The following is a 72089-nucleotide window of genomic DNA, read 5'->3' as shown; positions in this document are numbered from 1 at the left end:
ACTTAGCGCTAAAATCTCTAGAAGTGTTTGTTTCAACGAAAGATTTAACACAACCAAACTGGAAATTCATACCTGACTCCTTACCTTCTTCAAGCTCCCAATCTTCAGAGTTACATTTTATTCTTTCCAACAAATTCCACTTGTGGTCTATATCCTTCTTCATAAAAGAACCGGTACAAGAAGTGTCAAGCATGGTACGATCTTCATCAGAAAGCCGAGCATAAAAGTTTTGAGTGATAATTTCTCTTGAGAGCTCATGATTGGGGCATGAATATAACATTGATTTAAGCCTCCCCCAAGCTTGAGCTATGCTTTCCCTGTCACGAGGCCAAAAGTTATAAATATAATTCCGATCACGATGTACTAAATGCATAGGATAGAACTTTTGATGAAATTCCAATTTCAACCGATTGTAGTCCCATGATCCAGTATCATCACATAGCCTATACCATGTCAATGCCTTATCATTCAAAGATAAAGGAAAGACTTTCTTCTTTACCTCATCCTCGGGTAAACCTGCAAGCTTAAATAAACCACAAACTTCATCTACATAGATTAGATGCAAGTCTGGATGTGAAGATCCGTCTCCTGTAAAAGGATTAGCCAGCAGTTTCTCAAGCATACCCGAAGGAATTTCATAGAAGATATTTTTAGTAGGTACCTCAGGTTGAGGAACAACTCCTCGTGCTTCTGTTCGTGGTGAAGATACCCCGAACAAACTCCTCAAACGAACAGTTTCCATAGTGACAAGTGACAATAAATTTGAGCACAATATATAAATGTTTCCTTACCAAATTCCACTTACCAAAGGCGCTTCCCTCCCCGACAACGGCTCCAGAAAAGAGTCTTGATGACCCACAAGTATAGGGGATCAATCATAGTCCTTTTGATAAGTAAGAGTGTCGAACCCAACGAGGAGTAGAAGGCTGTGATAAACGGTTTTCAGCAAGGTAATAACTGCGAGCACTGAAAGTAGCGGTAATAAGTGATGGTGTAGTGCGGTGAAACGTAGCAAGCGAAAAGTAACAAGTAGTAGCAACGGTGCAGCAAGTGGCCCAATCCCTTTTGTAGCAAGGGACAAGCCTGAACAAAGTCTTATAAGAGGAAAAACGCTCCCGAGGACACACGGAAATTTCTGTCATGCTATTTTCATCATGTTCATATGATTCGCGTTTGTTACTTTGATAGTTTGATATGTGGGTGGACCTATGGTTGGGTACTGCCCTTACTTGGACAAGCATCCCACTTATGATTAACCCCACTCGCAAGCATCCGCAACTACGAAAGAAGAATTAAGACAACGTCTAACCATAGCATTAAACTAATGGATCCAAATCAGCCCCTTACGAAGCAACGCATAGACTGGGGTTTAAGCTTGTGTCACTCCAGCAACCCATCATCTACTTACTACTCCCCAATGCCTTCCTCTAGGCCCAAATATGGTGAAGTGTTATGTATTCGACGTTCACATAACACCACTAGAGGAAAAACAACATACAACATATCAAAATACCGAACGAATACCAAATTCACATGACTATTATTAGCATGACTTATCCCATGTCTTCAGGAACAAAAGTAACTACTCACAAAACATAATCATAATCATGATCAGAGGTGTAATCAATAGCATCAAGGATCTGAACATAAACTCTTCCACCAAGTAATCCAACTAGCATCAACTACAAAGAGTAATCAACACTACTAGCAACCTTACAAGTACCAATCGGAGTCGCGAGATGGAGATTGGTTACAAGAGATGAACTAGGGATTGGATAGGAGATGGTGCTGATGAAGATGTTGATGGAGATGACTCCCCTCCGACGACAGGAGTGTTGGTGATGACGATGGCGACGATTTCCCCCTCCGGTAGGGAAGTTTCCCCGGCAGGATCGTTGTGCCGGAGCTCTAGATTGGATCTGCTCAAGTTCCGTCTCGTGGCGGCGGAGAATCCACGAAAAAGCTCCACCCTGATTTTTTTTCCGGACGAAACCCTTCATATAGCAAAAGAGGGGGGCCAATGGGCCTCCAGGGTGCCCACAAGCCCTGTTGCCGCGGCCAGGGGGGTAGGTCACGGCAACCAGGCTTGTGGGCCCCTGGTTGCTCCCCTGTGACACTTATTTTGCCCAGTATTTTTTATAAATTCCAAAAAAATCCACGTTGATATTCAGGGCATTTGGAGTTGTGTAGAATAGAGGACTCAGACTTGCTCCTTTTCCAGTCTAGAATTCCAGCTGTCGGTATTCTCCCTCTTCAAATAAACCTTGCATAATAAGAGAGAAAAGGCATAAGTAAGGTTCCACAAAGTATAATAACAGTCCATAAAGCGATAAATATCAACATGAAAGCATGATGCAAAATGGACGTATCAATCAACTCTAATGTCACCCAGATACTCTAATGTCACCACAAGTATCGATGAGTTGACTATTCGACATGCATCAAACGATTTCAGATTCATCATATTTAATCCAACACAAGGAACTTCAAAGAGTACCCCAAGATTTCTATTGAAGAAAGTAGGACAAAAACATGCATTAACCTATATGCATAGATCACTCCAATGTCACGGGAATCCGTAAGTTGATTACCAAAACATAGATCAAGTGACTCAATAGAATACCCCATTGTCACACATGCAAGACACATATCAAGTGTTCTCAAATCCAATCAACCATAACAAATCCTCAAAGGGAAAGACTCAATTCATCATATCAATATAGCAAGGGAAGAATACCACATATTTTAATTATATTAGCAAATCTCGTGATACATCAAGATCGTGCTATCTCAAGAACATGAGAGAGAGAGAGATCAAAACACATAGCTACACGTATATACCCTCAGCCCCGAGGGTGAATTACTCCCTCCTTGTCATGGAGACCACCTAGATGATGAAAATGGCATCCGATGATGATTTCCCCCTCTGACAGGGTGCCGGAATAGGGGCCCGAATGAGATCTCTTCAAAATAGAGGCTTGCGGTGGCGGAGCAAAGTTCAAGGTTTAGTTCTGGAGTTTTTAGGATTTATGGGATTTTTGGCCGTCGGTTTCACACGAGGGAGATGCCCGAGGGACCCACAAGCTCGAGGGGGCACGCCCTAGGGGGTCACCACTGGGCTTGTGACCTCCTTGTCCATCCCCTGGCATCCCTCCAGTGCTCCGTGGGCCTCGTTTGATCCATAAAAACATCAAAAAGTTTTGTTCAGTTCCAAGAACTTTTATTTTCTGCACAAAAAGAAAATCGTGGTAATTGTGCTGAAAACAACATCAGTTCGGGTTAATTCCATTTAGATCATATAAAATTACATCAATATATATCAAACTTGGGTAAATATGGCATGCACACTTCATAAATTATCAATACGTTGGAGACATATCACTCATGAGTGATTTACATTAGACTATGGGTCCATAGGAGCAACTAGTTGGTTTTTTCTCACATGTTTCTTAATACAAATATAACATGGTCTAATTCTTGTGGTTTATTTGTTGGGATATGGTGAATTTTCACTTTATAATTATATTTATTCATGAAGTCTTCCAAGATCTATTTGGTTTCTTCTTAGCATAGTTCTTATTCATATATGCTCTCTAATCTATTCTTCTTTCTCTCGCCAAGTTGGACGTTTGATTTTCTAGAGGGAGTTGTGGTGTATTTTCTATAGGGAGTTGTGGTGTGGAGCACCCTATGACCATCATCATGGATACACCACCATTTCCCCAAGCACCATGCACACTAATGTCTAGAGCCTGTGCAAGAGCTATCAAAATCCAGGTTACCACTCTCTTCTTTGAGCCCCCTATGTATTGACATGAGGCATGGCTACTACCTCAAGTGGACACACTTTACATGCTCAGGTACAATGGAGAAGCTAGGAAGCAAGGCCCGATGACCTATAGGTGCATGTGGTTGTTGTAGCACTTTCGTGACGAACCAAAAGCAGCGGAAACAAAGGCACCACACACCCTGCAACTACGATGTCACTTACGCAGTTACATACACACCGAAATTGGAGTTTGCAAATAGTCTACTCTACTAGTTTCTCAGAAAATGAAATAAAAGGGTTTTACTACACTACGAACTGGAAGGTTAAAACATGAAATAAAAATATACTCCTTGATATAAGATGTTTTTGCAAGCTAACATAGCTTGTAAAAATGTCTTACATTATGAGACAGAGGGAGTACTACATTAGTGAGATGACGCTTGAGCGGTAAAGTGTTCTCGAGGGTTCTGAAATCATCACTAAATATAACATGCCCAACAAGTGCACAACAAACACTCTCTATCGCATTCATAATCAATTATTCATATGCATATGTGGGCGGTCCTCGGTACATAACACGTTCTAATCACGTACAGATTTTATGTTGCATATGCCACTACTGTAGTTTCACCATGATGGTTCCCACTACAATAGTTAAGGGTTTTCTATTTGACACATCTAATTGTGAGTTAACCTGTTACTCCTATGTCAATTGTAAATGCGCAAATTTCAAAGATAATTGTCTACTATCCAATGACACTGATCCATCTACAATAGTAATAACAACTTCATGACCAATCACGATAATAATGCAAGCGAGGCCTCCTCGCAACTCTCATGAATGATACTTACTCGAACATGTAAGAAGAAAATATTTTATTGCATGGAAGTAATTAATTACAATCACAAAGAGCTCATTTGTATCACTAAGAATTAGTGCAGCTACTCAAACATGTTAATGGTACACATAGAGGAGAGGGTTCTATTGTTGGAAATATGCCCTAGTGGCAATAATAAATTGGTTATTATCATATTTCCTTGGTCGTGATAATCGCTTATTCTCCATGCTATAATTGTATTGATTGGAAACTCAAATACATTTGTGGATACATAGACAACAAAGTGTACCTAGTAAGCCTCTACTGACTAGCTTGTTGACCAAAGATGGTTAAGGTTTCCTAGCCATAGACATGAGTTGTCATTTGATAACGGGATGTGATGGACAAGACCCAAACTGGAAGCATAGCATTTGATCATATGACTAAGTTTATTGCTAATGTTTTTTGCATGTCAATGTATCTATTCCTATGAGCATGAGATCATGCAACTCCCTGACACTCGAGGAATTCCTTGTGTGTATCAAATGTCACAACGTAATTGAGTAATTATAAATATGCTCTACACGTATATCCGACGGTGTCTGTTGGGTTGGCATGGATTGAGACTGGGATTTGTCCCTCCGTATGACGGAGAGATATCTCTAGGCCCACTCTGTAATGCAACATCACAAGAAGCTTGCAAGCAATGTGACTAAGGAGTTAGTCAAGGGGTCTTGTATTACGGAACAAGTAAAAAAGACTTGCCAATAATGAGATTGAACTAGGTATGGAGATACCGACGATCGAGTCTCGGGCAAGTAACATACCGTTGGACAAAGGGAACTGCATAGGGGATTGACTCAATCCTTGGCATCGTTGTTCGACCAATAATGATCTCCGTGGAACATGTGGGAACCAATATCGGCATCCAGGTCCTGCTATTGGTCATTGACACGAGAGGTGTCTCGGTCATGTCCACATGATTCTCGAACCCGTAGGGTCCGCAGGCTTAACGCTCGATTGATGCTACAGTGTACTGGGATATGTACGTTGGTGACTGAATGCTGTTCGGAGTCCTGGATGAGATCCCGGATGTCACTAGGAGTTCCGGAATGGTCAGAGGTAAATATTCATATACGGTAAGTCCTATTTTGCCTACCGGAAAAGTTTCGGGGATTGCCTATAGTGTACGAGGGTGTCAAAAGGGTTTCAGGGGTACACCTGCCCCATGGTCCCACATGGGCTGTAGGGGTGGTGCCCTAGACACCCTAGGCTAGGGGCACCATCTCGTAGAGGCGAAATTGGCTTGGGGGCAAGATTCCCAAAGGGATAAGGCACCCGGGAGGTGCCTTGGAGGAGGGGGACTCCTTCCTTCGTTGTGGAGGGAGGACTCCACCCTAGCCGTCGGCCCTCCTTGGGGGAGGGGCCAAGGGCTGCGACCTGAAACTGCCCCTTGCCTCCTATATATATATTAAAGGAGAGGGGAAAGGCTATAAACAACAATTCCCACGCTCTGTGGACTCCCCTCTCTCCCGTTCTTCCTCGTTCGCAGTTCCGGAGGTGATTAGAGAAGCTGTGCTGGGATTGCTCCACCATTATCTCCACCATGCCATCGTGTTGGTTGAGATCCCATTTACATATCCTTCCTATCTTGATTGATCAATAAGGAGGATACATTATCGATCCGCACATGTGCTGAACACGGAAGTGACGTCCGTTCGGCGCTAGATCGGATTGGATCACAATTGGATCGTCAAGAGTACGAGTACATCATCCGCGTTATATATGCTTCGCTTAGTGATATATAAGGGTATGTACATGCACTCCCCCTCTCATAGATGTTGATCTCCATAGGTTGATCTTGGTGAGCGTAGGAACATTTGTGTTTCCCATGCGACGTTCCCCAACATTGGCATCATGAGCTAGGTCTATGCGTAGATAACATGCACGAGTAGAACACAAAGTGTTTGTGGGCATTGATGTTTAGATTGCTTACTTCCTTAGTCTTATCTTGATTCAATGGTATTGTGGGATGAAGCAACATGGACCAACCTTATTCATCCATGTACGAGAGACCGATTCCATCGACTCACATGCCACTTGTTGCATAAAGATGGCCGGCGGGTGTCTGTCTCTCCCAGTTTAGTTGAATCGGATTAGACACACATGATCCTTGTACAAGGTTAGATAGCAACTTGAATATCACCGTTGTGGCTTTGCGTAGGTAAGATAGGCTCTTGCTAGTTACCCATAGCAGCCACGTAAAACATGCAACAACAAAGTAGAGGGCGTCTAACTTGTTTTTGCAGGGTATGTTGTGATATGATATGTACAAAGACATGAAGAGATATATGTGATGTATGAGATGATCATGTTTTCTATAGATGATCACGACTTGCATGTCGATGAGTACAACAACAGGCAGGAGCCCTAGGGTTGTCTTTAATTAATTTGTGCCTTTTTGCTTTACTTTATCGCTATGAGTTAGCAATAGTTGCAGAAGCATAATTGGCACAACAACCCAATGGAGACACGATGATGGAGATAATTGTCCCATGCCGGGGACGACGAAGATCATGCCGGTGCTTTGGAGATGGAGATCAAAAGCACAAGATGATGATTGCCATATCATGTCACTTATATGATTTGCATGCGATGTTAATCCTTTTATGCATCTTATTTTGCATAGGACGATGGTAGCATTATAATATGATCCCTCACTAAAATTTCAAGATAAAATTCTTTTCTCCTCAAGTGTGCAATGTTGCGAAGGTTCGTCATTTCCAGGCAGCACATGATGATCGGCTGTGATAGACTCTACATTTGCATACAGCGAGTGTAAGCCAGTTTTGCACATGCATAACACTTGGGTTAAACTTGACGAGCCTAGCATATATAGACATGGCCTCGGAACACAAGAAAACAAAAGGTCAAACATGAGTCATACAATAGATATGATCAACATGGAGATGTTCACCATTGAAACCTTCTCATATCACGTGATGACCGGACTTAAGTTGGTGGATTTGGATCATGTTACACTCAAACAACGTGGGGGATGTTGACTTGAGTGGGAGTTCTTAAGTAATACTATGATTAATTGAACTCATTATCAAGAACATAGTCTAAGTTGTTTTTGCAAAGTATGTTGTAGAACAATAGCTCGCGTTGTAGCTCCCCTTGTATTTTTGATATGTTCCTAGACAAAACTAGGTTGAAAGATGATGGTAGCAATTATGCGTACTGGGTCCGTAAACTTAGGATTGTCCTCATCGCTGCACAGAAGGCTTATGTCCTTGATGCACCGCTCGGTGTCTCACCCCAAGCGTCATATGTGGATGTTGCGAACATCTGACACATGCGCTTTGGATGACTACTTGATAGTTTAATGTGTCATGCTTTACGGCTTAGAACTGAGGCTCCAAAGACGTTTTAAATGTAACGGAGCATATGAGATGTTCCAAGAGCTGAAATTGGGATTTCAGGCTCATGCCCGTGTTGAAAGGTATGAGACCTCCGACAAGATTCTTTGCCTACAAGATGAAGGAGAATAACTCAATCGATGAGCATGTGCTCAGATTGCCTGGGTGCTACAATCGCTTTTATCAAGTGGGAGTTGATCTTCCAAATGAGATAGTGATTGACATAGTTCTCCAAGTCACTGCCACCAAGCTAATGGAGCTTCGTGATGAACTATAACATGTCAGGTATGGAGATGATGATCCCTAAGCTATTCTCTATGTTTTACATCGTGAAGGTAGAAATCAAGAAGGAGCATGAAGTGTTTATGGTTAGTAAAACCACTAGTTTCTAGAAGGGCTAGGGAAAGAAGGGAAACTTCGAGAATGGCAAGCCAGTTGTCATTCCAATGGAGAAACCCAAGGTTGAACCCAAACCCGAGACTGGGTGCTTCTGTTGTGAGGGGAATGGACACTCAGAGCGGAACTATCCCAGATGCTTGGTATATAAGGAGGCTGGCAATGTCAACAAAAGTATATTTGATATACATGTTATTGGCATGTACCTTACTTGTGCTCGTTGTAGCTCCTGCGTATTTGATACCAGTTCAGTTGCTAATATTGGTAACTCGAAACAGGAGTTGCGGAATAAACAGAGACTAGCTAAGGGTGAGGTGTCAACGTGTGTTGGAAGCGTTTCCAAGGTTGATGTGATAACCATCGCACGCTCCATCTACCTTCGGGATTAGTGGTAAACCTATATAAATGTTATTTGGTGTCTCCGTTGAGCATGAACATTATACTGATTTTGTTTATTGCGAGATGATTATTCACGTAAGATAGAGAATAATGGGTTATTCTATTTACATGAATAATATCTTTTATGACCATGCACCCAATGCGAATGGTTTATTGAATCTCGATCGTAGTGATACACATGTTCATAATATTGATGCCAAAAGATGTGAAGTTAGCAATGATAGTACCACTTACTTTTGGCACTGTCGGTTAGGTCATATTAGTGTAAAACGCATGAAGAAACTCCATGCTGATGGATCTTTGGACTCACTCGATTTTTGAATCACTTGATGCGAACCAGACCTCTTGGGCAAGATGAATAAGACCCATTTTCAAGTGAGATAGAGCTCGCAAGTGACCTATTGGAAATAATACATTTTGATGTATGCAGTCCAATGAGTCTTGAAGCACACAGTGGATATCGTTATTTCCTTGCTTCACACATGATTTGAGTAGATACGGGTATATTTACTTGATGAATCACAAGTGTGAAATGTTGAAAAGGTCAAGCAACTTCAGAGTGAATTTGAAGAGCATCGTGACAAGAGGATAAAATGTCTAGGATGTGATCGTGGAGGTGAATATCTGAGTTACAAGTTTGGTATACGTTTAAGAAAGTGTGGAAATTGTGTCACAACTCATGCCACCTGGAATACCATAGTGTGATGGTGTGTCTGTACGTCATAGTCGTGCCCTATTGGATATGGTGCGTACTATGATTTCTCTTACTCATTTGTGATACGTCTCCAACGTATCTATAAGTTTTGATTGTTCCATTCTATTATATTATAATTTTGGATGTTTTATGATCATTTTATAGCAAATTTATATCATTTTATGGGTCTAACCTATTGACATAGTGCCTAGTGCCATTTTTTGTTTTTTCGTTCACATAGTATCCATATCACACAAGGTTCAATTGCCACGAAACTTTAGGGAGATTTTTTTGGACCAGAAGGAAACTTGGGAGCCAAGAATGAGCAGCAGACGAGGCCCAGGGGGGCACTAGACATCAAGGCGCGCCAGAGCCCCCTAGCGCGGCGTGGTGTCTAGTGGGGCCCCCGGGAAGCTTCTCCACCACCTCTAAGCTCTTGAAATACCCTAATATTCAGAAAACCCTAGAGGAGTCGACGTAAAATTGTTTCAGCCGCAGAAAGTTCCACAGCCACCAAATCCAATCTAGAGCCCGTTCCAAAGATGAACACGATCACGAATGGGTTCACCATCCTCATTGGTGCTCCTTCGATGATGCATGAGTAGTTCATATCAGACCTATGAGTCCGTAGGCAGTAGCTAGATGGCTTTGTCTCTCGTTTTCTTTCTCAATACAATGGTCTCTTGGAGATCCATATGATGTAACTCTTTCTTTTGCGGTGTGTTTGTTGGGATTCGATGAATTGTGAGTTTATGAGTTTATGATCAAATCTATGAAACATATTAATGTTTTATTATTATATCCTCTTATTTCCTCTCCGATATTTGGTTTTTGTGTGGACAACTTGATCTTTTATCTTGCAATGGGAAGATGTCCTTTGTGATGGGTTCGATCTTACGGTGCTCAATCTCAGTGACAGAAAGAGACATGACACACATGTATCGTTGCTATCAAGGATAAAATGATGGGGGTCTATTCCTACATGAATAGATCTTGTCTACATCATGTCATCGTTCTTAAGGCATTACTCCGTATCTCCATGGACTCAATACACTAGATGCATGCTGGATAGCGGTCGACGTGTGGAGTAATAGAAGTAGATGCACGCAGAAGTCGGTCTACTTATCTTGGACATCATGCCTATATACATGATAATTGTCTTGAATATCATCATCATTATTTGCTCTTCTATCAATGTTCCAACAGTAGTTTGTCTACCCACCGTTTGCTATTTCCCGAGAGAAGTCACTCGTGAAACCTACGGCTCCCAGGTCTACTTCACATCATCTATTTGCAATCTCTACTTTTCTATTTGCTTTTCTACTTTATTTGCTCTTCTGTTTTTAGATCTTATTATCAAAAAACCCAAAAATAACTTGTTGCGTTCTATTTGATGTCACTCTTATTTGCATCTAACAATATATCCTTACTTTACCCATGAGGGATTGACAGCCCCTCCACGCATTGGGTTGCAAGGATTTGCTATTTGTGTGCAGGTGTTGCTTACATAGTCTTGTGGATCTTCCTACCGGATTGATACCTTGGCTTCTTAACTCAGGGAAGTACTTGTCATCAGCGTGCTACATCACCCTTTAAGCTTGGAGGGAAACCAACACATCTGCGAGACAAAGCAATTTGCCACTATCGTTTTGGGGTTATGCATTTGGGACAACCACATCCACTTGAAATAGGGCACCATATAATTCCGTTGAGATGACACCGTAATAACTATGGTTTGGCAAGAAACCTAAGCTGTCATTTCTCAAAGTTTGGGGTTGCGATGCTTATGTCAACAGGCTTCAGCCTGATAAGCTCAAACCCAAAGTGGATAAATGCATCTTCATAGGATACCCAAAGGAAACAGTTGGGTATACCTCCTATCTCAGATCCGAAGGGAAAGTGTTTTTTTGCTAAGAACAGGTCCTTTCTCGAGAAAGAGTTTCTCTCGAAAGAATTGAGTGGGAGGATTGTGGAACTTGATGAGGTTACTCAACCGTCACTTTGACGAGAGAGTAGTTGGGCCTAGGAAGATGTTCCTGTGGCGCCTACACGAGTTGAAGAAGAAGCTAATGATGGTAATCATGAAGCTTCAGATCAAGTTATTGCCAAACCTCGTAGGTCGACAAGGACACGTACTACTCCAGAGTGGTACGGTAATCATGTCTTGGAGGTCATGTCGTTGGACAAAAATGAACCTACGAGCTATGGAGAAGCGACGGTGGGCCCGGATTCCGACAAGTGGCTAGAGGTCATGAAATCCAAGATAGGATCCATGTATGGAAACAAAGTGTGGACTTTGGAAGAACTACTTGATGGTCGTAAGGCTATTAAGTACAAATGTATCTTTAAAACAAAGACATACACTAATGGTAAATGTCACATTTAGAAAGCTCAACTTGTCGCAAAGAGGTTTCTGACAAGTTCAAGGAGTTGACTACGATTAGACTTTCTCACTCGTAGCGATGCTAAAGTCTGTTGGAATTTTGTTAGCAGTTGCTGCATTTTTCAATTATGTAATCTCGTAGATGGATGTCGAAACATTGTTTCCTAAACGGTTTCCTTGAGAAAGGTTGTATGTAATACAACCTGAAGGTTTTGTCGATCCTAAGGATGCTAAAAGGCATGCGAGCTCTAGTGATCCATTTATGGACTGGTGCAAGCATCTTGGAGTTGGAATAAGCACTTTGATGAGTGATCAAAGCTTTTGGTTTATACATAGTATGAAGAAACTTGTATTTACAACAAAGTGAGTGGGAGTACTATAAAATTTATCATAAGTATACGTGGTTGACATATTGTTTATCGAAAATGATGTAGAATTTCTGGAGACCATAAAGGGTTGTTTGAAAGGAGTTTTTCAAAGTAAAACATGGATAAAGCTACTTAAAATATTGGGCATCAAGATCTATAGAGATAGATCAGGACGTTTGATAAAACTTTTAATAAAGACATACCTTGACAAGATTTTGAAGGAGTTCAAAATGGATCAGTCAAAGAAGGAGTTCTTGACTATATTGTAAGGTGTGAGTTTGAGTAAGACTCAAAGCCCCACCACGGCAGAAGAAAGAGAAAGGACGAAGGTCGTCCCCTATGCCTTAGTCGTAGGCTCTATAGTATGACATGCTGTGTACCGCACATGGTGTGTGCCTTGCCATGAGTCTGTCAAGGGGTACAAGAGTGATCCCGGAGTGGATCACTGGACAGTAGTCAAAGTTATCCTTAGTAAATAGAGGACTAAGGAAATGTTTCTCGATTGTGGAGGTGATAAAAGAGTTCGTCATAAAGGGTTACGTCGATGCAAGATTTGACACCAATCTGGATGACTCTGAGTAGCAAACCAGCTTCGTATAGTGGAGTAGTCATTTGTAATAGCTCCAAATGGAGCGTGGTAGCAGCATCTACATTATGACATAGAGATTTGCAAAGTACACATGAATCTGAATGTTGGAGATTCGTTGACTAAAACCTCTCTCAGAAGCAAAACATGATCAAACCCGAGAACTCATTGGATGTTAATCACATGGTGATGTGAAGTAGATTATTGACTCTAGTGCAAGTGGGAGGCTGTTGGAAATATGCCCTAGAGGCAATAATAAATTGGCTATTATCATATTTCCTTGTTCATGATAATCATTTATTATCCGTGTTATAATTGTATTGATTGGAAACTCAAATACATGTGCGGATACATAAACAACAAAGTGTCCCTAGTAAGCCTCTACTAGACTAGCTCCTTGATCCAAGATGGTTAAGGTTTCCTAGCCATAGACATGAGTTGTCATTTGATAACGGGATCACATCATTATGAGAATGATGTGATAGAAAAGACCCAAACTGTAAGCATAGCATTTGATCGTATGACTAAGTTTATTGCTATTGCTTTCAGTATGTTAATGTATGTGTTCCTATGACCATGAGATCATGCAACTCCCTGACTCTGGAGGAATGCCATGTGTGTATCAAACGTCACAACATAAATGGGTGATTATAAAGATGCTCTACAGGTATCTCCGAGGGTGTGTTGGGTTGGCATAGATCAAGACTGGGATTTGTCACTCCGTATGATGGAGGGGTATCTATGGGACCACTCGGTACTACAACATCACAAGAAGCTTGCAAGCAATGTGACTAAAAAGTTAGTCATGGGATCTTGCGTTACGGAACAAGTAAATATACTTGCTAGTAACACGATTGAACTAGTATGGAGATACCAACGAACGAATCTTGGGCAAGTAACCGATGGACAAAGGGAACTGCATACGGGATTGAGTGAATCCTTGACATCATGGTTCTACCGGTAATGATCTTCGTGGAATATGTGGGTACCAATATCGGCATCCATGTCCCGCTATTGGTTATTTATCAGAGAGGTGTCTCGATCATGTCCACATGATTCTCGAACCCGTAGGGTCCGCACACTTAACGATGATTGATGCTAGAGTAGTATTGGGATATGTACGTTGGTGACCGAATGTTGTTTGGAGTCTCGAATGAGATACTGGATGTCACGAGGAGTTCCGGAATGGTCCGAAGGTAAAGACTTATATATGGGAAGTCCTATTTTGCCTACCGAAAAAGTTTCGGGCATTATCAATAGTGTACGTGGGTGCCAAAAGGGTTCCGGGGGTCTACCTGCCCCATGGGCTCACATGGGCTGTAGGGGTGGTTCCCTAGCCACCCTAGGACAGGGGCACTAGCCCCTAGAGGCGAAATTGGCTTGGGCGCAAGAGTTCCAAAGGGACAAGGCATCTCGGAGGTGCCTTGGAGGAGGGGGACAAGGGAGGACTCCACCCTAGTCGTCGGCCCTCCTTGGAGGTGGGGACATGGGCTGTGACCCAAACCTGCCCCTTGCCTCCTATATATAGTAGAGGAGAGGGGGAGGGATATACACAGTGATTCCCACGCCGTGCGGCCTCCCCTCTCTCCCGTTCTTCCTCGTTCGCAGTTCCGGAGGCGCTTGGCGAACCCTGCTGGGATTGCTCCACCATCATCTCCACCACGTCGTCGTGTTGGTTGAGATCCCATGTACTGCTCCGTCCTCTTTTGCTGGATCAAGAAGGAGGGGACGTCATCAAGCCGCACGTGTGCTGAACGTGGAGGTGTCATCCGTTCGGCGCTAGATCGGATCGGATCGCGATTGGATCGTGAAGAGTACGACTACATAAACCGCGTTATATACGCTTCCGCTTAGCGATCTACAAGGGTATGTAGATGCACTCCCCCTCTCGTAGATGTTGATATCCATATATTGATCTTAGTGAGCATATGAATTTTTTTGTTTCCCATGCGACGTTCCCCATCATATGTTACAAGGCAACGTCGAGCCAGTGAATGAAGAATGTATGGCTGTGATGGAGATGGGGACGCTGGCAGAGATGGTGGCACCGATCATGGTGGTGATGAAGGTGACACCAGTGATGACGACGCAGTGCAAACGACGCGTGTTGGTGGAGCCTCCTATTCTCCCCTTGATCTTCTCCCTTCTTGTGTGAGGTGGAGATGGAGCAACAATGTAGATGGAGGTTAGATGATGGCGAACGGTGAAGAAGGTGCTATTGCCGCCTCGAAGCCACTAAGAAAGAGTACGAGCTCGCGTGGGCGCTGCGCAATTCTGTCGTGAAGGACTACCTCAACATCGACGATTGAGCATGACGGTGAACTAGGGTTTGTATGAACTATCATGTCCATTTATGATGATGAACTGTGTTTGCTATGGTCACCCTCATTGCCGCCTCGAAGCCACCAAGAAAGAGTACGAGCTCGCGTGGGAGCTGCCCAAGTCTGTCGTCAAGGACTACCTCAAAATCGACGATTGAGCACGACGGTGAACTAGGGTTTGTATGAACTATCGTGTTCGTTTATAATGATGAACTGTGTTTGCTATGGTCGCCGATGAATAATTTCTAGCACTTACTTGTTTTCTGAATTTTCTAATACCAAATTTTGTATTTGTTCCGTCGGACGAGTTTACAATCCGAAAAATCAGTTTTAGGGTATCCGAAACTGGTTTTCCGGGCTGGGAATATAGCATGTCCGCTAGAGATGCTCTTAGCCTCTTTTGGGCAGAGCAGCCCGTCGTGTACCATGACGCTATCCATATACCCTCTCTCACTGTTTTTATCAATCAATGATACACAAACTTTACGTACTTGTGATAAAAATAGTTGATAATAAGACATGAGAAACACAATCAGGTTAGGCCAGGTAAGGCTGGTCATAGTGGGAGTTACATAGCTAGTAACATAACATATTCTAAGACAAATTTACTTGTGTGTCATGTAGTTAACGAGGCGAGAGGTGTTTAAAGTAACATAATACTCCTTTTGTACCAAAATACTTATAGTTGGAGGAACATGTGCTAGTTTTTCTCTAGTTACAAGTATTTTGATACAGAGGAAGTATATTACTATAACATAATGCTTTCCAAAAAAGATGAATCTACAAATTAATAAATGAATTCATCTATAACAGAGTAGGGCGTTTTGGTGACCGAGCTCCATGGAGCTCTTTATTTTTGAAAAAAATCGAAAGTTAAACTTTTTGACTTTAACAAATTCTGAAAAATATGAAATGTATGTGTGTGTAAAAATTCATGATGAAATACCTTTAAATGCAACCTGTACAAAAAAGACAAATTTCTGAACTTTGAGGATGAATAGTATCCTATGTTAAAAAGCTTGAGATTTGTCTTTTTTACACAACCCTCATTTGAACGTATTTCGCCCTAAAAAATTACACACATGTATGTTATGCCCCCATGTATATCCATAATTGTAATAATATAAATTTTCATGAATTTTGGGTTTTTCAAAAACCGGCCTTCATGAAGGCCGAGCTCCAAAAGGCATTTTTGTCTACAACACTACTAATAAGTTACTTTGCACTATAAAGATAGTAACTTAAACTTAGTGTCATATGCATGACACTCATGTAAGTTACTCCCCACCCTCACCAACCTTAGATTATATCCAATACCTTGTCTATATTTGGATGTATATATATTCATATAGACAATGGTTTAAAAAAATTATTTCATATACACGTCTAATTTTACAGCAGGGCGTTTATGTTATCTTTTCTATATTTTAATATTATGTTCTAACTACCAAATCAACTACCATTTTATAACCTTCAACGGCTCTATTCGAACAGCTTTATTCTAGGCCTATATATAACACTCATTCTCACCTCTCTCAAATCATTTAATCTTGTGGTTCTCTGATCTCTCTTTCAAGTCCGTGTGTCTTCTCCTACAACACAATGAGTATGTTTATTCAAATGAATCAAGGGATCACAAACAATGCATTTCACTCTGTGCTTCAAGATGATCTACTTGAGCACATGCGGCAGAAGTTTGCAGATGAATAATTATGTACGAGTTGTAATAATGTAGTTGAATCTTATCATGTACAATTTCAGTTATGGAATAACGCAATGTTTCTAATATAGACGACATCTCTTGCTCCCCAACTGGACTATCCTCGCTTGTGATGATACACCAAAGTTCAACATGTCAAGAAAACACCCGTCGTCTTCCATCTGCAAAAAATTGAGAGAAAACACACATTTAGACATTCACGCGTCCAAATGCCCCTACCCAAAGGCGAGAGACAAAGCACACCCCCCTGCTCCCGTTCGTCTCCCCCCTACACGGCGACTGTTGCTGGAGTAGCGTCGTGGCGACCCCCCCCCCCCCCCCCCGAACGTGGCGGCGATGGCGGCCCTCCCCTTCCCCTTGCATGGCGACGGCGGCGACCCTCCCCTCTCCCTCCCTTCCCGAGCGTGACGGCGACAACAGCATCTGGATCCAGCCCGACTGTAGCGGATGGATCCAGCAGTCCAGCGGGATCCCCTCCTCTATCTCTATCTATTGGATCAAAAAGGGCATACCTCGGCCCGATGCGGTGGTGCGGCACGGCGGTGTTCTCGCGATGGTGGCGCTCCCCTTCCTGGTCTCCGCGGGAAGGAGAAACCTGGCCTTCGGTTAAGCTTTGGACGACGGGTTACAGGTTCACATCGTTCAACCGTGGACGACATTGAGTCCCATTTAGACAATGCGCATATTTTTACGTCCGTTTAGACGAACTGCTAAACACTGGTTTTTAGGTCATATCGTTTTTTTTACACGTCCGTTTAGACTGGAGATGCTCTAAGGCATGCAAGAGAACCAGTGCGCAATGCATTGGCGGGACGACTTGGCTTGTTTTGATTGGTTGAATGACGCAACCCGCGTCGCGGCGTCCGGCCGACGCCTCCGGGCACGCCCACTGAGCCGAAATCAGAATCAGAGGCCATCGAGCACACGGTCTGGGCGTTAGCTTCAGCAGTGTTTCGCTTCGCAGCCGCAACAACATCGTCGGTGGTATTTGATTTCTAGTGATCGGAGGGCAATCGACCCTGCCCATGCTTCCTGTTTCCATTCCATCTAGCACGGCTCGCCACCTTGCTTACAGATGCACGAGTCCAACACAGCAAGTCAGCAAATGTCCACTGACAATTCTACGGGAAGGGGCACACAGATCATCTCCTGTCTGGACTCCGAACTCCGACGTGCACAACACTTCAGGTCAAACTAAACCAGCATCAGTAGTCTTAGCTCTCTCTATATATACAAAATGACTCTACACTCGGAATCCATTCACCGATCATCTTCGATCTTCTGTTTGTGTCGACACCACTAAACCTATCCAGAAATCAGTTACCGTATCATCCATCATGCCTCTTCTTGCCGCGCTGCCCGTGCCCATTTCTGTTACTGCTGCTACGGACACTGTCTGCACTGCCGGTGCCACATCTCCTGCATCAAATGCTGATGTCCTCCCGTTCGACGATCTTGTGCTCGGTGACGGTGAGGGAAGCAACGATGAGACGGACGACGACGCCGCAGTGAAGCTCGAGTGGCTCAGGTCACAGATCATCGGCGCGGAAGCAGAGTTCGCGTCGCCGTTCGGGACTCGCCGCATCACGTACGCCGACCACACGGCGTCCGGCCGCTGCCTGCTCTTCATCGAGCAGTTCGTGGAGCGGAACCTTCTCCCGTATTACGGTGCGCGCCATTAACAAATACGTATTCTGCTTACTCTTTCTTACAACTTCTTCCGTATAATTAATGCGTGTATATATATATATATATATATATATATATATATATATATATATATATATAAATGTTTGCGTCTGTATTGTTAAAAAATAGTGACGTGTACTTATGTGTGCATGGACGGTGTAGGCAACACGCACACGGTGGACAGCTACGTGGGCATGCACACGAGCAGGCTGGCTGAGGATGCGGTGTGGTACGTGAAGCGCAGCTTGGGAGGCGGCCCACAGGACGTGCTGCTCTTCTGCGGCACGGGCTGCACCGCCGCCATCAAGCGCCTCCAGGAGGTGACCGGCATGGCCGTCCCTCCCACGCTGCGGTCGAGGGTCCTGGAGGTCCTGCCGCCGTCCGACCGGTGGGTGGTGTTCGTCGGGCCGTACGAGCACCACTCCAACCTGCTCTCGTGGCGGGAGAGCCTCGCGGAGGTGGTGGAGATCAGGCTGCGGCAGGACGACGGCCTCGTCGACATGGCAGCCCTGGAGGCGGCGCTGGCAGCGCCGGAGCGCGCGGGGCGGCCCATGCTGGGCTCCTTCTCGGCGTGCAGCAACGTCACCGGGCTGCGCACCGACACGCGGGCTCTGGCGCGCCTGCTGCACCGGCACGGCGCCTTCGCCTGCTTCGACTTCGCATGCAGCGCGCCCTACGTCGACATCGACATGAGGTCCGGGGAACCGGATGGCTACGACGCCGTCTTCCTCAGCGCGCACAAGTTCCTCGGCGGGCCCGGCAGCCCGGGCGTCCTCGCGATGGCGTCGCGGCTCTACCGCCTCCGCCGCACCGCGCCGTCAACCAGCGGCGGGGGCACCGTCCTCTACGTCAGCGCCTACGGAGACACGGTGTACTGCGAGGACACGGAGGAGCGCGAAGACGCGGGGACACCGGCGATCATACAGAAGGTCCGAGCAGCGCTGGCGTTCAAGGTGAAGGAGTGGGTCGGGGCGGAGTGCATCGAGGAGGGCGAGCAGCGCATGCTCTCCCTCGCCCTCGGCCGGATCCGGACGGCCGCCAACCCGAACCTGCGGCTCCTGCTCGGCGGCGACCCCGGCACCACCGCAGGCCGGCTCCCGGTGCTCTCCTTCGTGGTGCATCCTCCGGTTGTCGACGAGAACAAGGAGCTGGGGGCGGCGAGGCCGCAGTTGCACTGCCGGTTCGTGACGAAGCTGCTGAACGACCTGTTCGGCGTGCAGGCGCGCGGGGCCTTACGGCCACCGTCTGCTCGGCATCACACCGGCGCGAGCCAAAGCCATCAAATCCGCCGTCGAGATGGTAACCAAAACTAAACAGTTTTACTAGTAGTATTTCTCTACACCTACGGATTAATTTGGACAACTCTGATGGATCGATCCATGCAGGGCTATCACGGAGTGCGACCAGGGTGGACGCGTGTGAGCCTGGCGTACTACACGTCGACGCGCGAGGCGGAGTTCGTGCTGGAGGCCATAGACTTCGTCGCCAGTTTCGGCCACCGGTTTCTGCCGCTCTACACCTTCGACTGGAAATCCGGGGACTGGCTGTACAGCCGCGTCGTGCCGAACAACGGGGTCGCCGATACCACCACAGCTAGTGCTGCTGCACTGGAGTCACATAGCGGAGAAGTCAAAGCAGAGCTCGATTACCAAAGCTACATGGCGTTTGCACGGAACCTGGCCGACTCCCTGCTCAACGCTGGCCTGGATGACGCTCCGGCTAGGGCCATTCCCAAGGCCATTGACCCGCAGTTGGTTTACTTTACTTTATGACGTGATTGTGTCGCTGCATTGTTCGACCCTTGAGAGACAAAAAAAAAATTTATTGTTTTTCTTTTTGATAAAAGAAGATGAAGAAGAAACATATTGTATACAACGGTGTGAAAGAACGTTCCTAGCATCCACTTGAGGAACAAGAATGATGACAAACCTTTTTGACATTATCTTAAGAACAATATTTTTCCTTTTTGAAACGGAGGCAAAATATTTGTTTTACTTCATTAGTTAAAAAGAGGAATACATAGTATGATTGCTACATGGTCACAAAGGTATCCAGAGTTTCCCCTCCTCCTTAATGGACGTAGAGAAGGATAATTTTGAATATATACACTAGCATTCAGGATATTCGATATCTAATGCGTTCCCCAACTAGGGAGGTTATCTTTGGAGGAGGAACTATGCGTTTTTGGGACCTTCGTGCTCCATGGTTAGAACCTCTAAGGGGCCACAACGGTTTGGACTTGAGTAGGTTGAAAAAAGACATACAACCTTGGCAAGAACGACGCTCGGCAGAATATATGACCCACGCTCCTTTAAGCTCTTTAAATTCCGTGGGTGGCGTAGCGACCGAGATCAATGCAGTTAATTATGTCTCTAAAACTTGGTTATCGACTTCTCATTTTGTTCTAGGAATCTTCTTTTTTGTGGACCATTTATGGCATGCAAAAAGAGCACGAGCTGCTACAGCAGGTTTTGAAAAGGGAATCGATCGTGATTTGGAACATGTTCTTTACATGAACCCTCTTAACTAAGATTTTCTTATTTATACTATATACACTAGCATTCAGGATATTCTATTATAGAAAAACTCCGCCCGGGTGAGGCGCCAGATATTCGATCCCGATGGGAATCGAATTCTGGATGCAGGGTTCGTCACTGTGACCCTTGGACACTAGGCTACTGCATAGTTCCCTTCAATATATTGTATATTAGAAAGATGTTTTTCCTTATATTATAACGAAGATCCTCCTCAAACCCTAGAGAGGAGATTCTTGGGCTCACCATGCAACCAGTCCTCACCCACCAATAAGTCCTTGGCCTCCTTCCCTGCTCCTCCACCGGTGTGGGTGTCACACCCAAGATGCGACCATATCCTCAATTTGGCACGAAGGCCTCGTCAGGGATAGAAGCGCATCTCGTCGTGTCGCAAGAATGGATATCGTTACAAGTACATGTACTGAAAAGAAGAGATATATATACAGAGTTGGCTTACACTCGCCACAAGCTACATCAGAGTCACATCAGTACATTACATAATCATCAAGAGTAAGAGCAGGGTCCGACTACGGACGAAAACAAACGAGAAAAATAAGAATGACGTCCATCCTTGCTATCCCAGGCTGCCGACCTGGAACCCATCCTAGATCGATGAAGAAGAAGAAGAAGAAGCAACTCCAAATGAACAATCAACGCGCTCGCGTCAAGTAACCTTTACCTGTACCTGCAACTGGTGTTGTAGTAATCTATGAGCCACAGGGGACTCAGCAATCTCATTTCCAAAGGTATCAAGACTAGCAAAGCTTATTAGGTGAGGCATGGTTAAGTGGTGAGGTTGCAGCAGCGGCTAAGCATATGTATGAGGTGGCTAACTTACGAATACAAGAATAAAGAGGGGGAAGATCTACGCAAAATGGACGTGAACTACTGATGACCAAATGTATGATCCTGAACACCTACCTACGTCAGACATAACCCCACCGTGTCCTCGATCGGAGAAAGAACTCACGAAAGAGACAGTCACGGTTACGCACACAGTTGACATATTTTAATTAATTAACTTTGAGTTATCTAGAACCAGTGTTAAACAAAGCTTCCACGGTGCCACATACCCGCGGGCACGGCTTTCCGAAAGATTTAACCCTGCAGGGGTGCTCCAACTAGTCCATCACAAATTACCACAAGCCGCATAGAAATCCTCAATCATGAAGCTCGCGATCTTGTCGGATTCCCTAGTGGAAAACCTCAACTCTGAGATTACCCAAAGCATCCCCGGAATCCCGATGCACAAGATATCTCGTCAAAGGTAAAACTAATCCAGCAAGGCCGCCCGACGTGTCGACGATCCCGATAGGAGTCGCGTACCTCGTTCTCAGGACACGGCGGATGAGCTAGACGTCGGGATCGCTAAACCTCCGGGTGACCAGAGGGGCGCCGGACATCGCTCAGGTGGGACCAACACTCATGAGGAGCACTGGCCCGGGGGTTGATTAAATTATCCTCGGGGTCCGGAAAGTCCCTATGCAATTTTATTAGGTGTTTAGGCAAATGTAGTACCAAAGTTGGGCCTTGCCAGACCAGCTTTAATCTAAAACGAATTATCAAGGGGTCCCCATAACAACCCCGATCGTGTTAGGAGCGCTCAATTATGGAACATAACACCGGTAGCCGAAACTAAGGGGGCAAAGGTGGAACAAAACACCAGGCTAGAAAGGCCGAGCCCTCCACCTTTTACCAAGTATATAGGTGCACTAAATTAAATAGCATTAATATGGTGATATAACAAGGAACCCATGTTTTCACATGAAAGCAACTGCACCTGCAACTAGCAACGCTATCAACAGGGTTAAGCAAGCAGTAACATAGCCAATCAGTGGTTTGCTAGGTTGAACAGGTTGAAGGTTTTCATGGCATTGTCGAGAGGCTAATATTTAACAGGTGGTAGGCAACGAGACATAATCGACAGCATCGAAATGACTAGCATGGCAATGATAGTAATGGTATCTGGGGAAATGATCATCTTGCCTGAGATCCCGCTTGGAAGAAGAATGACTCCGTGAAGCAGACGAACCGACGTAGTCGAACGGGTCCTCACATCCGACACGCTTGCGGAACTCTATCGAGACGGAGGAAACCGGAAACAAGCATAAACACCGATATTCACCACACGATGCACAACACATATGATGCATGAGCAGCTGAATATATGCAAGTCACGGTATGACAATTCACACAATCAAACACTACACATTAAGTGAAGTTCAATATGCAACGAGTTGCATATTGACGAAACTCCACGTTAATTATTTAGTTCTATCCCGATTAAATACATGGCAATATTAAATGTGGTTACACATGGCAAGAGGTGAAGCGTAACTAATCTACCTATCTAGGCATTTTAAATGAGGTCGGAAATGACATATAGCATCTCCGAAACGACCTCACATGTTAATTTACAATTCTGACCAGATATGTACTAACACATTTAATTAGTTGTTAAACAGCAAAACAAATAGGTTCACGTGATTCTACGCGTCATTTCAAGCAATCTACACATAGAGAACATCTCCAACGGAGCTACGAATCAAAAGTTACAAGCACCGCAAGATATGATGGCATGAATGCAATATGTGTGCAACAGCGGCTACGAGCACTTCAACGCATGCAACCAGCAAGAGAAAATGAAACTACACGAGATTCTAAGCAAGTTTCATGTAGGACACGATCAAATCGGAGCTACGGTTCAACAACTACGAGCAAAACAAGAAATCACTACAATCTGCCAAAATCAGCCATATAGCATTTTCTACGCCCCACAACTACGAGCTACACAACTCCGATAAACTCAAACAAGGCATGGAACGAAAGAGGGCAAGACTCACTACTACAAACAACTAACAATAACTAGCATGGCATCATGCGTCACTAGGGAAAGAAGACACAAAATGGCATCTCACACACTATTTCAGACTTAGTGAAAATTACACCTCATGAAAGTGCAGTTTTCGATCTGAAGCCATATTGACAGCAGCAAAACCTATAGCTACAGGTCTCCAAATGGCATGAAAATTTACAGCATGCTAGAGAAGCACAAGGGGTACAACTAACTCCATTGGACCAACCTCAAAAGAGCCACAGATCACAAGATAGAAGCAAGACAAGACAGCAACAAAATATAACAGATTCCAGACTTAGAAATATTTCAGCACGTCCAAAACAGCACTATTTCTAGCAACTTGAGGGCAATCAAAACACACCTAAATATGCATTTCTATTGCAACTAAAATTACCAGGGGCTAGACAAAAACATCCAAGATCAACTCTCTAGGTGACAACTCCGTCAAACGAAGCACGGAATAAATCCGACGAAATAAACAAAAGGGAATCACGGCAAAATATCGCGCGAACTAATTTGCTCAAAAGCTAAAACTAATTGCACAGAAAAATCCCATGGATTTTTCTACCCCGAAAACATATAAAATATGTGGGGTTGCACAACAAAAATAAAGCCACACATAAATGCATGAAAATAACCTATATACAGAAAAATAAACTAGAGGCAATTCCCTACACGCAAAAATACAAATGTACGCTCTAAAATACATGGAAAATAGGTTCCTAAAACATGGGCATTCCTAATACGGCATACGAGCACTTGGAACACGCGCGGAAAATTAAATACGCGACTAAACCTAATGGGACAGCACGCCAAACGATGCATTCGGCATGCTAAACGGCGTCAAACAAATATGCAAGTAGCGCCAACGTGTTCTACACGAGAAACTACGCGAAATACATATACTACTCGCTCCGATCCGACACACGGGTAAAAAGTTACGGACGAATTAATATGCGCCTAAACTCTGAAATTTAACTAAGCCGAAAAAAAATCTAATAAGAACCTATCGGGCCGAATCTGCCTAACGGGCCTAAGCAGGCAGCGCAACATAGCAAAAAAACGCTGGGGCGGGGAATAGAGCTCACCTTGGGGCTCGGGGCCGTTCTCGTGGAAGGAGGAGATGGGCCGCGGGGCTCCTGGGCCGAAAGGACACAACCGGTCGGACGCTGGTGCTGGGCCGCTGGTGGGCCGCGGCACTGGGAAGGCCCAGGCGGGGCGAGGCGGTCAACGTCCAGGCTGGGCACGGCTCGGCCCTCCCGTGCTCCTCCACGAGCACGAGACCATGGAGGGCAGCTTCGGCGAGCAGGAGGTGAGGCAGGGCGAGGCACCGGCAGGGGTGGCCGAGGGACGGCGGGGGCGGTAGATCCGGCCGGCGAGGTTGCATCCGGCGCGGGGGCTTAGGGCGGAACGCGACAAGGCCTTGGCGGCGAGCGGGGAAGCCTCGGTAGGAGGATGATGGATGGCGGCGCGGTTGGGGCTCCAGCAGGGAGGAGCGGCGCTGCAAATCGGGGCGGCGAGGAGGGGGCCCCGACGGCCAAGGCAGCCGGCGGCGGCGCGGCGACCAGTGGGAGGCTCTCGGGCAGGCAGGGCGTGCTCCTGCGGGAGGAGCTCGGGGAGAGGGAGAATCCCCTGTGGTCGCCCGGACATTGTCCACTAGAGTGGACATTGTCCGGTAGGTGGGATTTTTGGGCAAATCTAGGCCTTTGGATGGATATCCAATGGTCCAGATCTGACCTGAGATTGGATTTCGGGGAGAGAGGAGGTGGAGCTAGTAGGTGGGATTTTTCTAGGGGGGTGGCTGCAAAAATGACTAGGGGGAACCCTAGTGGAGTGAGAGAGGACTCTTCATGGGGTGGTGCTTATATAGGGTTGGGCTATGGTGGGTGGACCTCGTCCGTCCGATCGCGATCCGACGACCACGAACGGAGGATGTGGCTAGGTGGCACTAATGGGATGTGTAGATGGGCTAAGACGAGGGGGAAACGGGCACCAGGCGACGTATTTGAAAACACCGACAAACGTCCGACGGTAGCCCGAATACGGTGTCGCTACGGGCGACCGTTCGGGTACCAGACGGTCTCCGATTGCGACGAAACTTGACAGGCGGCCTACCTATATTAAAATAACACCGCACGTCAAATCTCAACCCAATCAGAGAAAGTTTTACGCACACTTTAAAAACAGGGTTTCGACGGTGCCGCGGGCGCGTGCGTGTGCGGTCGGACTCAGAACGGAAAACGACGAGAACCGGCAACTAACAACGGATGCAAGTTTTGAAAACGGGCGGCAACGAAGACGTCGATGCAATGCAGATGATGTGAATGATGTGATGATGATGCGACAAAGGAAAATACCCACACGACGAAAACGGAAAGAAAGGGGAATCTTCTGGAACGTCGGCATCGAGCTGTCACAGTGGGAGTGCTGGAAACCCAATTCTATCGGATATGTTTTCCCTACTTTGGAGCTTTTAGTATGGTTATGTGGTGGAGTCGATCTGGAGAATAAAGTTTCCTCGAGCCTCCCATCTTAGTGATGTGGGTTGGGGTGGCTTCGATGGCTCATTGGCATAGATTACCAACAATCTCTCTCATCGGTGAAGTTAGGGTTTGTCGATGTAGTGATAACCGTGGCTTCCCTTTGTCCTTTTGTCCTCCGGCCTCCAGTGGCGGAGCCAGGAAAATCGAATGGGGAGGGGCGAACGTTGCTAAACATCCTTGGGGAGGGCCAGTCCACTAAAATACACTATTTTAACAGCAAAAACATCATTGTTTAGACTACTATTAGGCATAAATCAGTGACATTATGGGGGGCAGGGCCCCTGCTGGTCCCCCTGTCTCCGCTACTGCCAGCCTCCTCTTTGTCACTTTGGTGTGGCATCTGCTGCAACGCGATGCATGCGGTCTTTTTGGATGTTGCGATGGGTTTTTGAAAACGGGGCGATGTTGGGATAGTGGATCGGTTGATCTTTCGATGGTGACGGCTTCGACGGTTTCTTCTCTAGGACAAAGGTACGTTAGGACCATGGCCAAGTCAGCTTCAGTTCACAACCAACAACAATTGTCTAGCTCCGACAACAGAGAGGAAGTAGCAGCAACACGTAATTGTTGGAAATATGCCCTAGAGGCAATAATAAATTGGTTATTGTTATATTTCCGTGTTCATGACAATCATTTATTATCCATGCTAGAATTGTATTGATTGGAAACTCAAATACATGTGTGGATACATAGACATCACACTGTCCCTAGTGAGCCTCTAGTTGACTAGCTCGTTGATCAAAGATGGTCAAGGTTTCCTAGCCATAGGCAAGTGTTGTCACTTGATAACGAGATCACATCATTAGGAAAATGATGTGATGGACAAGACCCAAACTATAAACGTAGCATATGATTGTGTCAGTTTATTGCTACTGTTTTTCTGCATGTCAATGTATCTGTTCCTATGACCATGAGATCATGCAACTCCCGAACACTTGAGGAATACCTTGTGTGTATCAAACGTCACAACGTTACTGGGTGATTATAAAGGTGCTCTACAGGTATCTCCAAAGGTGTATGTTGGGTTGGCATGGATCAAGACTGGTATTTGTCACTCCGTGTGACGGGGAGGTATCTCGGGGCCCACTCGGAATACAACATCACAACAAGACTTGCAAGCAATGTGACTAAGGAGTTAGTTACGAGATCTTGTATTACGGAACAAGTAAAGAGACTTGTCGGTAACGAGATTGAACTAGGTATGGAGATACCGGCGTTCGAATCTCGGGCAAGTAACATACCGAAGGACAAAGGGAACAACATACGGGATTAACTGAATCCTTGACATAGAGGTTCAACCGATAGAGATCTTCGTAGAATATGTGGGAGCCAATATGGACATCCAGGTTCCACTATTGGTTATTGACCGGAGAGTGTCTCAGGTCATGTCGGCATAGTTCTCGAACCCACGGGGTCTGCACACTTAAGGTTCGGTGATGTTTCGGTATAGTTGAGTTATATGTGTTGGTGACCGAAGTTTTGTTCGGAGTCCCGGATGAGATCTCGGATATCACAAGGAGTTCCGGAATGGTCCGGAAACGAAGATTGATATATAGGAAGTTGGTATTTGGATTACGGAAGGTTTTCGGGCATTACCGACAGTGTACCGGGAGTGACGAATGGGTTCCGGGGGCCCACTGGGTGGGCCCACCATACCCCAAGGGGTCCACGTGAGTTTATTGGATGCGCAATAAGGCTTAATGGGCTGGCAAGTCATCCAAGGAAAACCCATGAGGAAAAAAGGACGAAAGTCTAAAAGAGGTGGGCAATTTAGGAAGGAGTCCTAATCCAAGTGGGATTGGAGGAGGACTCCTCCCTCCTCCACTTCGGGCCGAGCCAAGGAGGCTCTCCTTAAGCCTCAAGGCTAGCCCCTCCCTCCTATTATATATACTAGAGGGTTTAGGGCTTTTTGAGACACAACTTTCCCACGTGCAACTCTAGCCTATACCACAGAGTTTCACCTCTAGATCGGATTTCTGCGGTGCTTAGGCGAAGCCCTGCAAGAATAAATCACCACCACCACCGGAGCGCCGTTACTCTACCGGGGAACTTATCTACATCCCCGTCTCTCTTGCTGGATCAAGAAGGCAGAGATCGTCATCGAGCTGTACGTGTGTGGAACGCGGAGGTGTCGTCCGTTCGACACTTGATCGGGACGGATCGTGGGACGGTTCGTGGGACGGATCGTGAAGACGTACCACTACATCAGCCGCGTTTATTAACGCTTTCGCTTAGCGATCTACAAGGGTATGTGGATCCAAACTCCCTCTCATAGATGATCATCACCATGATAGGTCTTCGTGTGCGTAGAATTTTTTTTTGTTTCCCATTCAACGTTCCCCAACAGTCGTCGATATGTTTGAGGTGAAGAAGATGATCATCCTTAGGGACCTCAATGTATTTCCCTTATTTTAAAGGGTGTTTGTACTTTTGATTTTCAAAAGTCCTAAGTGTCCAGAAACAAAAAAAAGACGGTGAACTTGCTCTTTTTTTTGAGAAATCACAGGTTTTTGTTTTTTTTTAGGGGAGAATTTACAGCTTTTTCCTTTTTTGAGGAATGGGGAATTCGCAACTATTTTTTTAGGCTATTCACTTTTTTTTTAGGCAATTCACAGCTCGCTCTTTTTCTTTTTTGAGGGAAAATTCACAGCTAAATAAGTCATAGCCAAGCCAATCGTTGGGTACGCCGGCCCAAATGTTGGAAGCCTGGAGGAGAAAAGGCGTCAACTTCATTTTCCCGTCAAAGAGAGGAGAGGCCCACCGTCCGACTCGCGATCTGGAGTCCAAATATCTAGACTGCCGTCCGCCTGTCCGATACTCGACCGCTCCAGACCGTCTCTGTTTCTCACCTCATGGCCAGGGCCAGATCCGCGGCGCTGGTGCTGCTCGCGCTGCTCCTGGTCTGCTCGGGGGCTGCGCCGGTAGCCGCCGCTGCGGCGGGCAAAGGCAAGGGCAAGGCTGCTGCCGGGTCTGGGAGGGCAGAGGCGGGGTGCCGGGATCTGGCCACGCGCGGCAAGTGCTTGGCGATCGGCGGCGGAGGGAGGTGCCGGTGGTGCCGCAGCGAGGCGCTGGACGACATGTGCTTCGGCGCAGCGGAGGCGTGGCGGCTCCCGAAGCAGGTCTTCTCCTGCGACCAGCCCGCCGGCGCCGCGCACGCCAGGAGATAGCGCCGACGCCGCTGCTCTGCTCTGCTCCCGATGCCGTCCCCGGGATGGGAGGGAACATTGTATTCTATACTCGCTTGATGTGGGATTCAACGGGCGTTTGGTCTCGTGTGTTTTACTGTCGTGTTACTCATGTATACGTACTACTACTTGATTTGATTTTATCGAAACGGGGCTGATCGCGGCCGAATTTATCTGCTTCTATTGTTCTCGGGATCGCCCGCCTTCAATCTTCACTCGTTTCGACCGAATGTTTTGTCATCCATTTTCTTGCGTTGCGGTTTCTTTTTGCATTCAGAACCGTCGCAAGGGACATTTTCAGCGAATGTAACGATAAACGACTTGAAGAGCATCAATAAAACAACAGTAAAAACATCTCCAAGATGATGTAAAAAATTGATGCCAAGAGAGAAGTTTTTTGGGAACACATTTTTTTTGCCATAACAGATGATGTAAATATTGAGTAAATAGGTAATTTTTTTATTAAATTAATCAATGAGATAATCACTATCAAAGATTGACTAGATTAATGACATACTGATTACGAAGCATACTAGCATTTACTACACATATAGTAGAGACATCTATGGATATGGTTAGTACTGTTAAGACTAAAATAGACATGAACGGGATAAACGAGTTATACCCTTCGATCGGACAGTTGCCCGTAGCAGCAGCAGTGGCGGCGACAGTTACCTCGTCCGCCTTCTTGTCGGCTTCGGCCTTCTCGAGGGCGATGCGGTCGGCATCGTTGGTGAAGACATGACGATGACGAAGGCGACGAACAGAGGGGAGCAGTCGCGTAGTCGCTCCCCAAAAATCTAATCGCCCCTCTCCCGTACAGGATCCGAAGAGCAGGGATGATTCTAGGGGGGGCAAGGGGGGGCTAGACCCCCCCTAACAAATTGATTTTTCTACTATTATGGTGGTTATTGTAACCAAAAAAAACATTTCATATGAACTTTGCTCCCTTCATAAACAAACTTGCCCCCCCCCCCCTCCTATGTTTGCATGTTGGCTTCGTCCCTGTCGAAGAGGCGGGGTTTCGAAGAACTGCTCTCCCTCGACCGTGTACGCGGTGAATGGGACGGAGACGCTGACGGTAGCAGCAACAAAAGGAAGAGCGCGTGGAGCAGATGTGATCCGTTCGTGACGGCTAGGGTTGGGAGGAGCATCGGTACATATTCTTCGTTCCTGATCGGAAAAAATAAGCGCGTAGGTATGAGGTCGGCTCGGCTCAATCACGCAACCCGCGGCGTGGTGTGACGAGCCGTGGCGTGGAGGGCGACGAAGGAGGAGTGCGGGAGGCCATCTTCTCTTCTCATGCTCGAATAGCATGTGGAAGAGAGATCCTTACAAACAGGTCCAACTCCTTCTCCACTAGCGCTCGCAAGGTGGGACTAAACTTTTCACCACCCCTTATCATTCGAACACCTACATGCATCCTTAGAGATTTTTTTAAATTTTCTTATGGAAGCCCATCTCATATTTCAACGGTAAATTGGGGCCTAAAAAGTTGAAATTGAGAACCATACAAAACATGACGATCCAATGGCAGAGAGGAGCTTGACGAGGACGGAGTTAGTGATGACGGAATCTGATAGCAGGGAAGTTCACATAGAGGAGCTCGATGAGGACCGCCGCAGTAACAACGGAATTAGGGACGACGGCGGGACGGGGCGGAAGACACCGAGGGGTGGGATGGGGCAACCGCGTTGTGAGCTCGGTGGGTTGAAGGCGACGTGGCAGATATCATTGAGGGACGGCAAGATTCACGGTGGCCGATGGGGCGGCGGCGACGGCGGCTGGGCCAGAGCCGAGAGGCCGGGTGAGGCAGCGTGGTGGCGGTGAAAGTTCACACCTGCGGATGGGTTCCTACCACATCAAAAGAATTTTGGGCAGCCGCTAGTGGTGCTGCAAATATACATCACTTTAAGCTAAAATTTGAGACAATAAACAAAAAGTGCATAACCAAACAAATGGACAACAGTGACATATCCATAGCATGTTACGCTATAACATGACCGTTGGATCAAGAAAGGACGGCCCAGATCAAATATAGCAGCAACATAGCACTGTAGATTGCCCACTATTTACAGGATACTCTAGATGCGTGACTATCCATGGGTTTCTATAGCCGGAACCGTTCATTCTCTTTTTTTTCGGGGGTAAGGAAGTTTTTATTGCAATTTGATAGAGTTACAGTCGAGATCCCACAAATCCTCAATACATGATGGAACCGAGCCCAATCATATGGCGGTGGCTCGCTCAGACCGGCTATAATTGGCCAACCGATCGGCAACTCTATTTTGAGTATGACTAATTTTCAGAGGAAAAAACTCCCTACTATCAAAAAGTTCCTTAATCTCTAGAACTAACTCACCATACGCCGAACGTATCAATGCATAATTAGACAAACTTGAAAGAGCTTCGGAAGAGTCCGACTGTAGAACCACTGGATGGTTGGAGTGTTGAATCGCCAACGCCATGCCTTGCATGATTGCATGTAGTTCCGCTTTCAATGGGTCATTACAGTGGAATATGAACCAATATACCGCAAATATAATCAACCCTTCGTTATCTCTGAGAACCATGCCCGCCGCCGCAGAGCCATCGTCCTCCCGGAAGGAGCCATCGACCGAGAGAGCCACCATGTGTGGGGACGGTGCAGGCGAGGGAACCGGAGGTTTCGTCTCCCTGTGAGGAGGCATATCAAGGGCCGAGATAGACATCTTCCCTTTCAAGATTTCCTCATGCGAGTACCTCCCAGCAAGCATGATGAATTTATAGTAGCTATCCAGAAACTCAACCGTGGCACAAACGGGTGGGGTGTCCTTCCCATGGATCCTATCATTGCGCAAATGCCAAATCCGCCATATTAACATGATCATCATATCACGAACTTCATCAGAGGACGTACTCAACAAGTTCATGAACCACTCCTTTCCGTTATCAATGAGAAGGTCATCACCTGTAAGAGGCCACCTCCGTCGCATATTTACCCAAAGAACTCGAGCTTGCAAACATGAAATCAACGCATGGAAGGTTCTCTCCTCTTCTACACCGCACAAAGGCATGTCGATCATGTAGAGAGGTGTCTGTACCACTTGCACTATTGTGTAGGTAGTGTCCCGGTCACCACCTTCCAAGCGGTGATCTTCATTTTCTGACGGACGGCCGACTTCCATACACAATTCCATAGTGTGCGATAGTCATCCTTAGTGCTTGATACACCCGCTGAGTTGTTCATGTTATGATCTTGTGTGACTAACCGATATGCACTTTTCACCGTGAACATGCCACCTTTTTCAGGGAACCAAGATAGAAAATCTCACCATTGTCTAGGTGATGTTCTGATTTTCACGATGTGATCCACATCCATCGCCCAAAAGGATCGTCGCATTCGGTCAATTCTCCATGCTTAATTGCCATCCAAGAAGTCAGACACATGGTTAAACCGACAGGTACCCTTCGGAGTGGTGGGCCGAAAGGAATAGGGTCGCGGGATCCAGGTGTCCCTCCATGTGCGAGTTGAAGTACCGTTGCCCACACGCCAGACAATACCCTTTTTCAACAGCTCCACGCCATGTAGAATACCCTTCCAAACTACGGAGCCATTACCAGGGAAGACCGTGTCAAGCAGATGACCTGAAGGAAAATACTTTGCCTTCAGTAAGCGTGCACACAAACTGTCTCACGAGTCTAACAGTTTCCAGGCCTGTCTCGCTAGCAAGGCCTGATTAAAGGCCCTCATATCCCTAAAACCCATGCCCCCATGGACTTAGGAAGCTGCAACTTGTCCCAACTCATCCAAGCCATTTTCTTCTTCCCATTATCAACACCCCACCAATACTGACGGATCATACGTGTTAGCTCATCATAGGTTGAGGCTCGGAGTTTAAACACACTCATGACATAAGTTGGGATGGCCTGAGCTACCGACTTGATAAGGATCTCCTTGTTTCCTCAAGAGGTATATTGCTCACTCCAATCAATAATTTTTTTTCTTAAACATTCCTCGAGTGTTTCAAAAATTCCTTTGTGCATTCTCCCCTCAGGAACCGGAAGACCCAAGTACTTGGGTTAAAAAAACCTATTGGGTTATCTCCAACACACTCTTCATGTCCTGAACCACACTAGGTAAGCAATGATCTGAAAATAGGATGGAGCACTTCGACGGGTTAATCAGCTGGCCAGACGCCGTCATGTAAGTGTTCAACGAACCTTTAACCAAGACTACTTGCTGATGTGACGCATGGAAAAATAGGAGTGAGTCGCGCGCAAATAGGAGATGAGATATTTCAGGAGCAGTTTTGCATATTTTCACCCCTTGGAGTCCTTCCTCCCGCATAGCCTTATTAATCAGAGATGAAAGAGCGTCGGCTACAAAGAGGAATATGAAGGGTGATAACGGATCACCTTGACGGATCCCTTGGATGGGGAGAAGGCCTCCAACAATTTTCCATTGAACTTCACTGAATATTTTACCGAGGTAATGCATGTCATCATGCGAGAAATCCAGTGCTGCGAGAAGCCCCATTTGTCCAATGCCTTCTCCAAAAAATCCCAATAAACTCGATCATAGGCCTTAGATAAGTCCAACTTGTAAGCACATAAAGTTGGTGAGTTATTCTTGAGTGACTGTATATGGTGAATACATTCGAACGCAATGATAGAGTTATCACATATGAGCCTTCCTGGAATGAAGTCACTCTGGTTTTCATATATAAGCTCTATGAGGAAGGATCGTAACCTATTCACCATACATTTGGAGACAACTTTGTACACCACATTACATAATCTAATTGGCCAAAAATCCTTGAACTCCTTCGGGTGAGGAACTTTTGGGATAAGCACTATCGCCGTGTTTTCACCCCATATGACATAATCCCCGTGACAAAGAAGTCTTGGACGCAGCAACAATTTCATCCTTGAGCACCGCCCAATTCCATTGATAAAACCGGTCAGGAAAGCCATCACATTATTTCATAGCTCGGAACAGAATGACGTCTTCTCTACTCAGTAACACCCTCAAGTTTTAGCAAGAGGGGGTTGTGGTCTGAGCACGACATGGCGAGGTGAAAAACACGTGCCACTGGAAAGACATCCAACCAAGCTTCATCCGCAGACGCCCGGTCCAAGCGGACCTGGACATTGCGAGTGTTTTCCCGTCCGTTATTGTATGTGTATGGCAGACCACAAAAACCGAGCTCCTCCAGCTCACACGTCAAGAGGTTGTCTATGAAGGCCGACATTTGAATTTTAGCCCACATCATCCTCATGAGGTGCTCATGCTGCCACGGTGCTTCATTGTAATCGCCACAAACAAACCATGGCTCCTGTGAGACAGCCGAGAGACGACATAAGTGATCCCACATACGCTGCCTATTTTCCTCTCACGGCTCACCATAGACGAAGGTACTTTCCCGCGGAATATCAGATCCTTCCTCCACAATCCTCACATCAATGAATTGGATGCAAGCTTAGAATACTGTTACAGTCAAGGACTCGTCCCAGAATAGTGCCAGACCACCGCTTCTACCATCACTACTCACACCATGGAAACCTTTCAGACCAAGTCTCCATATCAAACTTTTCCACTTTCATGGCCTCTTGTCTAGTCTCACAAAGAAAGATTAGTTTGGGGTTATTGGCTTTAGAGAGGGCCAGAACTGTCCGGCGGTCCCCTCCCCCCCCCCCCCGCGCGCAGTTCCATGATAGTATAATCATTGTGTCCAACGGTCCTCCTCGGGGGAGGCCGTCGATATCTCATTCTTGTCAGAATCCTTCGAGAGCTTAAGATGCTTACTGCTTGAGATGTCGCTCGTGGGAGATTTATCCTTCCCTATATCCATGCCACTACCATCGATGATAGCAAGTAGAGGTGTCGGTGTACCAGCATCCATGTTTAACCTCTTCCTCACATCCCTATCAACATCCATCTCGACACGAAGGTTCTTCACCGAACTCGATGTCGTGTCCATGATGTCGGGGTCAATCTTAACGGGGCGTTTGGGCTTTTAGCCCTCCCCGGGGGGCGAGGCCCAGCTGCCTTGACAGGAACAGTTTCTGAACATGAGCGATTAGGAGCATCACCATACAACCAATCCCGAATTTCAGTTTCTTCTCATCATGTATTCCCAGTCCACACTCCTTTTCCTATGACCTACTAGCCCACACACCTTGCATAACCTGGCCAACTTCTCATAGCGAACAAGGTAAACTTGTCGTTCTTTCGCGCGTACAATACTGACAAATTCCGTAAGGGGCTGTTGGATATCATGATTCACCCTCACCATGACATAATCACCTTGGATGTTGCCATTCAGACGCATCTCCAAGATCTCCCCAGCACCCTTCAAGAGTTTTTACACGATATTCACCTTGCAATATGGGTCTGGTAGCTTGTGAATCTAAAGCCAAATTGGCATATGAACGAACACAACGTCCTCAGCTTTACTGAAACCATCATACGGGCAGATTAGCACAACCCAGTTACGGAACAGCCATGGACCTTACGTAATGATGCGTTCCCAATCCCCAGGCACGAGGCCTTGACGACGAATCTATTAGGACCAACAGACCAAAACCTCACGCCCTGCGTCGTGTTCCATGCCGCCCGCATATCCTTGTAGAAGGCAGATTGACCGAAGTTCTTCTCGGCATGAACCCTGGCTAGGGCAAGGCACCGGACACTTTCTTGAATCTCAAGGTCTTCCTCATCAATCTCTACATCCTCAAAATCTCCATCATTGAGATCGAACTGGTCGAAGAAGTTTTCCACGTCGGGTTTTGCGGCCGCCGCGGCACCACCGCTTGTTGCGGAGTGGGCATCCAAGGGGGACGCCATCCGTACACGGTCTCGGGAGTCCGCCAGGGACGGCGAAGGCACAGACCAAGGACGATCGAAGTAGGACAGAACTCGAAGGCGATCGGATCGCCTCGCAGGAGACAAACCCTAGCCGCGGGAGGGGGGGAACGTGTCTTGTTACTCGTGTCGTTCATTCTCGACAAGGTCGCATGAAGAGGGGGCATTGTGACTGCTACTGTTCATTGATGACATGTCTATTGCATGTTACCGGATCTCAATCCCAAATCTTTATACATCATTTGCTGAAGCTGTTTTTTTTTTTTTGGTTCCTAAACGGCAGTTTTTTTGGGCATTGTCATTGTTTTACTCCATCTGTTCAGTTGGAGATGCTCTGGCGCAACGCAATGCAGGGAACATTTTTCGTTTAAAAGGCAGTTCAGATTAACAAGCCTTTAATAGCTTTGCTTGATGATGACCGGTGCGTGGATTCAAAGCAAGAGCAAGCGAATGGAGAGGATCTGCATGGAGGCGTTTTCTCCTTTCCAAAGAACTCAATCCAAGCCGGAGCCCGAGTCGCAGGCTGCCAACATTGTGCCGTCGCGGTCGCGTGCAAGAAGTGTCCTCCCATCGTGGTGGTGTCCAAAGCTGAGCAAGCTTGCATTTGCAGAAACAGATTGAATGTTTTAAAATTGCTACTAGGCGACGCTCCACGGTGGTTGCCGCATTGTTCTCAGCCAATGGCACAGCTGTACTGATTGACCACGCTAAACCGAACGATTATGGAAGATTCTTCAACAGACGTGCCACGCTGCTTTGCAATCAATGGACGCGGCAGCAGAGATTAGACTGGCAAAGAATCCACCTCACCCCGAAGCAGTATATAAACAACAAACTTGATGCAGTATAGAGTTGCATGTGCTTAGCTTTCATTAACCATTGCAACTGAAGAAATTATTGGTGTGCGTGGTCTGGTCTGGAGACCCAGCCAGTAAAAATTACATGCAGGTAAACAGCAGTAGAGTAGTACAGTATGTCCCAAGGGGCCAAAATAGGATTAATCAATAATACTTTTATATCCTAGTGCCTTTGGCGGCAGCTGGAAACAACCTGATGGCACTGGTTTCTTGCTTGCTTCACTTGCCAGGTCTAAATTCAGCTTATAGGCGCCGAAATGAGCACACAACAGCTCCGCATGTCTACATACTCCACAACTTTGATCCGCTGGAGAAAGCGTACTATTTACATCTCTTTAGAGTGGTACAACATACATTCCCCGGGCACGTTGGTATCAGAGGACTCTCAGCTGCGCTAGGAAGGCGGCACATAGATCAAGAAAGAGGAGATGCGGCCCGCTGGCCCTTTGCAAATCCAGAAGGTATTTCTCGTCCTTTGTTTTGTAAAGCTGCAATGTCAGAAACAGAGACAACTAAGGAGGATGCAACACAGATAAAAGAGAACATGTTGTTTCAAATGCATAAGCGGAAAAAGGAAAGAGAAAAATGTGATTCCAATCGTATAGGCCTGTGGAGGCATGTCGGGATCATCATCAAACGCACAACTGAAGTAAGATGCGACGCGAATAATGAGAGTTTGAGTTTGGGTTTCCGTATGATACTCATTGCAGTAAGCATCAAGTGGAGGCATGCAAGCATTAGGTGTATGGAAACAGGGGTGCGTGTATACAATGGAAATATAATTCCAATTGTGATAGATTCATGAACCTATTGCGCCGATTTCAAAGTAAAAGAGATGCAGGGATATGTGAAGAGTTATCATCTTGTGTGTATAACTTCCTAGTTAAAAACTTAAAATATCATGTAGAGACAAGCATTGAAATGCAAGGGGCTGCTAGCATTCTTAGTGACTAAAAGGTCAAGATCTGGTACACTGTTTAAGCATAAGGAGAAAGACACGCATAAGTACTCATGCATCACATCGCTGTATTTGCATCAGGACTTTTCATTGGATGTATACAGATGGATTTGCAATTTACCTGAAGTTCGAACTTAATTAGATTTAACTTGTCACCCACGTCATCGGTTTCAATAGGCTCTGCAATAAAGTTATAATTGGTATGATTCATATTGTCCTGACCAGGAAAGCCAGGACTCCATCTACATTTCATGTTATAGTGTCCAATTTTTTTCCAGTATACATTCAGTTCTTGCAGAGCCTTGAGCACTTCAGTCATAACTTCTCTTGGATGTGCTCGAGACTGTCAAAATGAATACGAAAATGTTAATTGAAATATAAGAAGAAATAGCTTAACAAAAGCACCAGAACCAAACTAAACATAGATTACCTGAAGCCCAAGAGACCATTTCCTATCGGCTGGAAAATGTGGCCTCAAGCCAACTGGAGATTCCATATATGGTTGTTGCCGATTTCCATGTGCTGGACTTTGTGTTTCACTTGGAGTAATGGGTGAGAATGAAGATTCCTTGATGCCAAAGTTAATAGAAATCAATAATCTAACAACACATGCAGCAGTCAGAATATTAAAATAGAATCAGGGGAGGCAAAGAGGTGAACACAGTAACTCACCATAGCTTCTTGATATTCAGCTCCGAGATAGCCAGTTGTTGTGCGATTCTTATTATCCAAAAATAAATAATATGCAACTGTTGCCTGCAGTGTGCAGATAAATTAGTCACAATCGTTAATGTAACAGGCATATGCAGACAACAGAACGTAAAAAGAGTTACCTCATTTTGCAATCTATTATGAATTGATTCAACCAACAGGTTTTTGTCAAATCCCAGACTGATGACTTTACCAAGAGATTCTTCATCAATCTACAAAATCATGAGAGAAACCAACACATTATTCGAGGGCTTAAATGAAGCAATACGCGAATAAAAAAATCTGCCAGCTCCCATCTGGACAGTCACACAGAGAACTGCAAGATGGACTCCAATACATATAAAAATTTAAGAAACCAGTGAGCACTCCCATGCATGAGCAATGGTACAACTACGAAAGGATTTTACGTAGTCTTACGCGATTAGCCTGATGGCAACTTAGAATTGGAGATGGGGGTAGGAGGGGCCCACCCCCGTGAAATTCAGAGGGGGGGGGGGAGTAGTTAATTAGGAATTTTACGTAAAAGTTCGTAAATAAAATGGCACAAGGCAGAAGGGTAATGTACAGACCCCAGAATAAAACTTTATAACACACCATTATAAATCATAAAGAAAAATGATGGACACATTTTTCACCACATATAAAATTAACCAAGTTAATGCCCAAAAAGGAGATATCAACAATATAAGAATATCCTTACGGACTAAAATACTAGCGGAATATTTGGCATAACTAACAAACAGAGAAACACTATTACTCTATATCATAGTTCAACTGAGTTCCATATAGGAAGCGGTGCAAAGTGCTAATTATACCTTTTTAACTTGTTGTGCGGTATCTGGTGGAGGCACTGCTAAGTATCGTGGAAGTTGAGCTTCAAACCATGGATGCTCGCGTATTTCCTGAATGGTTATCCTTTTCATAGGATCAACAACTAGCATCCTCGGAATCAAATCCCTTGCTGGGCCTGATAAATGGCTCGGAAGTGTATATATTCCACCCTGAAATGAAAAATGGAATATATTATTAATATCACTAGAATCAGGCACCGATGCACCATTCAAATACAAACTACACAGGTATTTGCTAACCTTTATTTTCTTAAAAAGGTTGGGTATGTTCTCGTCATCAAATGGAAGAGTACCACATAGAAGAGCATAAAGAATAACACCACAGCTCCATACATCAACTTCAGGCCCAGCGTACAGTTTTCCAGATATAACCTAGATAACAGAAAGTATATTATACAGTGACACCAAAGAGACTAGAAACAAAGATAAATGATGCCATGTCCTTTGTGTCTGAAAATAGTTCAAGGATGTATACCTCGGGAGCTGCATAATTTGGGCTACCACAACTTGTCTTAAGAAAGTGGCCATCACGCATAACATTACTTAAGCCAAAATCCGCAATCTTAACATCACAATTATTATCCAGAAGAAGGTTCTCTGGCTTTAGATCGCGGTGCACCACCATGTTTCTGTGGCAATATTGAACACCAGATATGATCTGTACAAAGACAGAAAACAAAGTAACCAGTCACATTCAAGGGTCTGAGTGGAATGATAAACATCATTATTGTGTCTGCACTCTGCGAATTCCTAGCAAACTATATTTCACGTGCCATTGTTGATACATCATCAAAATAAGTCACAAACAAGAACAAAAAAAAAAAGATTAATCCAAACTTTAGAGTCTAGAAACTAGGACGCTGAGTACAATCTTCAGAATAAAGGGTTCAAGAATAAAAGAGAGCTTACCTGTTGAAAGAAACGGCGGGCCTCTTGCTCTTGTAGCCTACCTTTCTCAACAATGTAATCAAACAATTCACCAGACTTAACATACTCCATAACCACATAAATATCAGCTGGTGCCTCTATCACTTCATAAAGGCGGATGATATGCGGGTGCATGAATAATCTTAATATCTTGATCTCTCTTTTCACTGCAAGAAAAGAATGGAACAAAATTATCTGGAGGCTTCATTTTAGATCAAACAACTATATAAGACACAAACAAGAACAGAAGGTAACAGATAATCGGTGGAGTGGAAGAAAAAGTTGTTCAAGGTTGCAAATTAACCATTTACCCCTTCCAATAGTAAAAGAGAAATACCACGCAAATATGTCCTTCCACATGATGAATAATGATAGCTATATAATAGCACACTTGAGCAGTGAATATTTTCTTAAACAGTTTCTATACGAAATTGATAATCAAGAGCGGTGCTACATTCACATGGCTGGTGTGCTTGCTCATGTCAATCATAGTTCCCTACATCAATGTAAAGATAGAAAAACAACAGTACTCCATTTATGAGAATGGTAATTACTACAACAGCTGGATCACAGGGAATATATGTTATTAATAGAAGAATAGTAGCATGCCAAATTTCCATTTATGAGTGGTAATTAATACAACAGGAGCAAAACTAGAACATCACAGAAAGAAACTAATTGTGTGTTATGTTGGTGTACAGAATAGGAAGCCCTATACCAACTGAATGAGCTCAGCAGAGCAAGTGAAATTACCAACCTTTCTCTTCCATATCCATGTTTTTTATTTTCCGGCGGTTAAGGATCTTGATGGCCACCTTGTGGCCAGTTTTGATATGCTCAGCAATCTTGACCTTCCCGAAGGAACCAATCCCCAGGGTCTTCCCAATACGGTAATTCTTCAAAGGGTTGCCATCTTTGCCGCCTGCCTCCATCTTCCACCTTAAATCGCAATCACACCAAACTACACTTCAGGAAACGAAGACTGGGATATCACAGTACAAAATTAACGGCGGGCGGCATGAATAAAGCGCGCTGGCTGTTCCATTTAAGTAGGACAGATCCAGCTGGTCCGTGAGTTGAATTGCAACTCCGCGCCTCCGACCGCTGGGGATGAAACGCGGGCAGAAATGCTTCTAATTCCGAAAGGAGAAGGGCCATTTCCCCCCAGAACAGAGCTCCGGCTCTTCCCACCCAATTCAACCTGAGACCCGCAGCAACGCCGAGAAACCAGCACGGCATGCTAAGCTCGGGAGCTCACGGATCTGCGGATTAGGTGGCGAGCGAATCCCGCTCGCTCCCGGAGCGATGAAAGAAAAACTCACGGTCCACCCAAAAACCCAAGCGCCTCGCGGAATTCTCGGACGGGGAGGGGCTCGGGAGGCGGGGGAAGGGAAGAGGTGGCGAGGTGGGATCCCCTACCTGGCTCCCCGGGGAGAGGCGCGGCGGCGGCGGCGGCGGCGAGGAGATGCGGAGGGCGGACGGAGGGAGAGAGGGAGAGGGGGGCGGAGAGACTGGGGAGCGATGCGTCGCTCACGGGACCGGGGGAAAGGGGGAGGAGAGATTCGATTCCCGCAACACCGGGGGGGGCCCACGGCGACGGCGACTGCGGGTGGGCCCGCGCGCGCGCGCCCGTGGCGCGCGCCGGTTCGTGCGACTCGCTGGTGCGGTGGGGAGGCCAATCGGACAACGGGCAGAGGCGCGTGGGTCGGGGAGGATTCCATCGCGATCTGTCGTTTTCCGCCGGGGTGGACGCGACGCGACGGGACGGTTCTTTGTTCCCGGTGCGCTGGTGCTTGGTGAGCGGTGCGGGTTCAACAGTGTTGGTACTACGTTTGAGTCGTCGTGAATACAAAAATTGGTTTAATGGGTTGATTCAAATGGATGTGTTTCGTTTTTCATCGTTTGTGATCTATTGCAGGTCTAATTTAAGCGGCATTTGCATCGTCGTGGACACGAAGCAAACACGTGCGTTGTGTGGCCTTCTTTTTCCCTAGCATGGGAGTCATGTACGTCGGTATCCCCTTCCTCCTTCGCCCTCAAATCACCAGACCGGCCCCGCGCACCCCCCGCCTCCGACCCCCGTTGCTGCTTTCGCCATCGCCGTCAGCCATCCATCCCACGGACTCACCTTCCAGCAGCCTCGTCTCCCGCGGTCGTCGCCCAGCTCCGCCACTTTCTCTCGGCGGGCTGCTCCTCTTGAGCAGGAGTCTTCCATAACGCTCGCAAGGTGTTCCACGCTTTGTCCAAGGTATAAATGGACTCCGATGACGAGTATTTTTCCAACGTTGAGGAAATCATAAACTAGTAGCTGCTCGCTCGACTTAGGAGTAGCGATTAACCGTTGAATCGGCCTATTAACCAGATTAGTCGGTCGATCATTAATCGATGTAATTTTAAACTCAATAGAAGCAAATTTTGCATGGAGAAAAAAAATCTAGGATGCAAATATGAAGCAAAGGGCGACATTTTTTTTAACAATAGATGGCACACGATGAAAGGTGATGGCGGGCTCGCATGGCATCTAAACGGGTCGGTTGCCGGTGGTGCGGGTCTCGAAGGAGGAGGACAAGTAGGAGTGCACAAAAGGAGAAGAGAACCAGACGGCATACATGGCAATAGGGGAAGCGACAGCGTGTCGTGGAGGACCTGGTCAACCGCCATCTAGGTCGGGAGGGATGAGAGGAGCGGGTGGAGTGCTAAACCCTAGCTCTTTGTGAGTAAGAGAGGCTAGAAAGGGTTACAAGCCAAATAATCAGGCTTTGTTTATCCCATGAGTTAGCGGGCCAACAATGTTTAATCGGCCTGACAAATGATTAATTGATCTAACGGGCCATTTAATCGGTCTGACAAACCATTTAATCGGTCTGGCAAGTTAACACGATGAATAGGTGTTATTCGATTCGGCCACCCGATGAGTAGAGATTAACTCGCCAATTAACTGACAAACCAGATGAATTCTTGAACAATTTTTTTTCTATAACGTTCTTTTGGACTCAAATAATTCTTCATCTGATGATGAGGAGATGGTGGCGGCTACATTGGTCGTCCATGACCATGTAAGTATGGAGCGGTCACAGTTTAAGGGCTCCATACCGGGGCACACGTCGGCACCGAATCGCAACCGGGAGAGTGTTCATTTCCTACTCTGGAAAGACTACTTCGAGACCCCAAATCCGCTCTTCAAACATCACTTGTTCCGCCGTCGTTTTCGGATTGCTAGACATGTTTTCAATCGTATTCGAGAGGAGGTGGTTGAGTACGATAACTATTTCGAGTGCAAGACGGATGCCCTTGGAAAGATTGGCTTCTCCTCTTATCAGAAATGCAGTGTTGTCATTCAGGTACTTGCATATGGAGTCGCCGACGATCTCATTGATGAGTATGTTCGGATGAGTGAGTCGACCTGCCTTAAGTCCATGTATAGATTCTGTAGGGCTGTCATAGCTGTGTTTGGGTCGGAGTACTTCAGAGAGCCAACTATTGCCGATACAACATGGTTGTTGTCGATGAATGCGGGTAGGGGGGTCCCAGGGATGCTTGGTAGCATAGATTGTATGCACTAGAAGTGGAAGAACTGCCCTTCTGCTTGGCAAGCGCAGTATAAGGGCCATGTCCGAGCTTGCATTATCATACTTGAGGTCATGGCTTCCGAAGATCTCTGTATTTGGCATGCTTTCTTCGGCATGGCCGGATCTCACAACGATATCAATGTGCTCCAGCGCTCTTCGGTGTTTTCTAGGATGGCAGAAGGCAATTGCCCAGAGGTCAATGTTGAGAGCAATGGTCACCAATACACCAATGATGCTATCTAGATGACGACATCTATCCACAGTGGTCTACTCTTGTGAAGACAGTCTCCAATCCTGTAAGAGTAAAGAGAAATATATTTGCCCAAGAACAGGAGAGTGTTAGAAAATATGTAGAGCGTACCTTTGGCGTGCTTCAATCTCGATGGGGCATTGTTCGATATCATGCGAGATATGGAGCACAAAAAAATTGTGGAGGTGATGACAACTTGTGTGATCATGCACAACATGATCATAGAGGATGAGCGTCCAAAACGTCTCTGTGATCAAGGGTTTGAGTTTCAGGGTGACAATGTTGTGCGTGAGCATGGATGAGAGGCAACGTGTAACAACTAAGATGCGGTCCTTTCCTATTTAGGGGGCGATGCCCCCAAAAGGAAAGAATCGCATCTATGCGTTTCGCAAGCAAGATAAAACATAGCTCATACATAATATACGAATGACAAATAGGGAATCGTTTGCCATCTCACATAGATAATATCAGAGTTACATCCACACATTTATTCAGACAAGGTAGTTCCGCTGTGGACTACATAACATAAGAAAAGGCTATGCTATCCCGCATGCTTGCCCACGATCACGACCACGGCCTCAGTCTTCTGGATAGTTCACATACATGCGGTCGTTCTCCTCATTGTACTGCCACGCCAGCTGCGTGGCCTCCGGATCACCTGCGTCGGGCGTACCTGTACGTGTTGGTGTGTTGAAGTAATCTGTGAGCCACGGGGACTCAGCAATCTATGACCTTGGTACCGAAACTAGTCAAGTTATTAGGTGCGGAAGGTTCAGTGTTTAGGTTGTGATGACCCACAAGTATAGGGGATCAATCGTAGTCCTTTCGATAAGAAAGAGTGTCTAACTCAACGAGGAGAAGAAGGCTCTGATAAACGGTTTTCAGCAAGGTAATAACTGCAAGCACTGAAAGTAACGGTAACAAGTGATGGTGTAGTGAGGTGAAACGTAGCAAGCAAAAAGTAACAAGTACGAAGTAGTAGCAACGGTGCAGCAAAGTGGCCCAATACCTTTTGTAGCAAGAGACAAGCCTGAACAAAGTCTTATAAGAGGAAAAACGCTCCCGAGGACACACGAGAATTTCTGTCATGCTAGTTTCATCATGTTCATATGATCCGCGTTCGTTACTTTGATAGTTTGGTATGTGGGTGGACCAGCGCTTGGGTACGGCCCTTACTTGGACAAGCATCCCACTTATGATTAACCCCTCTCGCAAGCATCCGCAACTACGAAAGAAGAATTAAGACAACGTCTAACCATAGCATTAAACTACTCGATCCAAATCAGCCCCTTACGAAGCAACACATAGATTAGGGTTTAAGCTTCTGTCACTCTAGCAACCCATCATCTACTTACTACTCCCCAATGCCTTCCCCTAGGCCCAAATATGGTGAAGTGTTATGTAGTCGACGTTCACATAACACCACTAGAGGAAAAGACAACATACAACATATCAAAATACCAAACGAATACCACATTCACATGACTATTATCAGCATGACTTATCCCATGTCCTCAGGAACAAAAGTAACTACTCACAAAGCATAATCATAATCATGATCAGAGGTGTAATGAGTAGCATCAAGGATCTGAACATAAACTCTTCCACCAAGTAATCCAACTAGCATCAACTACAAAGAGTAATCAACACTACTAGCAACCTTACAAGTACCAATCGGAGTCGCGAGACGGAGATTGGTTACAAGAGATGAACTAGGGTTTGGAGAGGAGATGGTGCTGATGAAGATGTTGATGGAGATGACTCCCCTCCGATGAGAGGAGTGTTGGTGGTGACGATGGCGACGATTTCCCCCTCCGGGAGGGAAGTTTCCCCGGCAGGATCGTCCTGCCGGAGCTCTAGATTGGTTCTTCTCAAGTTCCGCCTCGTGGCGGCGGAGAATCCACGAAAAAGCTCCACCCTGATTTTTTTCTCGGACGAAACCCTTCATATAGCAAAAGAGGGGGGCCAGTGGGCCACCAGGGTGCCCACAAGCCCTGTTGCCGCGACCAGGGGGTAGGCCGCGACAACCAGGCTTGTGGGCCCCTGGCAGCTCCCCTCTGACACTTCTTTCGCCGAGTATTTTTTATATATTCCCAAAAAATTCCACGTTGATTTTCAGGGCATTTGGAGTTGCGCAGTATAGAGGAATCAGACTTGCTCCTTTTCGAGTCGAGAATTCCAGCTGCCGGTATTCTCCCTCTTCAAATAAACCTTGCAAAATAAGAGAGAAAAGGCATAAGCATGGTACCACAAAGTATAATAACAGTCCATAAATCGATAAATATCAACATGAAAGCATGATGCAAAATGGACGTATCAACTCCCCCAAGCTTAGACCTCGCTTGTCCTCAAGCGAAAACCAAGATCCATAAACATGCCCACATGCTTAGGGATGAAGGTGTCGATAAAACATAATACGCACATGAGGGCATCATGATCACACATAGAACATCAATACATCATAGAGATTCTTATGGGAAATTACCAATTCCTTCACAAAGCAAAGTATGAAATAAAAACCTTACCGAGAAGTAGCCAACAACAATCCATAGTCATTGAAGTAATTGCAATTTATCATAACATCAGAAAGAGTCAAATAAGAGCTTGTAAAGCAAATCCACATACTCAATCATCTCTTTTGTTTTCCATAATTGTTACAACTCACGTGGTACTCATGGTAGCAAAGTTTCAGTTGGACACAGAGAAAGATAGGGGCTTATAATTTTGCCTCCCAACCATTTACCTCAAGGGTAAAGTCAACAATAATAAAACATAAGTACTCGTCTCCAAGTTGATATATGAATATAGATCTTTCCCAAGCATATGACGTTCACCAAGAAAAAGGCTAAATAAGGAATTGGTGAAGATCACCAAGACTCTTACAAGGGCAAAAAGTAAAGGTACAAGACAGGCCCTTCGCAGAGGGAAGCAGAGGTTGTCATGCGCTTTTGAGATTTGGTTGCGTGTCCTCTTAGTGCGGAGGAACGTCACTTTATATTGCCTCTTGTGATTAAGAACTTTATTATGCAGTATGCCGCTTTTATGTCTTCCTCATCACAGGTTCGTACAAAGCTTATTTTCCACACACTAATAGATCATACATATTAGAGAGAAAATTTTATTGCTTGCACCGATGACAACTTACTTGAGGGATCTTATTCAATCCATAGGTAGGTATGGTGGACACTCATGGCAAAACTGGGTTGAAGGTTTATGGATGCACAAGTAGTATCTCTACTTGGTGCGGGAGTTTTGGCTAATATGAGGTGGAAGCAATCGTCACATGTTAAGGGATCTCTAATCATATAACATTGTTTGGAACCAAGCAAACACAATTCATTATGTTGTCTTCCTTGTCTAACATCTACTTCTAAGCATGTAATAGTTTGGTGAGTGCTCACATTTATAGAAAGTGTCTAAGATGATATATTTATATGTGAACCTCTCTTTCCTTATTACTTCTTATTAATTGCAACAATGACTGAGGTATATGTCGGTCTATTCTCAACAAGTTTCAATCATCATACTTGTTATATGTGAAGCTATCACTTTCCATAAGATCATCTCATGATCTTTCATGCTATCGTTCTTTTCATACTTTTGATCACGACACAAAACAAAGCCCTTGACTAACATACTATTTATTATATAGCTTGCAAGCTCGAATACATCGGGGGAGACACAAAGCAAAAGACTCAAACTAAACACTAAAGACTTATTCCACTAAGAGAAGAAATAAAAACTAAAAAGGAAAGAACTAAAACAAAGGTAAAAGCAAAAGATATAAAGGTGATATGATACCAGGGCAACTCCCCCATGCTTGGCATAAGCCAAGGGAGTTTCCCATACCAATGCTTAGTTGTCTTCCTTTGGTGGTGATGGTGGTGGAGTATTTGCCTTTGATTCCAAGAGAGCTATCAATCTTTGATTTATACCTTGGAGATCTGCGACATGGTTTTCCAGCAAAACAACTTCACGAGAAAGGGAAATATTGCGAGCACGAGTTGTTTCACAAAACCTCAAGAGTTCAATCAAGGATGGAGACAACACGTGGAGGAAGGGTTGGAGAAAATCCACTCCTTCAACGTCTTCAATATTGAACATAGGTTGAACTTCCTCCCTAGCTTGGGTTTTCTCCTTAGCTTTGTCCCTGGCTTCCGTGACTTCTACTCTTTTCAGATTAGCATCTACTTCTTCACGAACTTGAGGGAGATTATTCTCCCCAACAAATTCTTGAGACATCTTTGCTCTAAATCTGCGACAGACAACTGGCTCGAAACAAAAATAGAGGAAAACTGCGCGATACGGAGATCAAAACCCTCGGGCGTATATATAATGATTTTTTATGGACCAGAAGGAGTGCTCCACAAGAAAACGGAGTCCGGGAGGCACACGAGGTGCCCACAAGCCCTGTTGCCGCGGCCAAGGGGTAGGCCGCGACAACCAAGCTTGTGGCCGCCTCGTGCGCTCTCCGGACTGCTTTTTATTTTTCTAATTTTCCATAAATTCCAAAACGGAGAAAAATTCCTATTGGAAAAGTTTCGGAGTCCAATTACTTACCGAAACACATACCTCTTCATTTTCAGGGTCTAAAACAGGCTGATAAACATCCCTTATGTACTCCTCTGGAGTTATGATATTGATGATATTGGTCTCAACATTTATGGGAGTACCAGAGATATAATGCTTGATTCTTTGCCCATTTACCACTCTAGGAAAATTACCTTCCGTGTTATTGATTTTTATGGCACCGGAACGATATACTTCCTCGACAACGTAGGGACCTTCCCATTTAGAGAGAAGCTTGCCTGCGAAGAATCTTAAGCGAGAATTGTATAGCAGGACATAATCACCTACATTGAACTCTCGTTTCTGTATTCTTTTATCGTGCCATCTCTTAACCTTTTCCTTGGACAACTTGGCATTCTCATATGCCTGGGCCCTCCATTCATCTAATGAGCTGATATCAAACATCCGCTTCTCACCGACAAGTTTGAAATCAAAGTTGAGCTCTTTGATTGCCCAATAAGCTTTGTGTTCCAGCTCAAGAGGTAAATGACAGGCCTTACCGTAAACCATTTTATACGGCGACATGCCCATGGGATTCTTATAAGCAGTCCTATAAGCCCATAGTGCATCGTCAAGTTTGCTAGACCAATTCTTTCGAGATCTATTGACGGTCTTTTGTAAGATCAATTTGATCTCCCTATTACTCAACTTCACTTGACAACTAGACTGAGGATGATAAGGAGATGAAACTCTATGGTTGACATCATACTTAGCGAGCATCTTGCGGAAAACACCATGAATGAAGTGTGAACCGCCATCAGTCATCAGATATCTAGGGACTCCAAATCTTGGGAAAATGACTTCTTTAAGCATCTTAATAGAGGTGTGGTGATCAGCATTTCTAGTGGGGATAGCTTCTACCCACTTAGTGACGTAATCCACAGTAACTAAGATGTGAGTATACCCATTGGAACTTGGGAAAGGTCCCATATAATCAAGGCCCCAGACATCAAATGGTTCAATGACAAGTGAATAGTTCATAGGCATTTCCTGACGCTTACTGATGTTCCCTATTCTCTAGCATTCGTCACAAGACAAGACAAACTTACGGGCATCCTTGAAGAGAGTGGGAAAATAGAAACCTGATTGCAATACCTTATGAGCAGTTCTGTCTCCAGCATGGTGTCCTCCATAGACTTCGGAATGACACTTCTGCAGGATCTGCCCCTGTTCATGTTCAGGCACACAATGTCTAATAACACCATCTACTCGTTCCTTATAAATGTGAGGATCATCCCAAAATTAGTGTCTCAAATCAAAGAAGAATTTCTTCTTTTGCTGGTAGGTGAAACTGGGTGGTATGTATTTGGCTACGATATAGTTTGCGTAATCACCATACCACGGTGCACTATGTGAAGTGCTGATGACATTCAATTGCTCATCAGGAAAGCTGTCATCAATAGGTCGTGGGTCATCAAGGACATTCTCTAGCCTAGACAAGTTATCTACTACAGGTTATCAGCACCCTTTCGGTCAACAACGTGCAAATCAAATTCCTGTAGCAGGAGAACCCATCTGATTAGCCTAGGCTTAGCGTCCTTCTTCTCCATAAGGTACTTAATAGCAGCATGATCAGAGTGAATAGTGACTTTGGAGTCAACTATATAAGATTTGAAGTTTTCACATGCAAACACGACTGCTAAAAACTTCTTCTCCATAGTGGCATAGTTTCTTTGGGCATTGTCTAGAGTTTTACTAGCGTAGTGAATGGCATTCAACTTCTTGTCAACTCTTTGTCCTAGAACAGCACCAACAACATAATCACTAGCATCGCACATGATTTCAAAAGGCAAGTTCCAATCAGGTGGTTGAACAATAGGTGCGGTTATCGAGGCCTTCTTAAGTATTTCGAAAGCTTCCTCACAATCCTCATCAAAAAAAAAGGAACATCCTTCTGCAAGAGGTTGGTAAGAGGCCTAGAAATCTTAGAGAAGTCTTTAATGAACCTTCTATAAAAACCAGCATGACCTAGGAAACTTCGTATACCTCTGATATCTGTGGGGCAAGGCATTTTCTCAATTGCATCAACCTTAGCCTTATCAACTTCAATGCCTTTCTCAGAGATTTTGTGTCCTAAGACGATGCCTTCATTAACCATGAAGTGGCACTTCTCCCAGTTCAAGACGAGGTTGGTATCTTTGCATCTTTGTAAGACTCGATCAAGGTTGCTGAGGCAATCGTCAAAAGAAGAACCATAAACGGAGAAATCATCCATGAAAACCTCAACAATGTTTTCACAAAAGTCAGAGAATATAGCCATCATACATCTTTGAAAGGTGGCAGGTGCATTGAACAAGCCAAAAGGCATACGTCTATAAGCAAAGGTACCGAAGGGGCAGGTGAAAGTGGTTTTCTCCTGATCAGATTGTGCAACAGGTATTTGCGAGAAACCTGAATAACTGTCTAGAAAGCAGAAGTGTGTGTGTTTAGATAGCCTTTCTAGCATTTGGTGGATAAATGGCAAAGGATAATGGTCTTTCCTGGTTGCCTTGTTCAGTTTCCGGAAGTCTATCACCATCCTATAGCCAGTAATAATCCTCTGTGGGATTAGTTCATTCTTATCATTAGGAACGACGGTGATACCTCCCTTCTTAGGTACGCATTGTACTGGACTTACCCAATCACTATGAGCAACAGGATAAATGATTCCTGCTTCCAGAAGCTTTAATATTTCTTTTCTCACGACCTCTTTCATCCTCGGATTTAATCTCCGTTGATGATCAGCAACTGACTTAGAATCAGGATCGGTTTTAATCTTGTGCTGACATAGAGTGGGACTAATACCCTTAAGATCATCAAGAGTATATCCAATGGCAGCACGGTGCTTCCTCAAAGTTTTTAACAACTTCTCTTCGTGATTCGAGAGGTGAGCACTAATAATAACAAGATATATCTCCTTCTCATCAAGATAGGCATACTTAAGAGTATCTGGTAACTGTTTTAGCTCGAACACAGGATCACCCTTTGGTGGGGGAGGATCCCCAAGCAGTTCAACAGGCAGATTATTCTTGAGAATAGGATATTGTTCTAAAACAATTTTATCTATCTCATCTCTTTCATCCATATGCATATCATTTTCATGCTCAAGCAGATATTGCTCTAAAGGATCCGTAGGAGGTACGACAATAGAGGCGAGAGCAATGATTTCATCCCTACCAGACGACTATTTTTCATGGGGTTGTCTTCCAAACTTGGAGAAGTTAAATTCATGAGACACACCCTCGAAACTAACAATGATAGTCTGTTTAACGCAATCAATTTGAGCATTGACAGTGTTGAGAAAGGGTCTACCAAATATTGTGGGACAAAAGCTATCTTGTGCAGTAGAAAGGACGAGGAAATCAGTAGGATACTTCGCCTTACCACACAGGACTTCTACGTCTCTCACAATTCCCACAAGGCAGATAGTGTCTCTATTAGCTAGTGTAATAGTGACATCAATGGTTTCTAACTCAGCAGGTGCAATCTCATCTTTGATTTCATCATATACGGAACGGGGTATTGCACTAACACTAGCACCCATATCACATAAACCATGATAACAGTGATCTCCTATCTTGACAGAAACAACGGGCAGGCCAACTACAGGTCTGTATTTGTCTTTCGCGTGAGGTTTAGCAATTCTAGCGGAGTCCTCACAGAATTTTATAACATGCCCGTCTATGTCTTCGGCTAAGAGATCTTTGATAATAGCAACACTAGGTTCAACTCTAATTTCCTCAGGGGGTGCAAGTGGTCTAATGTAACCCCTACGTATCACAGTTGGAGCTTTAGAAGAATCCTTTTTCCTAGCAGGGTAAGGTGGTTTCTCAGCGTAGGCACAAGGAACAATAGGATCACTAAAGGCAATGACTTTCTCTTCAACTAGATTGGTTTTAACTATGTTGACTTCTACAGGCAGAGATACTTAAACCACTTCTCTTTGGGAAGATCAACATGAGCAGCAAAAGATTCACATAGAGAAGCTACTATCTCAGAGTCAAGTCCATACTTAGCGCTAAAGTCTCTAGAAGTGTTTGTTTCAACAAAAGATTTAACGCAATCAAACTTGAAATTCATACATGACTCCTTACCTTCTTCAAGCTCCCAATCTTCAGAGTTACGTTTGATTCTTTCCAATAAATTCCACTTGTGGTCAATATCCTTCTTCATAAAAGAACCGGTACAAGAAGTGTCAAGCATGGTACGATCTTCATGAGAAAGCCGAGCATAAAAGTTTTGAGTGATAATTTCTCTCGAGAGCTCATGATTGGGGCATGAATATAGCATTGATTTAAGCCTCCCCCAAGCTTGAGCTATGCTTTCCCTGTCATGAGGCCAAAAGTTATATCATTCCGATCACGATGTACAAAATGCATAGGATAAAACTTTTGATGAAATTCCAATTTCAACTGACTGTAGTCCCATGATCCAGTATCATCACATAGCCTATACCATGTCAACGCCTTATCCTTCAAAGAGAAAGGAAAGACTTTCTTCTTTACCTCATCCTCGGGCAAACCTGCAAGCTTAAATAAACCACAAACTTCATCTACATAGATTAGATGCAAGTCTGGATGTGAAGATCCATCTCCTGTAAAAGGATTAGCCAGTAGTTTCTCAAGCATACCCGAAGGAATTTCATAAAAGATATTTTCAGTAGGTACCTCAGGTTGAGGAGCAACTCCTCGTGCTTCCGTTCGTGGTGAATATACTCCGAACAAATTCCTCAAAGGAACAGTCTCCATAGTGACAAGTGACAATAAATTTCAGCACAGTATATAAATGTTTCCTTACCAAATTCCACTTACCAAAGGCGCTTCCCTCCCCGGCAACCCACCAAAAAAGAGTCTTGATGACCCACAAGTATAGGGGATCAATCGTAGTCCTTTTGATAAGTAAGAGTGTCGAACTCAACGAGGAGAAGAAGGCTCTGATAAACGGTTTTCGGCAAGGTAATAACTGCAAGCACTGAAAGTAGCGGTAACAAGTGATGGTGTAGTGAGGTGAAACGTAGCAAGCGAAAAGTAAAAAGTAACAAGTAGTAGCAATGCTGCAGAAAAGTGGCCCAATCCCTTTTGTAGCAAGGGACAAGCATGAACAAAGTCTTATAAGAGAAAAAACGCTCCCGAGGACACACGGGAATTTCTGTCATGCTAGTTTCATCATGTTCATATGATTCGCGTTCGTTACTTTGATACTTTGATATGTGGGTGGACCGGCGCTTGGGTACTGCCCTTACTTGGACAAGCATCCCACTTATGATTAACCCCTCTCGCAAGCATCCGCAACTACGAAAGAAGAATTAAGACAACGTCTAACCATAGCATTAAACAAGTGGATCCAAATCAGCCCCTTACGAAGCAACGCATAGATTGGGGTTTAAGCTTCTATCACTCTAGCAACCCATCATCTACTTACTACTCCCCAATGCCTTCCCCTAGGCCCAAAGATGGTGAAGTGTTATGTAGTCGACGTTCACATAACACCACTAGAGGAAAAGACAACATACAACATATCAAAATACCAAACGAATACCAAATTCACATGACTATTATCAGCATGACTTATCCCATGTCCTGAGGAACAAAAGTAACTATTCACAAAGCATAATCATAATCATGATCAGAGGTGTAATGAGTAGCATCAAGGATCTGAACATAAACTCTTCCACCAAGTAATCCAACTAGCATCAACTACAAAGAGTAATCAACACTACTAGCAACCTTACAAGTACCAATCGGAGTCGCGAGATGGAGATTGGTTACAAGAGATGAACTAGGGTTTGGAGAAGAGATGGTGCTGATGAAGATGTTGATGGAGATGACTCCCCTCTGACGAGAGGAGTGTTGGTGATGACGATGGCGACGATTTCCCCCTCCGGGAGGGAAGTTTCACCGGCAGGATCATCGTGCCGGAGCTCTGGATTGGTTCTGCTCAAGTTCCGCCTCGTGGCGGCGGAGAATCCACGAAAAAGCTCCACCCTGATTTTTTCTCGGACGAAACACTTCATATAGCAAAAGAGGGGGACCAGTGGGCCACCAGGGTGCCCACAAGCCGTGTTGCCGCGGCCAGGGGCGTAGGCCGCGGCAACCAGGCTTGTGGGCCCCTGGCAGCTCCCCTCTGACACTTCTTTCGCCCAGTATTTTTATATATTCCCAAAAAAATCCACGTTGATTTTTAGGGCATTTGGAGTTGCGCAGAATAGAGGACTCAGACTTGCTCCTTTTCCAGTCCAGAATTCCAGCTACCGGTATTCTCCCTCTTCAAATAAACCTTGCAAAATAAGAGAGAAAAGGCATAAGTATGGTACCACAAAGTATAATAACAGTCCATAAAGCGATAAATATCAACATGAAAGCATGATGCAAAATGGACGTATCAGGTTGCGGCATCCTAAGCATTTATGGTGGCTAACTTACGAAGAACAAAGATATAGATGTGGTGGTCTACGCAAGCGGTCGAAGGCTAGATGATCACTAAGTGATCCTGATCACCTACCTACGTCAAACATAACCCCACCGTGTTCCCAATCGAAGAGAGGTCTTCGAAGGGGACAATCACACGGTTGGCAATTTTATTAGATTAAGTTCAAGTTATCTATAACCGGATGTTAACAAATAATCCATGTTGCCACATAACCGCAAGCACGGCTTTCCGAAAGATTAAACCCTGCAGGGGTGCTCCAACTAGTCCATCACAAACGGTCACGGGCCGCAAAGTAATCCTCTATCACGAATCTCGTGATCTCGTCGGATTCCTTAGAGGAAAACCTCAACTCTGGGGAGAACCAAAGCTTCACCGGGATTCCTATACACAAGATATATCGCTGAGGTAAGACAAGACTAGCAGGACCTCCCGATGTGTTGACGACCCCGATAAGAGCCGCGTATCTTAGTCTCAGGACACGCCGGATAAGCAAAGCGTACGGTGGGCAGAGAAATCTCCCGAGTTGCCCCAGGATGGCCCCGCACGGTGCTCTAGTTTGGACCAACACTCATGAGGAGCACTGGCCCGGGTTTTTGATTAAATCCTCGGGGTAGATATTCCCTATGCAGAATTATTATTAAGTGATCAGCAACTTAGAACCAATGTTGGGCCCTGCCGGACAAGTCTTAACACTACACGATTTATCAAGGGGGTCCCCATAACAACCCCGAACGTGTTAGGAGCGATCAGTTATGGAATCAAACACCGGTAGCCGGAAACTAAGGCGGCAATAACGGAACAAATCACCCGGCAAAAGCTAGGCCTTCCATTATTTATCAAGTATATAGGTGCATTAATTAAATAGCAGTTTAAAACATAATGATATCAAATACTCATGTTGACACACGAGACAACTGGCACCTGCAACTAGCAACACTATCATTAGAAGCTGAGCACACCTACTTAGCTAAACAACATTAGCTAGGAGGGGCAGGTGTTTGGGTTTTCATGGCAATATCAGGAGGCAATTATATCAAGTGGTAGGTAGCGAGCATAATCGAAGGAAACGTGAATCTATGCATAACAAAGCTAGATACGGTATCAAGGTCACGGACATCTTGCCTGTGATGTCTTCAGCTTGGAACTGCTCTTGTTCGTCCTGCACGTACTCTCCTGAATCCACGAACTCGCTCTCCAATCCCGGTGCTACCCAAGATAAAAATGACAGCCAATGAACACCAACACAACATGATGCAACAAACACATGATGCATGAGATGAGAATGAAGCATGCATCTCTAAACTAGTCACTTGCATATACATGAGAAGAGAAGATAAATTTCTGGAAAAAACTTCACTCTAAGCTATCTTGACATGCATGAAGATGACATGAACAGGTGCATCACGATAAAATGATGCAAAACCATATAAAGAACATAGAGAACGGAGCTACAGATCAACCGGAAACTACGAAACAAGATATGGAGTCCTACGGATCAATTCCACCACAACCACCTCCAATGGCACACTTCTGGTACTCCCAGGTCGCCACATGATCAAAAAACAACTATAGATGGGGTGGTGCAAAGAAACTCACCACACCACCAACTACGCACTCACAAGCTCCAAAACAACAAAACTATGCAATCTGTCCTAAGCAGCATCATAGCAGTTTGAGAGCAACATGCAAAGCACCTATAGCCACCCAAATGTGCCAAACAAGATATGTGGCAAAAGCTATTCAAAAGCTCTACAAGCATGATCAAGAAGATAATACAAAGGAGTTACACAGAGAAAGATCTACAGGTGCTAACTTGGACAAAAATAACAGATTTCAGGGACTTAGTGAAAATCTCAGATTCTCACCAGCTGTTTATGCTCTGAAGCATTTTGACAGCCTCCAAAACAATAGCTACAGGAAGTGCAAGTGCATGAATTTTAACAGAGAGCTAGACAAACACAAAATCTCCAACTCTCTAGTTGATTGCAAGGGCTGATTCCCAACACATGAGCTTTTGCAATCACAACAACAAGGGAAGAAAATAACAACAGTTTCTCAGATTTAGTGAAAATCATAGATTTTCACCAAGCTGACAATTTCAGCCAATGCCTACTTTGACAAGGCACAACTTGCACATGCAAACTCCTAAGCATAAAACAAAACCACCATGCTATAGAGGGGTTCACCCACTACTGCCAAATCAAGGATTCATCCCCATGGGCTCATCACACCACATGGCACCAAGCTCTAAACATAGCATCAAGACAGAAAAATGACTTTTCCAGAAAGTATTCCAAAGTGAAATCTGATTCCACCAATGGATTCCTAGGAAGATTCTAGGCCAAAAACATATATAATACCTAGGTACTTGCATACAACATGTAGGCACAAAGTTGAAAGGAAAATCTACATGGAATCATATAGATACAAATAGTGCCATACCACATGTGGTACTCATTAGTTCATCACCTACACATGCACTTACTCACACTCACATCTCCCATGGTGCACATGAGGGGTAGCCCTCATGTTCATGTGCCTTAGCACACCACCAGACACACACATACATGCTAGCATCACAAGTGCTCAAGCACACACACCTACACATGCTAGTTTTTAAAACACACACATACTTACACTCACATCAACTACCACTAACACACACATATACATGCTTGCACACAAGTGCTCACTAAGGAAAAACCATGCCTTGGGCATGTGTGTGGCATACTCACACATGCACACACACAAGCACACACCACATGGAAGTTGCACCACATGACCTCCTACACACATACACAAGCATCACTAACTCCCTACGCATGCACCTAACTAAAACAAGGTGAAAACCTACTGGTTTGAGATCTTAGGCAACAAAATAGTGCTGCCCAAGCAAGCAACAACTTACACTACATAGAACAACAAAGAAGAAAAGCAAAAAATAAAAGGGGAGGCTTGGGGGATCGAACCCAAGTCATACTGCACACAAACACACCCACTACCACTTTGTTATCCCTCTTGGCTCGACAGAGAGGGGAGAGGAAGCAGGATATGCTTCCTATGTTGCTATTGTGCCACAAAAATCAATTAAGCAAAAGGGGTGCGCTGCGGGGGCTCGAACCCACGACCTGCGCGGAGACAAAACACCCTACTGCCACTGCGTTGCGCTATCGTTTCTTAACAGAGAGGGGGGCTTTGCTCTTTTGAACAACCCTCTCTGGATCTGCTACAACCAACGGTGGCCGGAATAGGGGAAGGTCAGCGCCGGCGATTCACTATGAATTGGACAACGACTCGTCGCTGGGAGGAAGAGGGGACTCTCACGGTTCCATTCCACCACTAAACGCGGCGCGAAACGCTCTACAACTACACAACAATGTGCACGGTGGCGCCGGCGACAGAGAGAAGCTACGGCGGCGCTGCTACGGCTCTACGCGCGATCTGCCGACACGGGAAGGGGGAGGAGTGCTTCTGCTCACCCACTGGTCGAGGAGGCCACGCCTATTGGAGAGGAAGAAGGGGACGTCGAGGAAGAAGCAGTTGCGGAGGAAGTCGTCAGAGAGGAAGGGGTCGTCGTCGATGTAGTGGAAGCAGAGGCGTTCGTCGTCGATTAGCTATGGGAACAGACTCCCCTGAGGTCCCGCGTGCTCTTGGATCGCTTGGAGAGGAAGGAGGGACACGCTGTTGTCGTCGGCGATCTCATCAAGGATCGGCCATGGCGGAGGAGGAGCTCGCCTACCTTCTGTCGACGAGGGAGAGGGAGGAGGAAGATGGGAAAGGAGGTGGCGGCGCTTGGAGGAACCCTAGATCACGGCTCGGACGCCCAGGAATAAATAGGGGGGCGAGGGAGGCCGCCTCGACGTCCGTGAGCCTCGGCGTCGGCGCTCTGTCTCGCTCTCTCTCTGAAGGACTGACGGAAAGGAGGGGGAAGAGGAAGATGCGTCAACAGGAGAGGGCTGCCGCACGAGGAGTTCAGCTGGGCCAGCGAGGAGGAGGAGGCCCACTCGGAGGCGCCACGTAAGAAAGAAAAACCCACTGGTTTTTCTATTTAAAAACAAAAGAGAGACAAATAAAAGCACATAGGCAACACCGTTGACCCTAAAATAAAACAAAAATGCCCCTGGTTATAAGGGAATTATGGCCCAATAAAATAAAATGAAAAGAGGATTTTTGGAGCACTTAAATATTTACAAATCAGAATTAAATAATCTGTTTTGTGAATAAACACCCCTCTCAAACATAGTTTCAAAACACATTAGACATAGCACCACATCCACCAGAAAACACTCTAAAATATAAACATTTTTGAACAAGGGTTAGAGCAAGTAAATCTTGAGCTTGAGAAATAAAGAAGGGGGGGTTTTGAAACCTAGTTGAAATCTAACATAGTTGTAACCCACTTTCAAACACCACTCCACATCACATAGCACATAAATATCACATATCACATCCATGGATCCACAACAACAACAAACACAAAGAAGGCATGATGATATGGATGCATGAATGCAAAGGGGAGACAATGTATGATCACATGAAATAACACATGACATATATCTCACAAGTCAATGACATCATGGACCCACACATGAAGGTTCCAAATATGGCAAGTTACACTCTGGGGAATTACACAACGTTTGTACGGTTCGTCGAATTTCATCATAAGATGTGTGATTGCGATACTCACATGCATGTGTAAAATGATTTAGTTGAGCATATATGGATTCATGTCCGCAATTAGTAGATGTATCGACAATCTTTTATCTTAATTGTATCAACTATGAGATATTTTTATAATTCTTCAACTATGCAATGTTTTGTATTAAACATTTATTAATCTAGAAATAAATTTTATTTTATGTAATATTTATCAAAGCGATCAGAAAAATTGACTGTAAACCTTTCTCGCGAAAGAAAAATGGATCAACGCGTTGGGCGCATAGTTCACCCATTTACAAAAAAGACGGACGAACCAATTCAAACAGACAAAATATGAACAAAGCATTCGTCTATTTGGATCGGGCCGGTGTCTTGTGTGGACCGAATTTCTGAATCCCCGCTAAGAGTGGCGCATATATGCCACGTACTCGTTTCAGCTGCCATTTATCGTGCCGTTTTTTAGTGGGAGTGAATATCTGGTGGAAACCAAATTACAATACAATAAATAATTGTAGAAACCATGTTTAGAAGTTTTTGAAAATCCTTTAAAAATAAAGGATATTAATTTCTTTATTTCTAAATATAAGCACTTTTAGATATTTCAATACAAAGTATGTATGAAGCAAAATAAGTGAATGCACACTATATAATACATTTATATGTAGTCTTTATTAAAATCTCTAAAAAGACTTATACTCCCTTTGTTCTTAGATATAAGTATTTCTAGAGATTCTACTATTCACTAATTTTGCACTTTATGTAATTCATAGTAAAACGAAAATGCCTTTTGGAGCTCGGCCTCCATGAAGGTCGATTTTTGAAAACCCAAAATTCATCAAAATTCATATATTTTTTACAATTCAAAAAAATCTAAAAAATGCAGATATACATGAAGACATAACAGTCATATGTGTAAATTTTTAGGACGAAATACGTTGAAAGGAGGGTTATGCAAAAAAGACAAATCTCACACTTTTTAACACATGATACTATTCATCCTCAAAGTCCAGAAATTTGTCCTTTTTGTAGAGGTCGCATTTAAGTGTATTTCATGCTGAATTTTTATACACATATACATTTCATCCTTGTATAATTGCATTTTTTCAGAATTTTTTGAAGTCGAAAAGTTTGATTTTAAAAAATAAAATAATAAAGAGGGTTCCATGGAGCCCGGTCACCAAAACGCCTGCTCATAGTAAAATCTCTAAAAAGGATTATATTTAGTAACGAAGAAAGTACTTAAGAATGGAGGAAGTATGTGGGTGGTGTTCTTCCCCTGGAAAAAGAAAGTGGGTGATGTTTTATCTATGGATAAGAAACACCACCCTCTCATGTTCTATTGGTGTGGGAAATTCCAAGGTCAAAAACAAAGTCATTTATGAGGTATGGAAAGAAATCAACAACAATAGTGGTGGTGCTATTTATTATTTAATTTGTTGTTTTTACATACCATGTAAATGAATTAGAGTTTGGACTTGTAATTTTACATGCTAATAGAATATGCTCTCTTAACATAATATCTGTTTAATTATAGATTTTTGTCCTTTGATTTCAATTGTTGTACTGTTTTTTCAATTTCGCCCATATTTACATATTACCATATTATTTAACAATCCTAACATTTTCTGGAACACATTCCTTGCTATGCAACATCATGTGTAGTACACAATCTCGTCATTTACATAACTCAAGACTTCACGAATGTCATACTGAACACAAACTATGGATTTACAATCGTTGCTTCTGTGAGACTTGATGAAAGTGGTCACTCTTATTGTGGCACACGCCTTTGGACAGAAATTTCTAAGTTTTATGTACTAAAATCTCACACTAAAATTGCACTCACATGCAAGAGCTTAGTCATGAGATATATGCTAACTTCCCCGATGATATCATTCGTCTAGACTTTGTTTGAAGTAAGTGTTCTTTTCAAGTATTTGCATGTTGACTTACCTGACAATGTTAAAGGAATTGTGTAGTATTTAAGGAACCAATTGTTATTCCATTTTCTTACTCTATTCCTACCTACTAACTTGTAGTTAACAATACACTTTCCTTTTGCCCTGTTTTAACCAAATATTCCATGTACTCCCACTTCTATCAGAAAGCATCGCTGACGAGGAGACTGTGGAGGTGGAGAACCAGGCTGTCAACAAGAGGAGACGGGTCGAGCAAGAACCACAAGCGACTCCAGCAGGCCTAGAATTGATCAACAAGCTCCCTCATGATATGATGATAGTCATCATCTCCCTCCTCCCAAACAAATATGGGGCACGGACAACCGTTGTTTCCCGACGATGGCGCCCCCTATGGCACTCCACCGCTCTCGACCTGATCGATGCCCACAAGCTCTGTCATGGCTATCGCAAAAGCTTGGACACGTTGTCCCAGATCCTCTACAGTCACCATGGCCCAATCAGAGGCCTTAGCACGGGCATGTTCCGTTCCAATGGCAAGGACCAAGCCAAGCTTGGCGAGTGGTTCCGATCCCGCGCCCTAGATCAACTCGAAGAGCTCAGTTTTAATGATGGGCATATGCGCTCGCTGCCAACATCCGCATTCCACCTCGCGCCCACGCTGCGCCTCGCCAAGTTCATGAACTGACATCCCCCTTAATGACACACCCGCTCTTTTTCTACCACGACTGAAGCACCTTGAGCTCATCACCGTCTGCATCCGAAAGGATGACATGGAGCGCGTGCTCCGCGGCTGTACTGCACTCGGGTACCTTCGTCTTCGGGCGACCAATGGGTTGAGTAGCTTCTACATCACCTCCATGACTCTCCAGATTGTTTGTGTGTGTTGCTGGTGCTGAAATAAGAGATCACAAAAGGTGTACCACGGTATGGTCACTGAGGACACCCCTTCACTTGAGAGATTACTTGTAGTTGATCAACAAGGTCCAACAAGAATCAGTGTCATTTCTACGCCGAAATTGACAGTGGTGAGCTAATCGTGTGTCAAATACTTCGAACTTGTTATTGGATCCACGCCCATTCAGGTACAACAGTCGCCTTCTACCCCTCCTTCTTGAAATTAACATTATTTATAATTTTGAAGATGTATGTTCGTCTGTCATCCAGAAAATAATTCCGACAAGCTTGACCCCGAATATGCGCAATCAAGGACTTGGAACTAGAATCTATCAGCCCCAACCTGGAAAAAGTTATCAGTTTCCTGAGATGCTTTCCTTGCCTGTAGAAGCTATATATTGAAGTGATGGTCCTTTTCTGTTAAATGTTAACCATAAGGGATTTCAATTTTGGGCACCTTTTCCCAAGTTTACAATGACAATGTACGAAGATTTCTGAAGGGATTCTAGAGGATTTCAGTACATACATGCCCCCCCCATATTGGTTGCTTGATTCATATGGTTACAATACATAAGAATTTCTCCATTGGATTCATCTGTACTAATTTTCTTAGGGAATTTTTCATCAACTCCAACCTCTTGTGAAGAAGGCTACATTTTTATAGATCGTAATCAAATGCCCATGTTAATCATGTGAGATCAAAGATGGCACGCTAGTGCATTTTACAAATCCTGCAAACGAAATAGTCATGTAGTAGTGTTCAAAACTGCATGTAGGCACTAATAGGTTCTCTTTTTTTGGAGATAAGAATAAGCGTGGTGGTGGATAATGTGATACAATATAACAATCACATCGAATGCCTAGATCTGCATCTATCAGAAATTACTTTGAACTCCTAACGAGGGACCTTACCAGAGATTATATTCGCCACATTCTTTGTTATTATAGCAAGGGTGCTGAAGGTAATGAGGTTCGCCCTACATTTATTTCGCAAAAATGAATGGTTTGTTGATCAGCGCGGGCGGCTACTACATAATGGAAAAGGCTCCAAAAAGCTGAATTTCATTTTGGAACTTCAGATGACAGAGTAATTGGGAGTCATTGTGTTAACCCATACATGACTTTTGAGTGGGTGACCCCCGTGCAAAAATGACGAGGTTTCGAAAGTAGCCTTGCAAGTGGTAATATTAGTTTGAATCTCTTTTATATCCATGTTTAGCTAATCAGCACGGGCATTTGCAGTTGAATGAGCTGAATTTCATTTCTAATACCAGTTTGAACCTTGTAATCTTGGAATTTGAGTCATATAACACTAGAATTTGAACCCTGTAATATTTCAGGCTTATGTGGTACAATCATTGAAATGGCATCGTATGCGACTTGTATATTGGTAGTACTATTTTGACCTTAATATGCAATGGACTTAGATTTTATTAATCATTCTCGAATGTGTTCCCCTTGTCGGTGTCATTGCAAACAATCTGTATAGCTAACTCGATTGTGATCTTGGACATTATTACACACAGTTGGTTTCTTCAATGGTGTGCCCTCTAGACCGCAGAATTAATTATCGCACTCGAGTTTCCATCATCACCCTTATGTGTAAATTTGACCTCATCACTCACGAGTAAACTTATGATCAAAGTCATTCGACACACTTCCTTTTTGCAAAGCTTTTTGCCAATAAACACCCAAGATTTGCCCCTCTTCTAGCCGACGCGTGGCCAAACTAACTGGGCGGGTATCTTGCATGGTTGCGCGTGGTAAACTGCGTGGTTGCACGTGAACAGGCTTCGCTCATCAATGATACCTTTGGCGCCTCTTTGATCCCACGTGTGGGGTGCTCAAGCATGCACTAGAATCCTTCGATATGACCGCGATGACAAGACATGACAATTACAGGCTGGTCGGCCCCCATTTATTACAGCGGCCATTTAACGCTTGTTTCTCTTCAACCTTTCGATCGCACCCTAGTTTTGCAAGAAGCACACCCACCACGACAAATTCTTAGAGGTATCCTGCACGGATCCAATGGCGCTCCAAGTGACTGCCGATGACGAGCAGCAGTTCACCATGCATGTCGTGGTGGACACCCACAGAAGGTTCACAGAGCTCTAAGTGGTGTACACAACCAACCCGGTCTCGGTGGAGCACTCCATCCACATCATGGAGGTGTTGCTTGTTGAGGAGAAGTACAAGGTGGTCGGGTTCGACCTCGAGTACACACGCGCTCGTTTCGGGTCTCATCCCAAGGTCACCGTCGCCACATGTGCATGCGCAATCACGTCCTCGTCTACCACTATTTCCTGGCCACAAGGCCTTGCGAGCATTTCGCCAGGTTTGTCAACAGCCACCACTACATATTCGCTATGGTGGACATCACCAACGATGTAAAGGTGCTCAAGAATTCGGGCATCGCGTGCCAGAATCTTGTCGACATCCACGCCCAATGCAAGATCTAGGGCAGCAAGAAGCATGAGAAGGACTCACTGGTTCACCTCGCCGAGGCCATCATCGACCCCTACTAAAGAGACATGAAGGATTGATGGAACAAGGAAAAATGTGCCTCGCACTCGTTTGAATGGAGAAACTCGACAAAGCTCACGTCATGTATGCGTCCAAGGAGGCGTACACGAGCTACAAGATGTACATGCGGATTATTGACATGAGGAAGTGCCTTCTTCCCCAAAACGGCCAGGGATCCAACTGGAAGCAAAGCAATGGCAAGCGTCGTGACAACATGAAGTAGATGATTAGATGCTTGTTTCTTGTAGTTTAGTATGCATGTAATTGCTTACTTTGGTGTGTGGAAATGTGATGTGTGTAGTCCCTCATGTAATTGTATGCTTAATTTGGTTACACAATGTTGTCCTTATAAGTATATATGTTGATGTTCTATAGACATAGCACAGATGTTGTGCGGATAGAGCAAATCACATTGCACAATGGACAAAACAATGGAACCCATGGGTGATGATTTCATCAATCACTCACAATTGTATACCAGCAATTGTTTGCTCACAACACACACAACTTGTTAAAACGAATCGGCTATGTTGTTGTTGGTATTCCCACACATTTATGATTACTCACTTGTTTGTCGCGTATCACACACATCTTGTTAAGTTGAATCGTTTTTGTTGTGTTGTCTAATCGCAAACGGTTCATCCAAGTGAACTGTATGTCGTATATCGCACACGCCTTGATTTGGTCATCTGTTTCTATTGTGTTGCCTAATCACAGACAGTTCATACGAGTGAACTATATGTCATATAGCGCACACACCTTCATCTGGCTGCTCGTTTCTGTTGTTTTGCCTCATCGCAAACATTTCATTAGAGTGAACCGTATTCCATGCATCATATGCTCAATTCTAATCTGAATCGTGTTTGATGTCTCTGGCATCACAAACATTTTGCATCTTTTTTTACATCACCGTTTGTGATTCATGCATTGCACACAGTTTCGTCGAAGGGTCTCTGATTGTAGTTTCGCATTAGCAACATCCTGCAGTAGTGATTAGTAGTAGCACTGTTTATGAACGCGCGCTACGCTAACTAAGTTGCAGGTAGTGCTTGACCAACCCACGCTACTGCTACGTAAGTATAGTAGTGGTGTGTGACAACAAGTGCGACTGCTACAATTAGTTGTAGCACGGTAATAGTAGCGCAGGTACCCACACCACTGATATCCCAAAAACAAGCGGTACTACTAACCTTTTCCCTATTAGTGACTCATTTTATCATATAAGCATGGCATGACTCCATCCTCACCACGTAAGTATAAATCATGAGCACCTCGGTGTCAAATCAGGTAATTGGATCGTACTTCTAATGCACTTATGTAGTAGAGTAGCAACAAGTATTTCTCTAAATGAGAACCAAGGTTTACCGAACCAATAGGGGAAGCATGCAATTAACCGTCGACAGTACATGCGCACACAAGAGCAAATACTTGCACCCAACGCGGGCAAGAGGGTTGTGAATCCTATTGTACTTGTTAATTGAAAGGATTAAATCTAATAGTAGTTGGTAAATAAATTCAAAGTAAATAAAAGGTAAATAAATTACAGGAAGTAAATGGAGCTTTCAAAAATATGCGGAATAGACCTAGGGGTCATAGTTTTCACTAAAGGCATCTCTCTAAAAAACATAGCATATAGTGGGTAAACGAATTATTGTTGGGCAAGTGATAGAAAATCACATGGTTATGGATTTATTCATGGTACGATCATGTACATAGGCATTACGTCTATGACAAATAGACCAACTCCTTCCTGCAACTACTACTATTACTCCACCAATCAACCTCTATCAAACATGCATCTATGTTATTAAATTCATGACAAACAAAGTAACGCTTTAAGCAAGATGACATAATGTAGACAAACTGTGACAAGCAATATGTTCAAATACCCATCATTTTATCCTTAGTAGAAACAATACAAATACATGCCTCGCTACCCCTTCTGGACACTGCAAGATTGAACTTACTATGCACTACTCCCTCTAATGATCTACTCATCTACTTGGATAAAAAAGATTCATAGATCGGAAAGCATACACATCTATAACAATCATAGATAATAAAGTCACTATAAATTTCAAAGAAGACCGAGTTACTTTTAATGGATAATCTGATCATAAACCCACAATCCATCGAATCCCAAAAAACGCACCGCAAAAGAGGATTACATCGGATTGATCTCCGAAAAGAACATGATATTCAAGATCATAGAGAGAGAGAAGGGAGAGGGATCTAGCTAATCATTATGGACCCATAGGTATGTGGTGAACTACTCACACATCATCATGCAGGCAACAAGGTTGATGTACATGGCCTCCGAGATCGATTCCCCCTCCGGCAGAGTACCGACGGAGGCCTCGAGATGTGATCACACAAAAACAGTGACTTGCAGCGGTGGAAAGATTGTTCTGGTGCTCCTTTTAAGGTTTTCGGAATATATGTCAATTTATAGGACGAAGAGGCAGCATAGGAGAGGCACGGGCCCCACAAGATCACACGACGACCCGTGGGGGCGCCTCGCATGAGCTTGTAGCGCTTTCGTGTGGCTTAATGTATCCTCCACATGCTCTAGGGGTCCGTGTTGGTCCAAAAAGATCACTGTAAAGTTTCTTTCCGTTTGGACTTTGTTTGGTAATGGTTTCGTGTGAAACAAGAAAATAGGCAAAAACAAAAACTCACATTGCGCACTAGGAAAATAGGGTAGTTCCCAAAAAATGATATAAAATGGCCTCTAAAGTATATAAGATTGATACAAAAGTAGCATGAAATAATACAAAATTATAGGTACATTGGAGACATATCAAGCATCCCCAAGCTTAATTCCTGCTCATCCTTGAGTAGGTAAACGGTTAAACCAGATTTTTTTAATGTTGAATGTTGCCTAGCATGTTTATCATGTAACCTTTTATGATATAAATGTTGAGAGATAATGACTTAATAGATATCAAAATGTTAATAAAGATGAATGTTAGCAAATTAAAATTGTTTTTCAAATAACAACACTAAATAATGTTGTCCCCCCATTCACTTAATCATGTAAGCAATGGCATAATTCCGTCTTCCTAACATCAAGTATAGATCATGATCACCCCAGTGCCTAACCAAGCATTTGACTCATACTTTTTCATGCGCTCCAGCCTTTTCAAATTCACTCAATACCTTAGCGCGAGCCATGGACTTTCAACACTTGAGGTGGAATAGAATGATGATAGGGATAAACAAGTGAACTAAACTATTAACCTATCATTCACATAGTTTTTAAGCACCTTTGTGTCAAGTCTGGATAGCCTCACACCAACTAGGTGGATCGTCAGGCTATGGAGATGCCTTTCAATCAATATCAATGTGTGGAGTAGGGATTGACATGCAAATTTTGATGCACCAGAGTTGTAAGTTTATGAAAGCTCTCTACGGAAACTAAGTGGGATGTGCATCTAACTCTCTTGCTCATGAAGACCTTGGGCATTTGAGGAATCCCATCATCGGAATATACAAGGAAAGTTAAATAAGGTAAAAATTCCCACTAGTATATGAAAGTGACAAATCATGGAGACTCTCTATATGAAGAACATGATGATATTTTGAAGCACAAATGTAACAAAGGATAGTGGCATGCCCCTTCTTTCTTTTTCTCTTTTTTCTTTTTTTTTCTTTTTTCTTCTTCCTTTTTTCTAAGTACGAAACGTCATCCTCATTCTTTGGATAAATCATTTGTGTGTGTCATCCTTATATTCCTCATTGGGGCAATGCTGTAATAATGATGATCATACATTTCTATTTTCTTTACAACTTAATAAAAATTGAATAGACCATATGACTACATATGAATGCCTCTGGGAGTTTACCAAGATGTGCAATGATACTCGTGTAACATGTATGCAGTGATGAACGGTATCCGTACCACACATATAATGTTAACTGTATGATCATGCAAAGCAAAATAACTATGGATGCTCAATTCATAAGAATGATGGAAGTTGCATGGCAATATATCTCGAGATGGCTATGGAAATGCCAGGCATGTATGGTGGCTGATTTGAGGAAGGTATAATAAGGCTAATGTGTGATAGAGCATATCATATCACATGGTTTAGATGCACCGGCAAAGTATGCGCCAATCTCAAGGTGAGAATGAGCAATGCACGTTACTGAAGAGGCTAGCAAATTGCGGAAGGGGTAGAAGTGCTTACGGTCCACAAAATCACATTAGTCACAAGGAACTCAAACACTTATTGTGTCCTCTATTATCTCCCTTGAAGCAAAGCACTCATCGCATAATCCTAGGGAGGATGTTGGAGGAGTTAACCACCCCCCCTCCCGCGCCTGGACAACACACAAGGTTTTCAATCAAGGATACAAGACACTCCAACTTCCCGATCATGCCACTACCAGCACTTTATTGAATGGTGGACCACAAATCTTAATATAATTATTCTTACCAATCAATTTCCACAAGCTAGTAAGGCTTTCTATTATAATTTCAACACTGTTGGTCATACATTCTGCATTTAGTGATCTACATGCAAGTTTGTTTTATATCCCTCTTGTATACCTACCATTTTCTGACTAAACATATAACCAATGCAAATTACCACTTCCTATTTCAGAGACACCCAAAAATATTTAAGTGAAGAATGAGAGTTCTAGGGATTTCCAAAAAATATATTTCTTCCATTCTCTCAAGATATAAGTCAAGCACATGACCATAATTACCTTAACTCAAAAGATATAAGCGGAGCGTAAAGAGAATTCTAATAAATTATGATGTGTGTGTATCTCTATCAAAATATGTGCCAAGAAAGCATTGATTGCCGTAAACTAAAAAACAAACAAACTACAATACATGAAGCTCCAAGAAAAACTCATATGATGTGATGAATAAAAATATAGCTCCAAGTAACATATCAATGGATTGTGGACGAAAGAGGGGATGCATCCGGGTCATCCCAAAGCTTAGACGCTTGGGTATTCCTTGAATTTTACCTTGTGGTGCCTTGGGCATACCCAAGATTAGGGTCTTACCGCTTGAGGGAGTCCTGGATTAAGGGGTCCTCGGGCCGGCTGCCTATTCTCATGGACCGGACTCCCAGGCCTTTTTGACTTTTAGTAGAAGCTTCAGACTCAAGATGGACTCTTCGGAAGATTTGGCGTACAATCCAAGGCGATGTAGTAATCAACATATTCCTTCTCTATTGTAACCGACCTTGTGTAACCCTAGCACCCTTGTCATCTATATAAGCGAGGGGTCATAGCTCGTAGGATACATTAAGCTCGTCACAATTAGGGTTTAGACCACAACATCCAATCTCACAGTAGATCAAGTCAGTAATGTGTACTATTCCATCAATAACAACAATTGGAAGACGTAGGATTTTACCTTCATCAAGAGGGACCGAACCTGGGTAAAACAATGTCTTCTTCGTCTCTTCTTACCCCTCGATCCTAGATCCATAGTTCAGACCCCCTACTCGAGATTAGCCGGTTTAACATGGCCATTGGTGCTTTCATTGAGAGCTCCATTGTGGGATTGCAAAAAAGACCGATGGCTCGCTTGGTTACTAGAGATAACATCAACGCCCACGACATCCTCACCTTCGACCAATCCTGTGCTTTCAGCAGTACCACCCACATGGTAAGACAATGTTGGGGAACGTCGCATGGGAAACAAAAAATTTCCTACGCGCACGAAGACCTATCATGGTGATGTCCATCTACGAGAGGGGATTTCCGATCTACGTACCCTTGTAGATCGCACAGCAGAAGCATTAGTGAACGCGGTTGATGTAGTGGAACGTCCTCACGTCCCTCGATCCGCCCCGCGAACCGTCCCACGAACCGTCCCGCGATCCGTCCCACGATCTAGTGCCGAACGGACGACACCTTCGCATTCAGCACACGTACAGCTCGACGATGATCTCGGCCTTCTTGATCTAGCAAGAGAGACGGAGAGGTAGATGAGTTCTCTGGCAGCGTGACGGCGCTCCGGAGGTTGGTGGTGATCTAATCTCAGCAGGGCTCCGCCCGAGCTCCGCAGAAACGCGAACTAGAGGTAAAACCGTGGAGGTATGTGGTCGGGCTGCCCTTGAAAAGTTGTCTCAAATCAGCCCTAATTGCTTCATATATATAGGAGGAGGGGAGGGGAGGCTTGCCTTGAGGCTCAAGGATCCCCAAGGGCTGCGCCACCAAGGGAGGAGGAGTCCTCCTCCAATCCTAGTCCAACTAGGATTGGAAGGTGGAGTCCTTCTCTCTTTTCCCACCTTTCCTTTTTTTTCTCTTCTTTTGGTTTTTTCTTTCTCTTGCGCAAGACAGCCTTGGGCTGACCCCACCTACTTGGTGCGCCACCCCAAAAGTCCTTGGGCCCTCCCGGGTGGGTGGTCCCCCCTCCCGGTGAAGATCCGGAACCCATTCGTCATTCCCGGTACATTACCGGTAATGCCCGAAAACCTTCCGGTAACCAAAT

General features: G+C 44.5%; 2 protein-coding genes and 1 pseudogene across 4 annotated transcripts; 2 read left to right on the top strand and 1 right to left on the bottom strand.

Annotated features, from left to right (window-relative positions):
* The first annotated feature begins 18136 nt into the window (after positions 1–18136).
* Positions 18137–20504, top strand: LOC123440199 (annotated as a pseudogene). Its single transcript, XR_006630299.1, has 3 exons — positions 18137–18544; positions 18728–19864; positions 19951–20504. The product of XR_006630299.1 is annotated as an uncharacterized LOC123440199 (transcript).
* An 8770-nt stretch (positions 20505–29274) lies between these two features.
* Positions 29275–29865, top strand: LOC123440198. The gene has a single exon (XM_045116769.1). It carries the CDS (start codon positions 29352–29354, stop codon positions 29664–29666), a length of 315 nt encoding a protein of 104 aa, XP_044972704.1. The 5' UTR covers positions 29275–29351; the 3' UTR covers positions 29667–29865.
* Positions 29866–37371: 7506 nt separating this feature from the next.
* LOC123444336 (serine/threonine protein kinase OSK1-like) lies at positions 37372–42364 on the bottom strand. 2 transcript variants are annotated; one of them, XM_045121023.1, is made up of 11 exons: positions 42255–42364; positions 41593–41774; positions 40818–41002; positions 40384–40566; positions 40149–40280; positions 39873–40058; positions 39180–39269; positions 39019–39102; positions 38777–38914; positions 38468–38689; positions 37372–37876 (listed from the first exon to the last, which is right to left on the bottom strand). In XM_045121023.1, the coding sequence occupies exons 2-11, from the start codon at positions 41765–41767 to the stop codon at positions 37763–37765; spliced, it is 1509 nt and encodes a 502-aa protein (XP_044976958.1). In that variant the 5' UTR covers positions 41768–41774; positions 42255–42364; the 3' UTR covers positions 37372–37762. The 2 variants fall into 2 exon arrangements, with proteins under 2 accessions (XP_044976958.1, XP_044976957.1); XM_045121022.1 differs by lacking the exons at positions 37372–37876; positions 38468–38689 and having other exon boundaries at positions 38853–38945; positions 42255–42335.
* Positions 42365–72089: the final 29725 nt, after the last annotated feature.

The sequence above is a fragment of the Hordeum vulgare genome, chromosome 3H (genome assembly GCF_904849725.1).
Source record: "Hordeum vulgare subsp. vulgare chromosome 3H, MorexV3_pseudomolecules_assembly, whole genome shotgun sequence".
In the NCBI taxonomy this organism is placed as follows: domain Eukaryota; kingdom Viridiplantae; phylum Streptophyta; class Magnoliopsida; order Poales; family Poaceae; genus Hordeum; species Hordeum vulgare.
Note: the sequence above shows the minus strand (reverse complement) of the source record. Positions and strands in the feature narration are given on the sequence as shown.

Coding starts and splice junctions, on each gene's coding strand:
- LOC123440198 (XM_045116769.1), top strand. CDS start 29,352: ATGGCCAGGGCCAGATCCGCGGCGCTGGTGCTGCTCGCGCTGCTCCTG.
- LOC123444336 (XM_045121023.1), bottom strand. CDS start 41,767: ATGGAGGCAGGCGGCAAAGATGGCAACCCTTTGAAGAATTACCGTATT. Junction 40,567..40,817: donor CCCGCCGTTTCTTTCAACAG/GTAAGCTCTCTT, acceptor GTCTTTGTACAG/ATCATATCTGGTGTTCAATA. Junction 39,270..39,872: donor CCGCACAACAAGTTAAAAAG/GTATAATTAGCA, acceptor ATGATTTTGTAG/ATTGATGAAGAATCTCTTGG.